Source organism: Quercus lobata, unplaced genomic scaffold (genome assembly GCF_001633185.2).
Source record: "Quercus lobata isolate SW786 unplaced genomic scaffold, ValleyOak3.0 Primary Assembly Scq3eQI_1902, whole genome shotgun sequence".
Taxonomy (NCBI): domain Eukaryota; kingdom Viridiplantae; phylum Streptophyta; class Magnoliopsida; order Fagales; family Fagaceae; genus Quercus; species Quercus lobata.
In genome coordinates, this window is record NW_022154706.1 from 579,902 (window position 1) to 651,990 (window position 72,089).

General features: G+C 34.8%; 5 protein-coding genes and 2 long non-coding RNA genes across 11 annotated transcripts; 3 read left to right on the top strand and 4 right to left on the bottom strand.

Moving 5' to 3' along the window:
* Positions 1-6,908: 6,908 nt before the first annotated feature.
* Positions 6,909-10,907, top strand: LOC115972890. 2 transcript variants are annotated; one of them, XR_004087560.1, is made up of 3 exons: positions 6,909-6,934; positions 8,583-8,655; positions 9,992-10,907. It is a non-coding gene; the product is annotated as an uncharacterized LOC115972890 (long non-coding RNA). The 2 variants fall into 2 exon arrangements; XR_004087559.1 differs by lacking the exon at positions 9,992-10,907 and adding an exon at positions 9,585-9,637.
* Positions 10,908-11,895: 988 nt separating this feature from the next.
* LOC115972889 lies at positions 11,896-12,140 on the top strand. Its single transcript, XR_004087558.1, has 2 exons — positions 11,896-11,980; positions 12,108-12,140. It is a non-coding gene; the product is annotated as an uncharacterized LOC115972889 (long non-coding RNA).
* A 1,955-nt stretch (positions 12,141-14,095) lies between these two features.
* On the bottom strand, positions 14,096-14,581 carry LOC115972908 (TMV resistance protein N-like). The gene has a single exon (XM_031093136.1). It carries the CDS (start codon positions 14,579-14,581, stop codon positions 14,096-14,098), a length of 486 nt encoding a protein of 161 aa, XP_030948996.1.
* A 6,115-nt stretch (positions 14,582-20,696) lies between these two features.
* Positions 20,697-24,635, bottom strand: LOC115972909 (probable mitochondrial-processing peptidase subunit beta, mitochondrial). The gene is made up of 5 exons (XM_031093137.1): positions 24,471-24,635; positions 24,237-24,388; positions 24,002-24,110; positions 23,318-23,416; positions 20,697-20,969 (listed from the first exon to the last, which is right to left on the bottom strand). Exons 1-5 carry the CDS (start codon positions 24,633-24,635, stop codon positions 20,697-20,699), a joined length of 798 nt encoding a protein of 265 aa, XP_030948997.1.
* A 952-nt stretch (positions 24,636-25,587) lies between these two features.
* On the bottom strand, positions 25,588-27,368 carry LOC115972910 (protein SYM1-like). The gene is made up of 5 exons (XM_031093138.1): positions 27,216-27,368; positions 26,869-27,009; positions 26,643-26,754; positions 26,368-26,543; positions 25,588-25,717 (listed from the first exon to the last, which is right to left on the bottom strand). Exons 1-5 carry the CDS (start codon positions 27,366-27,368, stop codon positions 25,598-25,600), a joined length of 702 nt encoding a protein of 233 aa, XP_030948998.1. The 3' UTR covers positions 25,588-25,597.
* A 3,904-nt stretch (positions 27,369-31,272) lies between these two features.
* On the top strand, positions 31,273-33,826 carry LOC115972899 (protein PELOTA 1-like). Of its 4 annotated transcripts, XR_004087564.1 has the most exons (6): positions 31,273-31,541; positions 31,736-31,792; positions 32,125-32,195; positions 33,027-33,080; positions 33,219-33,287; positions 33,396-33,502. XR_004087564.1 is itself a non-coding variant. In XM_031093127.1 (4 exons), exons 1-4 carry the CDS (start codon positions 32,866-32,868, stop codon positions 33,534-33,536), a joined length of 327 nt encoding a protein of 108 aa, XP_030948987.1. In that variant the 5' UTR covers positions 32,787-32,865; the 3' UTR covers positions 33,537-33,826. The 4 variants fall into 4 exon arrangements, 1 of the variants encoding a protein (XP_030948987.1); XR_004087562.1 differs by lacking the exon at positions 32,125-32,195 and having other exon boundaries at positions 33,219-33,294; XR_004087563.1 differs by lacking the exon at positions 32,125-32,195.
* Positions 33,827-37,484: 3,658 nt separating this feature from the next.
* Positions 37,485-38,093, bottom strand: LOC115972911 (serine/threonine-protein phosphatase 7 long form homolog). The gene has a single exon (XM_031093139.1). It carries the CDS (start codon positions 38,091-38,093, stop codon positions 37,485-37,487), a length of 609 nt encoding a protein of 202 aa, XP_030948999.1.
* Positions 38,094-72,089: the final 33,996 nt, after the last annotated feature.

A 72,089-nucleotide genomic window follows, 5' to 3' on the forward strand; every position in this document is an offset into this window, starting at 1 on the left:
ATGACTTGAAATATATATATATATATATATATAATTATTTTTAAACTAATTTGTTTTGTCTACCCTGAAAAAAATACTGAATACATTGACTTGAAAATCCCATAAATTTAGATTCAACAAAAATAATCTTGGCCCCCCAAACATAATTCTTAGGGTCTGTTTGGGATCCGTTTATTTTGTTGAAACTGAAAACTTTTTGATGAAAGTAGTGAGATAAAGGTAAAAGTTAGCTAAAATAGTACAGTAGGATCCATAAACAATACCAAAAAGTGTAGTGGGGCCTATGAATAGTAGGAAAAATAAGCTGAATAGTAAAATAAGTTAACTTTTTAATCTGGAGCCAAACACACACTTAAACTCTTAAATAAAAAAAAATTAAAAAAAAAAACTCAAATAACAACAATAAAAATTAGCCCAGACAACAACAAATAAATAAAATATTCAACAAAAAATTTATTCAAAAATAAAAAATAAAAACCTCTAAGCATTCAGATTCGTAACTCATTCAACATATTTTTTAAAAATAATCTCTAATATCGTTTTTCTTAAAAAAGGGTACCACGAGAGATATTGTGGCTATGAATTCTCATCAGCAACGCCAATGACTCTACTCTCCTTGATTGCTTGGTTCGGAGTTGTTGCATGTATCATCTGTTACTCTCTCTCTCTCTCCCCTATTTTCTCTTCTCTGTCATCATTTCAAACTCTCTCTCTCTCTCTCTCTCTCTCTCTCTCTCTCATTTTATTATTCTCATCTCAACATTCTCAATTCTCATTTTATCTCTCACTAGTCGCTAACCCGTGCGATGCACGGGAAAGCACAAATATCTACAAAATCTATTTAACATTATAGCTATATTTAATTAGGTTCAAATGTCCCCTTCTTGAATTATAAAAAAATTTTAAAATAAGCATGAAGACTAAAAAAAATGTTGGATCAAAGAGGATTTATATGATAGTGGTGGTACTAAGTACTAACCGTTCTTCCAAATGTTAAAAACAGTTTACTTACAAAACTAAAAAAATTATACACTTAAGAAACATATTGTTAGTTTTTCTAACAACTTATTCAAACTACATACAAAAATAATAAATCATACAATCCATATTCCATCATAATTTTCTTCTAATATATATATATATATATATATATACTAACTGCTTGATTTATATCTTCAATATCACCTTTAAAATCATGAGCAATCATATCCCCTGTCCTAAGATCCAATATTAAATAGCCATATCAGATATATATATATATATATATATATATATAAAAGTTTGACATAATTGCACAATATATTTAGAGGTAACTACAAATTTTAGTAATTGAACCTACATAATAAATTATTTTAAAACAAAACCTAAATAATAAATTAAGTACTATTCGTTCATAAAAAAAATCTATTCAGCCAATATTGTAACTCTTTTGTGATCAACGTTAAGTGAGCACAATTTTTAGTAATTGTTTTTTCTAAAATGTATATAAATGTTTTGCAGATGTAACTTCCATAAATTTTTAAAAGAAGATCTAAACAATTTTTTTTTCATTTTTCTTTAATTACACATTAGGATTCCAATCTCAAAAATCCCTAATCTCAATATGAAACATTCAATTACTAAATGAAAAAGATCAAGTAAACAAAAAATTAAATTAAATTAGAATATGAAATACAAAAGAAAGAAAAGCTATGAAAAAAAATTCACATACTTTAAGGACAAAGAATTAGTAGAAACAAAACAATGAGCAAAGACAATTTTGACGTGGTGTATAATATATATAACATAATTTTACAATATATTCACTTGTAGTTGAGTAGTTTTAGTATCACAAATTATTCTATAATTTTTTTATCATAATTTTGATACAAAAAACTATGAATATTTAATCATCAATAACATATAAACTCATTATTTTTACTTCATCCGTCACATTTTACCAAGATGTAATTGTTGCAAAAAGTTGTGAAAACTGTGTGGCTCTAAACTTTTTTGCGTGTGTCAGCCAGCCGGTCAGTACAAAATGATAAGAGCATTCCCATTAAGGGTTTTAAATGCTAAAAGATGCTTTCTTTTAGCATTTTTGACCCAAAAGCTTGCTCCATCAAGAGTGGTAAAAGCTATAATTTTCGGCATTGATGAACAGTGCGGTCTCATATTTAAGACCGCACTGTTCACCAATTGTAAAATTTATATTAATTTTTTATTCAAGTGGGACCCACTTTCTTTTCTTCTTTGTCTTTGTCTTTCTCATTTCCCGTTTCTTCCCTCTCACCATTTCTCTGCTCTCTCTCTCCCTCTGCTCGACGCCTCCCTCTCCGACGAAACCCAGGCCGAAGTATCAAGCCCAGCCGATTTTTTTTTTATTCACTCAATGCTCTCTCTCTACTCTATCTTTCTCTTTCCTCTCTCACTTCTTTCTTCTCTCTTCTCTCTCTGTGCTTCACCGATGTGGTTCGCCGATGAGTGGGCTCCGCTGATGATTGTGCTCCGGCGATTGTGGGATGCCGATGGCTGTGGTCCGGTGATTGTGGTCATGGATCGTGGGTCCGATGGCTGTGGTCTAGTGGCGGCAATAGAGGTTTCTTCTTCTTTTTTTTTTTTTTTTTGGTTCTGCGTGGTTCTTCTTGGGTCCGATTGGGCTCCGATCGTGCGACGGAGCTTGGTGGTCAACCATGGAGCACGGGTCGGATCATGGATCGAAAGGAGTCGTGGTCCGATTCGGTTTGTGGGTTTTTTTTGGCTGTGGGTTGTGGTCCGATTTGACCATGGTTTGTGGGTTGTTTTCCTTTTTTTCTTGCTGTGGTTGGTGGTGATTTGGTCCGATTGCTGTTGATTTTTTTTTTGGTCCAACGGTGGATGTGGATGTGGTGGGTGTGGTGGGTGGATGTGGAGATTTTTCTTCTTCTTTTTTCTCTGTTGTTGTTTGTGGTTGTGGTGGATCTGGCTAGTGGCTGGTGGCGGCGATGGTGGGTGATGTGGTGGTTGTGGTTTGCGTGGGTGGATGCGGTGGCTGGTGGTGCTGAGAATAATTGGGTTGAGAAAGAGAGAGACAGAGGAGAGAGACAGAGGAGAGAGAAGGAAAAATAAAAAATAATAAAGAAAGAATATTTAAATGGAATGTTAAAAAAAATAGAAGTTTTGATGGAAGTGATGTTGTAAAGTGGTGTGTTATATGTTATAAAATTGGGTTTTGAGAGGGTAAATGCTAAATTTTTTGCAAACCTTGATAAGAATGCTCTAAGAGAAATTTATTTTTTTTATTAAAAAAAGCTTGATTTTGAAATGAAGCTCACGTTGGTGGGGTTGTCAGTGGCATTAATGATTACATACCACACAAAAAACTAAAAAGCAAGATTGAATAGAAACCAAGAGACACATTGAAAAAGAGGCAAAAGAAAGAAACATTTTTTATAATATGTGGGAGCCGAAGAAGAAAGAAGAAGGTGGAGAAGGAACATGGTGTGGCGTGGCGACAACTACAACGAAAACGTGTTGATGATGACGACAACGCGAGCAAGAGCTAGTCGGTACTCAGTAAGTTACAAAGAATGGAGAGAGTGATTTTTATATCTGAAAACCTTTTTGTTTTTCTGGTTTATGTCCGGTATGAAATTTCCGGCGAAAATCCAATATGTTTTCCAGTGTAGGTCGATTTTTAAATCAGCACAAAACATAGGTGTTTCTGTACCGGATTAGGTGCCGATATGAAATATTTCGGCTCTAGTAATTTGATCCAACCCCTGCACCATATCCTAATCCAACAACCCATTCGACCAAATCATTTAACACCGACAATTTCATCATCCCCAAATTCTCAAATTCTATAATCAACCCAAAAAAACTACCCACATCTCCTAAGTTGGAAAAAAAAAATCTACATTTGATGATTTAAAATCATAAACTATCAAATGCATACAATAATAACAATTAAATGAAAATATTCTTCAAAAAAAAAAAAAAACTCTAAATTTTGTATTACCTTTTCCAACACTACCCATTGTAAAGGGTAAAAGCCTCTTTCTACCCTTGCACTCTTTGCAAAAGTCTCTTTCTACATTTGTTGGCTCAGTAACTTGAATCAAAATACTAAAACAGAACATGGCGTTCAAACCCCAAAAGTTTGCTGATAAAGAGAGAGGGTGAAGAATGAATTCTTGTTTTTTTTTTGGTGTCTAAAGAAAATATAAAGTGAAAATTTATAAGGAACGGTGTTAAATTAATAACTACCCAACGGAATGATGCAACTGTACACCAGCAGATATATACTAACTGGTCGATTTATATCTTCAATATCACCTTTAAAATCATGAGCAATCATATCACCTGTCCTAAGATCCAATATTAAATAGCCATATCAGATATATATATATATATATATATATATATATATATATAAAAGTTTGACATTGCCTAGAAAAATTAAATGCAATTATAAATCTAGTGAAAATATATTTGGATTCAGTACTTCACTTAGTTTTGAATAGTAGGTTTACCTACTATTCATATGAAAGGAGGAAGCGACAATATGATTCAAACACATATAATTCACACTAAACCAAGAGTCATGAAATATCCTCAATAATAATTCACACTAAACCTTCATAATATGATTCAAACACATATAAGAATAGAAATTAAATTAGAAACAATTAAAAACCTTATAAGAAGTGACAAAATAGAAAAACAGGGAAAAAATTAAAATATTTTGAAAAGAGAGGGCTAACCGAATTTTTAATAGCATCATCTTCGTGTTTGTATTTCTTGTAGCAAGGAGTTGAAGACTTTTTTTCAAGACCTCATTCAGGTATTATAAGGAACATCTTTCCTTTCCATACAATAGTTAAAACAAAATAAATATTATATAATCCATAGAACTTCAGAAAACCATGAAAAATACAAACCTCTCTTGTAAGGTCAAATTCACATAATTAAGCCTATCACCATCTAATTTTTTACAATAAAATATCCAATTAGAATGGTTACAAAGTATCTCCCATATGCCACACACAGAAACCTAATCGAAAAAAGAAATGAAGAAAGAAAAGCAATTTAACACTTTCTAAGAAGAAGAAAGCGGACTGGAGACACAGGAGAAGACGTTACTATGTTGCATGCATTTAAAATTTGTGGAGCACCTACCTTTAGGATTTGTGGAGGAAGATTTTAAAATCCAAATAATAAAACCAAAAAACCTATAATGGAATATAGCGTTAAAACCTGCCAAAAATATATTTGTGAAAACCAAAGGTTCTCTACCGTACATAGAGAGATGGTGAAGAATCAGAATGATCGAACTTGAAGTTTTTGAGTTTTGCCTCAAGAAATATAAATTGAAATTTATTAGGAAATGTGTAAAGTTTATAAATACCGACGGGAACAATGCAACTGAACACCAACAGGCAACAATAGCAAAAGAATTGTATTGAAATGGTTTGTATAAAAACCAAATGAAAAGATGCATTGTTTTGTGTTTTTAATGGTAGACATGGCATTAATTTATGTAGCCACGTGGCGCAATGAGGACTGATCAACAAAAAGTCAAACATTTCGGCTATTAGTTATTATATAGATTTGTTGAGCCAGCACCATATTGTCACCTTCAATGTGACATTACCATGAAACCATTAACCTGGGCCTCCTTTCAACGACTTACTTTCAAGATAAGCACGTTTAATGTGTATGGTCCAGCTTGAGGGAGATTTTTAGAGTTACACTTGTTATTTTTTTATTATTATTCTCTATTTACATAAAGTAATTCTTATAGTCTTGCCATATCACTTTAATAGAGATATAAATATGCACTAAGGTGAAGGATTAATTGATTAAGCCCTAAAATTTTTTTCCTACCCTATGTCTCACTCTTTTTATCTATGTTTCTCTTCTTCCTTCTTTTCTCTTAACCCTAATATTTCCGTATGTAACAACTCAACTGGTGTAATCATACAAAGAAGTCAAAAGCAAAAGTCAAAGTGTGTTGCAAGACTTTGTTACAGGTATTGAATAAAAGAAGACAAAGTTGATCCCTACATAATTAAAAACTTTTATTGGATAAATTAGGCTTTGATAATATCTTCAAGTATCTATATCTATATCTATATCTATATATATATAATTGCAGAAGCTGAGAGAAAATGAGTACCTAGAATTAAGGAGGTAATGACAAATAGGAAAAGTCCCTCCTTAAAATTCAGACATGTGTAACTTTAAAAAGCGATACATTATATTGTTTTCAAAATATTAACACCGTTTGGCTGTACTTTTTTATATTGACCAAAAAAAAAAACCTGTTAAAAGAAAAAAAAAAACGCAGAAATTTTAAAATATCTGCCTATCCCTTCAGACTACTTAACATTTTCTCTTTCTTAAAAAAAAAAAAACCTGCCAATATTGCGATACAGAGAAAGAGAAAGGGAAAAAGGGGAAAAACCTACTCTCTGCACATCAGTCTTCTTAACTTTTTTTCTCTCTAAAAAAAACCCTAGCCATACTACGATAGAGGCGATCTTTTCACATCAAACTCCGCTACGAGAAAAGAAAAAAAAAGAAAGACTTGCGCCACAGTGGAGATTCGATTGATCATCGCTATCCCCTTTTGAGTTTTCCAGGTACGTTCTTCTCTCTCTCCCTCTCCCTCTCCTTCTCTCTATGATTTTTTGTTGTTTTGATTCGATTTTGAGACTTCTCTGTGATTTCGGGATAAGTTTCTCCTGTTTCCGTCAATTTATGGAATATTCTAGATCTGTTTAGCGATTAAAACCCTATCGATCTTCTCTTCAGACTCTGCGAACCAGTGGATATTCGTACGGCCGGCCACTGCCATACCCTGCCGGACTTAGAGCATCACAATCGGCATCCGTCAAAGCTAAATACAATCAAACGCCCCATAGGTTTTGAGATACGGAGTTAGAGATTGGCGTTATTCTGACGAAAGGTATGCATCATTTTTGTTTGTTCATTCTACCTTTTTTGAGTGCTTTGTTGTGAAAATTGGACGAAATATATGCATTAATTCTCTGTGTTCATTTTTCCCCTTTTGGTGCTTTGTTGTGAAGATTGATTGTTCAAATTTCTGCAGGAATTTTCCTGCATAATTTCGTTTAAGAACTATTGTTCGATAAATCTGTGTGCTGTGATTGATGTATGTGATATATTAATTCAAGTTTCAGATACTGTGGCTTGCCATATATATAATTTTATATGGGTACAAACTTGATTCGTAAAACCTAAGGTGTTTGGGTTATAATTGATTTTGTTTTGTGGATTTGGTGTGAGATTCAATTCTGATGTATATTTGTGTTGTTGGTTAGATTGGATTGTAAGAGTTTGAAATCTGAAAGTGTAATGTATTTTTGTTGTTGTAACTTTATGGTTGCTGGTAGGTGAATTTTCATTTATAAAACAATGAATGTAATTACTATTAAATTGACAGAAATTGTTTGTAATTCATTTAGTAGATCATGTTTGGTTGGAGCACACCTCTTTTTCTTTGAGTTTCATACTATAGAATACTTACAAAGATTGTATGTGCAGCAGCCAATGTGGCATGACCACAAAACTGAAGCTGCAAAGGGGTATCAAACATTTGATTGAAATTAAAATTGTTTGTTCAATGTTGTTCAAGATTATATTTCCTAAGAACTGAATCTGTTTTCACCAAAATGTATAAATATTGTCTAAATTTGTTGGATTCTTTTTCATATGCAAAGTTTATGGTTCTTTGTTTTGATGTATTAATGTTTTTGCTTCCTAATTGTTTAATTGCACATTTGTTAGTAGAATAGTGACTATATTTATCTGTAAGCTCATGGAATTAATTTGAAGCACTAAATACATACTAAAATTTAGAAGTTGGCAATTACAATTTACCTTAGGCTATTGGCTGTTTCTGTTATTTTGAATGGGTGTAAATAAATACTAAGTTTACTTATTCATAAAAGTCACTGGTCATATGACATTGAACTATTATGTTTTATTTACAAAATATAATGTAAATTTTGCTTTAAGTTTTACTGTTTGATGTGCTTTAAATATTTATTTATATATATCCTTGGCTAATGGAAGCCAAATTCTTTACCATCATCATATTGGAAATAGGCAATAGCTTATTAAAAAGTAAAACAATCTTTCAAATTTTTTGCAACTCAAACCATATTACAATGTTTGCATCCGCTTCTTTTATAGTCTCTCTTCATCTTTCTTTGCAATTAATTTTGGCTTATTTGTTTTTGTGAAATTTTACTATTCAGTGTAGCTCAATGATTACATTATGTTGGTTTTGAAGGATTTGAATTTCTATTTGTGATGATTATGTAATCATTAATTTCAGTTCTTATTTCACATCTTCATCGCTTTTTTTGGTTATTTGTTTGGTGTGTATCTATCTTTCATCTTTCTCTTCTGTCAGTTTAAAAAACCTTCTTACCCTTTCATTTTTTGTTGAAATTCAGATTCGCTGAGTTTTTCCTGTCAAGTACCAATAATTCATAAATATGCCAAATTTTCGAGGGCCTCATTTACATTGTTGCTTCTCAGTAATTTTGTATTTTCAATGACTTTTTTTCCCTCATGTGCTAATGTAGATCTATCATCTCTGCTCTGGCTTATAAGACAGTTGGTAGCTATTCAAGAAGAGCTACTTGATTAAATATAAAGGTCAGGCCAGCCTAATTTTCCTTTGTTTCTTTTTTTTAATTTGTATCTCTTTATCATTTGTTAATGTTTGATTAAAAAAAACTTTAAACAAAAACAGTTTAAAAAAAGATGGGTTTTAGTATTTTTCTTTGAATTCTTTGGTCTCAAAATATCATCATTACTTCTTTTTTTTTTTTTTTTAATAGCACTGGGAGTATCGCCCTATTGAAAATAGATGTGTTTAGGAAAGGCCTAGGAGAAAATAGAACTATGACAAATTTAGAAAATACAGCTATTGATTGGATAATCAAGTTTCAAGAAAGAATAATATCATCAAAAAAATTTAGTGTAAAGTGTGTGCTCAATACTTGATATATTCTTTTTGTTAACATTTAGAGTTATGTTTGGGTGTGCTTTTGTTTTAAATGCTTAGCAGAGATTGATGGGGTAGATGGCAATGGCAAGGCCAACATTAGATTTTTTTTTGAATCGTTTTAACTTTTATTCAGTTTTAAAATCAATTTGACTTCTAAAGTAAATTTGTAAAGTCAATTCAACATTAGATATTTGGCTTTTAGTTTGACTATTATTGGTTTCTAAAGTCAATTTGTATTTTAAGAGTGTGATATGCTCCCAAGAATTTGTGAATTTGTGAATTTGTGAATTTGACTATTATTGGTTGAATTGTGGGTTACTTTGCAAAGCCAGCCATTTCAAAGTGAACAATTTGCAATCTTAATGGCTATTCTGGCATTTTGCAGAACAGGGGGTGTAGAAATAGGTATGTAACATTTAGTTTCCTTTATCTAATTCTTTATTGTTAGCTCACCAAAAACGTAAATATACTTTCAAACCATTAATATTGAAACATCTCAGGCTTTTATTTTGTTGCTTTGTTGAGAAACTTTAATAGGCAGAACAGTCATAATTGATTTTCTTACTCCCTGAAGAAATATCTTCTAAGAGTGGGCCACAACTTTACTTGCAATGTTAAGGCTGATTAATGTTTTAGTGTCTTAGCTATGTCCGAGTCGATTGAGATGGCTCTATTAGAATCATACACTAGCATAAGTGGTTTACAAGAGATTTGAGAGGCAGATGAACTCTCTGCAATGAACTATATGAAAACTTTGACATCAAGCCTCCTAAGGTGTTTCTTTCCCTCCTTTTATCTCTAATTTACAATATAAAGGCATTTTCATACAAATTTATGTCACGGCCTTCATCATTTAGTACATATTCAAACTCCTCTGAGTAAATATTTAACGTTGAATTGATTATAATTAGTTTCTTTTTTTTATATAAATTTTGTAGATTTATTTTTAGTTTCAACTAAATTAATGACTTTTCTATGCAGATTTGCAATCTTCCTATCTCCTCTCACATTGTTTTGCCGATAGCAATCCACTATTAGTTTTTTTGCTCTCTTTGATTTTATTTATTTTTATTTCTTTCAGTAAATTTGTAATTATTTTTGGCTAATCTGAAGTTTGTTTGGCTATGCATTTGATCTGAGCTTGATATGGTTTTTCATGTGATTAGGTTTCAATCAAATGAGAAACCAGTTAGTGAGATGTAATGAATTGTCTAACCATGCAAAGCCTCTTTTAACAACTTGGTGTAGGATTGCATCTAAAGGAAAAATCGAAAATGGTTGCTCTTTATGTTGTTAATAAGGAAGCTGTTGATCTGGCATGTTCTTTTAAAAATTATACTCTGTTATCATAGTTTACTTATTATTTAAAAGAAAAAAAAAAGCTTTATAGTTAGATGATGTTGTTAATTGCTTTGAAGAATGGTCTATTGGAGAATAGAAGTACATACGTGATGTGATTTGAACAGAGTAATGTTTAAAATTTTTAGGGGATATTGGATACTATATGCTTAAATATACTAAATTATTTAGGTTTGAATGTATGTAGTAGAAGTATGAGAACTAAGTTTATGTTGGTTGTTAGAGCCATTTCTTGGGTTCTTCTTTTACAGATTTACGCATTTCTCTACCAGATACGATGGTTTGGTATTTTGCAAGAAGAGATACCGAATCATATTGAAAGGTTTAGGTTAGCCTGACTTTCCTTTTGTCTCTCTCTTTTTTTTGGGTTACGTTTTTTTCATTTGATGTCTTTGGGTTTGAATTAGTTTTTTCCTTGCACAATATAGTCAGAATTGTTCTTGAAGTATTTGGTTTCAATTAAATTTTTTTTCTTCAGTAAATTGACCTGTAAAAGTATTGTTTGTCTTATTTTTCTTAAAGTTTGGAACTTCACTTTTTAATTCCTTTGTACCTTTTCCTTTGTCTTGGTATTTTTAAAAGTTTATATGTTTTCATTATAGATAAAAGTCTATGTTACAAAAAAATATAACGAAAGCAGTTGATGAAGAAGAAATTAGTAAGCATGTATTTATATATTTTTTTTGTGTCTTAGTAAATGGGTAACATTTGTTCAACGGGATTTGGATCTGAATTTAACTTGGTAGCTGTTCCTAATTGATAAACTCTCTTTTGAGTCCAGATTGTTTGATTAAAATTCCCGAAGGACCAAAAAAATTTTTTGTTACTTGCCAAAACTTGCAAATCATCCAATCCTATTTCTTAAGATATGTGGATCAGTTTTTGGGTATTTTACTATTTAGTGCAGCTCAATGATTACATTATGTTGGTTTTGAAGGATTTGAATTTCTATTTGTGATGATTATGTAATCATTAATTTCAGTTCTTATTTCACATCCTCAACGTTATTTTTTGTTATTTGAAATTGAATTAAAATCCGGACATCTATTCTCTTTCATTCAATGTTTTGGCCTCAAGTTATAATCTTTAATTATTTACACATAATATTTAACAATGCTTTTACTTGGTTCTTATTTAGAATAGCATTTTGTTATTTCCTATTGGCTTTACTTTTATATATGGTTGTTAGAGCCATTTCTTGGGTTCTTCGTTTATCTCACTTTTCTTTTCTGGTTGTCTTTACATTTAGTAAGATGGATGGTTTAAGAACAGAATGTTCGAGGAGTAAAATTATTTTGTAATTTTTAGTAAGTAAAATTTTTTATTTTTAATGTTAATTACTGAGTTTTTAATGTAAATTTTATTGTTATTTCCTTATTGATATATGTCTTTAATTTACTAGAATGCTTATAAGTCTTTGTTTCTTTTAATTTTTGTACTGCTCAGACTATTACACTCAGTTTATTGGGAGGCTTTTTAAAATGTTGTTGTTAGCTTTATTTATTTTGTTTACCTATTTATTTTTATTGTGTGTTATTCATATTGTTTGACAAAGGAGCTGAGAAAATTATTTCTAAAACTGCAAAAGAACTTGCAGAGATGCAAGAAGAGGTAATTTCATATATAAATGTTAGTCCTATATATTTATTTTCTGAAAACTGAAGTTTTAATACTTTCTTACCAATGTTGCATGTATATTTATATATATTGCTAATAGAATGATACTTTGTTTATACAGATGTTGAAATTAGATGAGAATACTTTACCAAAAGAGATTCAAAAAATAATTGGCAATGAATATTTGTTCCAACTGCATCTTGATGAATATAATTTGAAGTATGGAAAAGAAAATTACACGGCCTCAAAAATTTTGGAGATGGAAGTTTTACATAAGCAAAAAGACTCAAGTAAAGTTGAAGAACATCCGGTGATTGAAACATACTTACTTCAACCTGCTTACTATATGATTCAAACATTAGTCTACACATAATCTACTTTACATATCTAACTGATACATAACAATGCAAATTATTGCAGGAAACAATGGAGGAAATTGGAAGAAAATCAAGGAAGGACAAGTACATAGCCAATCAAAAAATAGAAATAGGAGAAACATCTGTTCAAAGACTTGAAAGAATGCCGCTCCAAATGCTTCAAAAACGTCAAAAAAGTACTAAGCAAATTGCTACAAAGAAGAAAAAAAACTGAACTCTATTGTATATACTACCTTACTCTAGGAATCTTTATGTATTTCATAGTATTGTTAATTATTATTTTTTTGCCTTTAGAAGAGTAAACTGAATGTACTGACTAAAGCTGACAAATTAGAACAACGTTACTATAAAATGTAATTATATTTCACAATTTGGTATGTTAGACACTGTGATGGCCCAAAATTGTTGATTTCAAAGTGTATAAGCTAAATGAAGAATGTAGACAACAGGATTTGCTTTATTAAAATAAATAGATTTTCCCCTATTGTTCTGTTATTGTAAAGTAAAAAGTTATGTGTGTCAATATAGTGTATGTAATTGTACTATGGCTGTTTGGATCAGTTATATATCTGCTTGAATACATCAAAATTTCCCTTATAATGTCAATTGTGCTATTTTTCCTTCTAAATTGCTTAATAGAACACTATGGAGTTTTACCTAAGAAATATAAAAAATTAAATAATTTCTCTTTCCATTTCTTTTCCTCTCTTCCTTTTTATTTTAAAAGAAATATAAAGATATCTAATTCTTACAACTTTATTACTTCTAATGAAAAAGAAATATAAAGATATCTAATTCTTACAACTTTATTACTTCTAATGAAACCATTTTTATAGCTATACACAGTAGAGTTGTAATGACTAACAATGTATAATATATATTTAAAGCAATTACCTATATTTTCTTCTACTTATGAGATTTTAAATGATCCCGCGCATCGTGCGGGTTAAACACTAGTTTCTATAAGACACAAAACCATGCATGTTTTTATTTTATTTTATATATAGACAAATATGTAAGCCCCCTCAACCTAAAAAAGACTTTTTATTACACGCCCAATTTCATATTTTCTAATGTGTCAAGTAGTAATTGGTGCATACTAAAAATAAGACTTGGCTTGGTCCAGTGCCCTAAATTGTTGCAATGACAACGTGTGATCAAAAATGGGCACACGCCATCATCTAATGGCACAGCGCTCACTGTGGACCCAATCTTTGCCCATAAAAATAAGAGAAGTGTTACGTTCACAATATTTGTATAACCCTTTCACAACAAATCATAATGGTTAGTTATTATTGGTTATAATTTGAACCTACAACTAAAATTACTTTTTTGACTACCAATAACAATATGTAACAACATGCCACTTTGTGAAAGTATCATGAACATAGCATTTTTCTAATAAAAATAATGTCACCCGAGGACCCATGTGAAACTAATGTTACTCCCAACATTATAAGTTGACAACTTAGCAAAGGGTCTTTGGGATTGTTGTGTTTTGATTAGAAAAATTGTTGTTCCACACCCGGAAGTGCACACAACCCGAAATCACGATTTCAGTTATAATTGTAAACAAATTTATAATTAACACTACTCTTTTTATTAGCATTTGAATAATCAAATGATTTCAGTTATAATTGTGAACAAATGAATAATTAACACTACTCTTTTTTTTAGCATTTGAATAATGAAAAGTGTGATAGAAGAAGAAGAAGATGAAGAAGAAAAACTCTTACACCTGATGTAAAGTCCATCCGGGGATATTGGAGACTTCTATTAAAGCAGCCCTCAATTTTTTGACGACCTCCAAATTCTCCTCAAAATATTCTACCTGCAACTCGAACGCCTCCCCAAACTTCCCAGTCTTGTTTCGTACCTCAGAAGGACAAACGTCTAAGAAAACAGGAAGAATTGTTTGCCCAATCTCATTCTTGCATTCCACTATCTTTGCAAGTTTTTCCAGGCACCAATCAGAAAAAGCATATTTTTTGGAAAGAATGATGACTGAAAACCTTGAATTTTCAATTGCTGTAAAGATTTTTGACAAAATCGCTGTTTCTTTATTAAGTACTATATCATCATCCCTGCAGATGTTGATTCCTTCCTTAGCCAAAGCATCGTATAGTTCAGAAGCAAAACTTCTGTCCTCACTATTGAAACTAAGGAAGACGTCATATTTCCATTGGCGAGTAAGCGACGAAGAAGAAGCGCTTGCCATAGGAGTTACAAGCCAAAGTAGCTAAAAACCACCAAAACAGGTACGCATCAGAAATGATAATAGTTTTACTTGTTTGTTTTGTTTCAGTTTCAAGATAGATGGGTGTGGGCCGGGATTTTTTAGAAAATAACTACAAAACCCAAACAACATCATTAGTTAGGAAACGTTTCAAACTAATTTGGTTTCTAACAATTCGAGTCCAGAGGACTCGATTTCTGGGTTGTTATTTTATTATTTTGCCAGCAGCTGAGGTGGCCAGATCGTCCACGTAGGCCAGAAATCGAGTCCATTGGACTCGGTTTCTAAGCATAGAAACCAAGTTCATTGGACTCGATTTCCTAGTCTCATCAGTCTATCCCACAGCAACATCAGTCTCATCCCATAGCAGCAACGGTCACGTGGGCGTACCCCAAATCGAGTCCAGAGGACTCGATTTTCATGAATGGTCCCCAGCCCTCCACGTGTTGCCGTGGGTCCCAGCTGGGACCTGTTTTCCTCCTTACCGTGGGGTCTCTCACAGCTTCAGCTCTATACTCTTCATAAACTCAGCTTTATTCTCTTCAAAAACACTCTATGAAACAACTTTCCTAAACTCACTTGCACTCACACAGACCACTCATCTCACACAACACTCTCAGGTAATGTTTTTACAATATTGTGATTATTTGCTATTTTTTTTTTTTTTAAGAAAAATTTAGAACATATTAGGAAAAGTTTTGTTTTTCTAATTTGTTAGTGTAAATATTGTGATTAATTTATTTGTTAGTATATTGTGATTATTTGCTAGTTTTTTTTTTTTTTTTTTTTTAAGAAAAATTTAGAACATATTAGGAAAAGTTTTGTTTTTCTGATTTGTTAGTGTAAATATTGTGATTAATTTATTTGTTAGTATATTGTGATTATTTGCTAGATTTTTTTTTTCTTTTTGAAATTAATATTAGGACACATTTATATAAGATCATGAATCTAATTAAGAAAAAATATCTATAATGACTAGTAATATTATGATTAATTATTGGGAATATTTAGTAAATAATTGTGATTAAATTACAACATATTGGGAAATTTTTTTTGTTAGTGTAAATATTGTGATTAAATTATTTGCTAAGTTTTTAAAAAAAAAAAATTAATATTGTGATTATTGGGAATATTTATACCAAATATTGTGATTATTATGTTATTACAACATATGGGAATATTTGTTTTGTTTGTTAGTGTAAATTTGTGATAATATGCTAAGTTTTTTTAAAAAAATTAATATTGTGATTAATTATTGGGAATATTTAGTACTAAATATTGTGATCAATTGTTAGGAATATTTAGTACTTTTAGGTTTTTATCATGGATATCAAATGGATTATGAGTTTGATACCTAAGATAGTAATCTTTTTACCATAAATTATTTCAAGATATATTTGTTTAAGATTTGTAACAAATATTTCAATGGATAACTGGTTGGTATATAATATTTTTGTTCATCATAACTTATTTGAATGGGTTTTGAAAGTCATGCCCCTAAAATGATTTGGAATTTTTAAAGAATATGAAATTGGTAATGACTATTTTTGTAAGATTACTAAAGGTGAGTATATGCAAATTTGGTTGAGTTTAGTATTGTTGGCATTTCATACGCAAAGTTTTGTGATTGATGTTGATTAAGCATTATAAATTTGTCACTAACACAATTGCACTTGATGGTCTATAGGTTGACAATGATCCATATAAATATATACTACGGTGCACCCTTTAGCAATGCCAACCCTTATGACAGATTCTCATTTCAAGGTCCGGGTATCCAGTACTGCTATATCATGATACGCCGTAAGCTAAAGAGCCTGAATGAGCTGAAAGTAAAAATTATGGAAGAGTTACAAGTGAACCCTGCTTTGCATGACATACATATTACTTTTCGTTCTCCATATGAAGTCCTCAATCAATGCATTAATTACAGATATATTGTGATAATAGAAGACAAACATGTGAAATTCATGTTTAGTAAGATGGAGAAATGGGAACAAGTAGCAGATTTTGAGTTGTACGTCACTTTGGAGCTGTATGCAGAAGTCGGCGTAGAGGAAGAAATTGTACAAACAACTACATCTCTACAGTTTGTAGTCCTAAATGATCGATGCACCACATTGGAAGGCTATACACCCCCTTTTCAAGAGACACCAGCAACAATTGAGAGCAAACCTGGAAATAGATATGAAGATCAATTTTGTAACATTGAGGTGAATCCTCTACAGTTCTAGTAGTTGAAAATGAAGACAAAGAATGTTTTGGGGAAGATCTTGACGATAGAGATGAGTACGAAGAGAGGATTGACGATGGCGACTTTGACAGGGGTGTTGATGACCATGAAATTACTCCCATTCCTCATGTTGATGATATGGCTGAATGTGATGAAGATGATGCGGATGCTAATGTTAGAGTTCAACATGTTACAAATACGACCCCTGTTTATGAACTTCCTGCCTCATCATTTTATGAAAATACTTTGGAAAATATGGTTGTTCCTAAAGTTGTTCACCAAGCATTTGGTTCTTCTAGGAATGCAGACATGAATTTTGCGAAAGGGTTGATTTTTGCGAATAAAGAGGCTGTGAAACGTGCATTAACAATTTACGCCGCAAAGCATAACAGAAACATTATGACTAGTAGGTCAACCAAAAGTAGACTGTCTGTGAAATGCTACGATGAATCATGCATGTGGTACGTTGGGGCAGTCGCGAAGCCTGAACTCGGACTATGGATGGTCACATCTTATAGGGGTCCTCACAATTGTATGCCCCTTGCCACGACCCTTGATGGTAGAATGATGGACTGTAATTTTCTTGCAGCAGAATTTGTTCCATTGTTGCAAGAAAAATACACGGCAACAATTTATCACCTCAGAGATTTCATTAAAGGGAAGTATTATGGGCATAAGCTTTCTTACTATAAGATATGGGATGCGAAACAATGAGCTATTGCAAAGATATTCGGGGATTGGGAAGAGTCTTACCAAAGGTTGAGAAAGTTATTGTTGGCATACTGGGATCAAGAACCTGGCACTCGGTTCTGGTGTCACACCATACCCAGGGATGAGTTCGGTGATACAATATTGCGCTATGTATTTTAGGCTTTCGCTCCATGCATTGAAGGATTCAAACATTGTAAGCTAGTGATCAGTATTGATGGGACCCATTTGTATGGTAAATATCAAGGGGTGTTGTTGATTGCAATGGCCACTGATGCCAACAATAAGGTTTTGCCTCTTGCCTTTGCCGTTGTGGACAAAGAGTCAGGGCCTAGTTGGGGGTGGTTTTTAGAACGCCTCAGGAATTCACTGGGGGATGTGATAGCAGATAAGGACATCTGCATAATTTCTGACCGATGTAAGGGTATTCAAAACGCAATTACAAACTAGCCTAGAGATGATGATAGATGACTACGAGTAGTTCACAGATATTGCCTTTGACATGTTGCTAGCAACTTCAACACGCATTTTCAGGACGCCACTTTAAAGTCATTGGCCTTGAAAGTGGGGTATGCTACTCAGGAAGCTAAATTTGAGTTGTACATGCAACCTATCAAGGAAGCCAAGATCGAGGCCCTTAGGAAGAAACGGAGAACCGAGCGGCAGGAAAGTGAACCCGACTCATCCATCATGCCATACACATATCTAATGAAAGAGGATCTAGACATGTGGACCTAGCTACATGATGGTGGATACCGTTATGGGGCTATGACAACAAATATCTCGGAGTGCTTCAATGGAGTACTCAAAGGTGCCCGTGGCCTACCCATTGGTGCAATGGTTGAATTTACTTGGAGCAAACTTGTTGCGTATTTCCATGATCGACACAAAGAAATTACTCATGATCTCTCAAAGGACAAGGTATGGAGTAAATATGCCTTAAAAATCTATGGACAAAACTTACAAAAATCAATTTCATACCAAATAAATCTGTTTAATAATCTGAATGGTATATATCAAGTAATTACTGCATACAACATCCATAGCTCTGAAAGGGGACACCATAGTTATGAAGTAAACATAATGACCAGAACATGTCGTTGTGGAAAGTGGCAAATGAGAAAGATCCCTTGTTCACATGCAATTAAACCTCTTCAGCACTTGGGACAAGATGCGACTACATACATTGACCCATGTTATAGTTTGGTGAACGCCATTCGCACCTACTCACATACATTTGTGGTGCCAAAGTCAGAGTCATTGTGGAGGGATGTGAACGGTCCAAAGTGGGTGCCTGACCCAAACCTATTGCGGGGCAAAGGTCGACCTGTGGCGTCTAGGATACGGAATGAGATGGATGGGGTCCGGCGAGAACCGGGAAGTCGGAGGCCAAATTCTGACTTGAGGGAGATTCAACAAAAGCAGAGCTGTGGACTGTGTCATCAACATGGGCATAACCGCAGAAGATGTCTACTTTCCCGTGGGGCTTCAACAAGCAGTAATAATCCAAACTAGGTAAGTGATGCTTTTATATAAAATGCCATGATCGTATCAATTAGCCAAGTTGCGCAGATTAGTACGTATGTTTTGGGTTTTGGTATCTAACAACAATATTTGAATTTTTGTCAGGCATGCAAATACTCGATTTTGGAATGGCATTGTAGATGTAAATTGGAGTTCTCTTTATTGTGTGTTTGAACTTACTACTGGGTTGTATCGGCACAATTATTATTTTGTTTATCACTGAATGAACTTGTAATCGAAGTATTCTATATCCAATGTACCTGTTTCTAGATTGTGATATTATGACTGTTTAATTTTGTCTTTCAATTTTAAATCCCCACAATTTTGTAGTTTATATTGCTTACTACTCACTAGATCACAACAATTTTAAGCAATGAAAGAAATGTCCTCTCTTGGTCTTCCAGTTATTGTAGCAAGGGCAGAATTCCTTGTTCCCATAAGTTCCTGGAGGAACACATAAGCATTTAGCACAGAACTTTTGGCAGAAGAACATGCATGGCTTTTTGAATGCTATTTTTGAGCATCTCTAGGTGCAACATGGGCAGCCAAAGCCCATGCTCCGTGTCTATATATATATGTACACACATGTTCATTTTCTCTTTTTCTACAATAGTACCGCAAATGGCATAAAATTGAACTAAATTTCTTAAATTTGAATATTAATTCTTTATATATTTTTTTTAGGGGAGAATATTACTTCTAAGGGTTCTTTTGCTCCAAAAAAAAAAAAAAAAAAAACCTTTATTGAACCCAATGTTCACAATTTTTAACTATGATTTTTCCTGAATGCTATAGACACACACACACATCCAATGTTCTTTTCTAAGTGGATATTTCTTTTTGTAAATCTGAGTTAGCTCAATGGTTCTTCCCTTCCCCTTCAAGCAACAATATATATTGTCAATGAATTATCAGCCCTTTAATCATTTGTGCTTTGAGCATTGATGCTGCAACTTCCAATTGAAGCTTGGTCACTACCATCAGTGCAGTGGTGAAAGCAGCTTCTGTTAAAGAAAATGGGGACAAAATTGGGCACAAGAACCATGGCCTCCTAAGTAAAATTGCTACGGCATGGTTAATGAATTCTAATACTTCCAGGATTAAGAGCATCAACAAAAGATAAAGAAACTGAAGAAGCTTAATTGAGCCTCATTTCTGTCTAATCATGTGCACCAATAATTGAAACAGAAACATCACATTCAAAAAGAAAAAGATATGAGATGGTCATAATAAAAATACGTGGGGAGTGCCAAATCTCTCCAGCATTTATTGGACACGTCCAATAATGGAGCAATTGTTTTTTTTTTTTTTTCCTAATACAAAATCTCGAGCTCTCACTTTGGTTGTCTCAGCCTGTCATCTGGTTCCTTCTTGAGTCTTTGCCAGTAATGCACTGTCTTCCTTAAATAATTTACAACTTAGGACGAAAACAAATAAAATATGAATTCAACTTTATATTTTTCAGGAGATCCTGACCCAGAAGCTCCTCATAAACTACAAGACAGCAATCTTTAACCAACTAATTCATAAATCAGAAATGGAAAGGTACTTCGTCCTGTGCCTCATCTTCCATATCTAACAATGTTATGAAGCAGGCAGCAAACAAGAATAATCCTCGGCAACCTATGTTTGTCAGGCCTCCACATCACTCCTTGAATAATTCTCCACGTCTTTCAATCTTGCCAATGCCCCGTGCGCCACCATCTGAGTGGCATGATGCCGCCTATTGAATTCAGCTCTTGACTCAGGGAGTTCTTTCCCTTCATAAGGGATGATAAGATAGGGAAGTAAAGAATAGCCTAAATCCCCGATTATGTATTCCCTTCTTTCTGATCCTTCAGGGAGCTCTAAAATTTTCCCATTCAACCTCTCTCCTTTATCACATAGTTTGCAGAAGTTTGAACTCTGAAACACTAACCAGTCAATTAATGGATTAATTCAGACATGATTTGTTTTGACTTTTGAGCATGCAAAACAACAAAAGGTGCAGACAACTAAGAAAGCATTATAAAGAAGATTGACATGGTGTGATTGTTGAGGCATGTTACAACATAATTTTTTTTCCCTAATCACTCAACAACTAAGTTGACATTCATTACAAGGTAAACTTGCAGGTATAACATTTGGCTGTTACTCTGGACTAACCAAATTTCTATAGTGAATTCATTTCAACTTATGCAAACCCAGCCCAAACTTCTCCAAAAATAAAGACATAGTTAAACATACAGGTAAGTGCCAGTTCTCATGCTAGGCTGCTCTGGGGTTAAGGGATCAATAGATGAGAAACATATATCCATCTACAAAAGTATAAAACATGTGATGCAGGTTGAATGGGTTTCGTTTTCCTTTTCACCAAGGTGAAATTCTCCTCCATTCTAAACATTGAAGGAGAGATTTTTAAACAGCTTCTTTCAAAAGAATTCAAACTTGAAAACCATAAGGTGAAACCACGCATTCTGGCTGCTGACAACCAGTGTGGTATAATCAAGTATACCTGGGTTACTGTGAATATTCCAGTTCTTGTACATGATGAATCAAAGGGATCATTACTCAATATTATTTAAAGACTACATGACTTTTAGAGGTACAAGTACATACCCATACAGTTCTTGGGCAGAGGATCCAAATCAGAGAACCACCTATCTCATTATCTTTTATTTTATTATGTTTTTCTAAGTACCCACCATATTGTCCATTATCATAAAAAAGGCTCCAAATCTGTTTTGGAAGCCAGTGAAGGGATGAGAAATAATTCGATTTTCCTTGGCTCTCATTATTTGAATCACAGGTAAGGAGATGAGAAGGAAGCATGAAAGAAAAACTTTTAACATTTCAAAAATAAAATCTCAGTAATTTTATTACAATGAGTTATGCACACCATTTCCCAGAGGGTACACTTACTTTGCATAGACAAACAAATAAATAAAAAAAGTTTAAGAAAGAGAGACATTTAAAAGAAGGTCTCTCTCCCTCATTTTCCTACCATGTTTTCCCTTTTTCTTCTACGAAGTAACATAGCAAATAAATTTCATAACCTATATGTGCACCAACTTTAAGATTACTGGACTTGAATTATTAATGGTAAAAAACATCAAGCAATACAGAGTAGGAGCTAGCTAATTTCTAGCATACCAAGAGATAATTTCATTTGGAACCATCAGTTAGTGTACTAAACACTTACATGTATATTATATCAATTTTTTTATTCCATGTCAAATTAATTTATATAAGCTTATATTTTTCTAAAGTCTTTTAAAATTTCTCTAAATGTTCATTTGATTTCATTGATTTCTGTGCGTAAATGTCCCTCTGTGTGTATTCAATTGCAATAATTTTAACTCATCAACCTCATGTAGCAGTTTTCCCTATAACCTGCCATCTATGGCTCATTGAAAGTTTCAAATTTTAGAAAACCACCAGTTTCTTGTCAATTACAAGCACAATCAAAAACCCATATATACGTTGAAGTTCTTTACAATCTTAACTTTTAGTAAATGTAAAGCATATGTAAAGTCTAAAGTAGAAAGATTAAGAAAAGGCAATAAAAATCCAGCCTTGCTTTGCTAGTTACTTCATGTACACTATCAACCTGGAAAAAGTCTTTTTCTCTTAGTTGACCACTGGATTAAACAACACTTGATCAAAGTTATCATACTTGTCATTAGATAATTTTTTACTATTTTTTTCCTCCCCTTTTGTGCAGTATTCCACTAGCTTTTAGTGTGAACATCAAATAGTAACAAACAGAGGTCTGGATTATATGATTACCCTAGGACAAAGTAATATAGACAGCTATTACTGAGTGACCAAAGGTATACCACATTAAACTGACCTTTCTCTCATGTTTTTTGAAAAGAGAAGCATACAGTTTTATGGAACAGGATGATAAACAAAAGGATACAACTGAAAATACATAAAAAAGAGTAACAATCTGACATGTAACAAGACATCAATGGGAGACTATAGTCTATTTGTGAACATCTGGAAAAAGAATGGAAAATTGATCAAGTGCCATAATGGTCAATCATCATTAGGAATAACAATCTGACATGTCTTAGGAATATGTCCCGCTTAATGGTCAATTGTAAATAAATGGCGCCTCTTGCAACCAATGATTAGTTTGAATAAACATTCTACGGAGAATGGAAAAAAGCTAGCAATCACTATTTAAATTCACTAAAACAATTATGATTATATATATATATATATATATATATCTTATATCAACATAAAATGAACGCATTGGTGGCTACCTGATTACGTGCACGAGTTACGTCAGCTTCAGAAACTCGATAACATACCTTGGTTGTCTCATACATTATTGCATATGCTAAATCATCCAAGCAATCCAGCTGAAATAATAAGATAGCAAACCAAAAATAATAAAAATCAGATATCTGTGACAATGCCTTTTTTTATAAAAAAATTGAAAGGCTCATATATACATGACTATCCAACAAACTTGCAGTTGCTGATTGAAAGGTACAGAATACACAAAATAGCAGCATCTCTTCTAAATACCACTTAAAATATCAACATATACACATACACAAAGGCACGTCCAGGGACAAAACAACCAGACGAGCACTCATCACAACCTCAAACTGAATCTTACATCAGTAGTCACTATATTTGCTACAAACGAAAGCAAAATTTCGAGGGATAAATTGAAAAACCACTGATAACAGAAGACCCAAAAAAGAAATATGACAAAATAGGAATCAATTAAAAAAAAGTTGATTATAAAAACAATCTAATGACAAAGCCTGAAGAAGTCCTGGCTGGCTAGTGAACTTTACAAGGTTTAAAAAGTTACAATAACTCAATAGGCACTAAACTTTCTTGTCCACATTTTGTCATCAAAGAGAATAATGAGTATTCAAAAGGCAGCTGAGTGCATATTATATTCTGTTAAAAGCTAGGGTAGCAGACATCACCTTAGCAACAGCATAAACACCAAATAGACCAGTGTCTTTATAATTGGTGTTAAAAGACATCGTGCTCTCTGCAATTTCATTAATGCCAACCTTTTGTGCAAGCTCAGAACTGTTTAAAGATTATCAAAATTATCAATGCACGTGCTTAAAAAGGAAAATTTTGTGGACGAATTCAAGTAGCCCAAGTTAGAAATCTATGTGCCATAAAGGTGTTTAGTTCTCAAAAAGAGCTCACCCCATGTGCTTTCCTCCACTGGCACTTTTGTTCCATGAACCCAACATAGCCTGCATGACCATCAGAGCAATGGAATCTGGATCTGTCCAAGATGCTCCGCTAAAAGCAACCGCGAATTGTGCCAAAGGAATATCATCATCAATTATCCTAACCTGGTTTTTACAACATTAATAAAGTTTAATATATTAATGAATAAGAAGAGATTACAGTGTACTTAAAATATGTCTCCCCCACCTCGGAACCAGTAAAATCTGTTGGTTCTTTTGCAACTAACTGAGTAGCTGTGGTGGGATCTGATGACAACTTTGTGAACAATTTTTTTACTTGCTCAACAATTTCCTCATGCTTCACAGCTCCAGAAGCAGCAATGACCTGACAGATCCCAAATAAAACACCCATTAGCATAAGTTCCCAAAGCATGCCTTGCATATCAATGCAAAATCCAATAGAACTAAACCGAAGACAACATCTTCACCAATTATGCCACAAACAACTTAAAATGTATATTTATCAGCACTTATCAAAAAAATGAAATTTATCAGCAAATGTAAAGCATATAAAAGAGTTGTTCCTAAATGCCTCTACCTGCCCTATGTGCCTAATGAATGAGCATTTTCATTGATGATACAAATCTTAAGATATGATCAGTAGGACATCTAACCGGTGAATACATATCAGAGATAAATAAATTTTGAGACTCCAACAGCATGCATGAACAAAAATACCATTATAAATATTCTTTTAAAGGCTGACCTCATAACTGCCCCAACAACTAAAATTCCAAGCAAAACAACCCAAAAATGAATGGGCCAACCAGCGTAAGAGATAGAATGTAGTGAAAAAATAAAACCAGGAGAATTCTAATGATTGAATGTTTTGCCTCAAATAGACACCCCCAGCAAAGAACACAAAGATGCTTTAGATCTGCCGAATGAAAATCTTAGAATCAGTCAAATTCAAGCCACGTTTACTCACATTCATACACCTAATATATGCTAATTCTTTAAAGTATTTTTTAGCACTTGAAATACTTAGGACTCGGGACAATTTAAATGAATGCAACCATGCAGCTCCAGCTTTGAACAGTACATTAACTCTACCCAAAAGAGACTTTTAGGTTCCTTAACATCCTATCTCTATACACGTCATCTAAACCTCAAATAAGCCAGAAAAACTAAGCATATATCTATTGTTCTTAAGCAGTATTTAAGGTAAGATGGATCACTTAGAATGGGTTCATCTTTCAGCTCGTTTTCCATATCTTTTTCTAGGAGAAAATAAATCATGGATAACAAAGTTCTTCACTCTTCAGCCCTTAGCATACGTCTATACAACAGTTCAAAATAAACCGTATTAAATACTCACGTTGAGAGTATTGTCACCCAGATAAGCTCTACACAGTCCACCCAAAGAAGTCTTTGTTCTACTGGGATCACACCGTAGGTAATAAGATGAGCAAATGGCCAAAGCTTCCACCCTGCCTGCATAGTCAATGAACAACAAGGTTTAATGGAAGATGACTTTACATAAGCATAGATCAACTCATATGATAACAACAATAGTTATTTGATCTGGATTACAGCATAGGCTGCCTGAATTAAGGTCAATCATATACTTTAGCTTGTAGTAAACAGATAAAAATATTGCAATTTCGTATTACTCAACCATGTTTAACAAAAAAAATCTACCAACTACTGATAGTATCTATTTTTTTATTAACTTTTTGCAAGTGGAAAAATCTGAGCTATCTCCAGAACCAAAAGAACTAAAATCAAAAGCTTGAAGGCAATGCGAATATGTTTTGACTTAGACAACACATCTTTGTACTTGATCAAGATAATCTTATTTAGAAGTCAAAAACATTATTATTATTATTATTATTATTTTTTAAAATTTGAGAATCTATTAAAACAAGTCACAAGTGTTAACTAGTTAAAAATCAGACAATTAATGATGATAGGCAGGAGCAGTTCACACTGAACACATATGCCAATGCATACACGAGGAGTTTATGATTGACACAAAAACTGTACCAATCACCATTGGCAAAAGGGCAAAGAGAAGTCAGTCAGCACTGACTATTGGCTCAACAAGAATGCAAAGATACAGTAAGAGCAGAAGGTTCACTTACAGTCAGCATGGGCCAGAACGTTGCCTTCAATTCATTAAAAATACTAACTGGGGAATCAAGTCGCAAAAATCCCAAGACAGTAAAATAAATGCTGTTCCAAATTGCCGCCCATACAGTTTGGTCAAAGATTACTTTGACAGGAACCACCCACCAGTCCTGGAAAGGAAAAGTTCCTTGAAAATGAGAGGAAGCTTTTATGGTAAACCAAGCAGCTGAAATATGAAATCCAAGTACAAGAAGAAAAAAAAAAAAAAAAAGAAACATAATGTTCACCTCGCAGAACTGGTAATAATAATGAGAAAGGGAACCATGTAAAGTAAAGCCAACGAGGCCTGATCTGAACATCCGTATTCTATCAAACTCAAAGAGAGGTTTTCCCTCAAAGCACTGCAGAATTCAAGGACATATATTAAAAAAAGAGAAAACTTGAACATATTATGTAAAGGCCAATACGTGATAGCAAAAACAAGATATAGGGCTTATTTCACAACATGGACTAACCTGAGCAATCCAATCCCCTACAGAGTACACCACTCCACTAATAACCATTTTTGCTAAAACTGGGTTTCTCTTAAGAGCTTCCTCATAGGCAGTCCAGTTGTGTTGAGGTGCATATCTCACTATCTCATAAATTGTCCACCCCTATCACAAAAATAAATAAATAAATAATAAAATCAAGTCATAGAAGATAGAATGGATTAAAGCTCCCTTTAAAATCCAAGCTGCATATCATAAAGTTGATATGGAGTATAAAACAATCCCACTCAACGCTATAGTAAATAAAATCACCACAAAAACAAACTGGTGCATTTGGGTTTCTATGAGACAGACATAAAGAAGAGCATTACATACCTATAGTGCTGGTATTCCCGTCTGAGGCTCTCAAGTTCTGAAACAAGAGTAGGAATCTGCTGAATATCTAAGTGAGCCCTCTGCTGTAACTCTAACTTAACAGGCTCTGCTGATTGCAGTTCAGCTTCTATCTTGGCAATCTTGTCCATATATTCAGCAATTGTTCATATTTAGTGCAACTGTTGTTAATATTTTAAATTATACTTTTATCGACAGAAGAAGGGCCATTATGAAGTTATAATGAATGACAAGGTCCTTTCTCTTATCCAAGAGGCAGAGGCACATTACCAAGAGTTTTGGAAATACCGTCTGGGACGTTTGATGCCCTTCTACTTTTGGAAGGGCATCAAACGTACCAGACGGTATTTCTAAAGCTCCTGGTAATGTGCCTCTGCCTCTTTGATAAGAGAAAGGACCTTGTCATTCATTATAACTTCATAGTGGCCCTTCTTTAGCACCATATGCATTCTCCAAGTCAATATTAGGTCCCTGGTAACCATGATGCCGAACCTTAATAGACTCCTCTTCACTTGTACTGTAGCTATCAGGCTTGCCAATAGATTTGTTGGGGTAACTAGTTGGCTCTCCATAGGTTTCAAAGCCAGGTGCAAGCACAAAAAAAACACGCCCATTGTACTGCCTCAAATGTAAAATTTGTTGAAGACCCTAAAGAAAAGAAATAATTAGCATCAGTGCCTTGATGCAGACTACTATTAAAACAGCAACATGTGACTCCAACCCAGCCATTATTCAAATTAGGTGCAACTCAAAGAAATAAGCAAAAAAGATCACATGAAAATCAGCATTGTCAAAGCTGTCACAATGAAGCACATCTCAGCATGGCAGAAACAAGCACAACATCCTTATGAAAATTACTTGGGATCACCTCAAGGCTATGGGTATTCCTAAGGTTTTTGCATTGCAAAGTGTAACAAATATCTCTACTTCTGTTCACCAATGAAACTAAAAGTTAGCAATAACCATTAAGCATTTTATTCAAGGCAAACAAACCTGAATGTATGGAAAATAGATGTCTTTCAGCTTGCATTGGAGTTTAAAAATTTCAAAGCTATTTATTTTTGGCTCAAAATTTTCAACCTGTCAAGAAAAAAAAAAGTGGGTTTGGTTGGGGATTGTATCAGCGCACAAAAAAAAAAAAAAAAAAAAAAAAAGGAGGAAGTGTGAGGGGGAAAAATGAGAAAAAGTGGGTCACTTTGGCTCTTGGACTACAGTGTGATGGACAGATTGAGAAGAGAGAAAGAGCAAGAGAAAAAGAAGAGTGACAGGCCGCTGGCAACGTGAGTGCTTCCGGTGATGATGGTGGTATCCTCCAGTGAGTCCAATACAGTCCAGTATCAAGCGGTATTTAGAGTGGTACATATTAGAGGTGATTCGGTACCTGTTTACTCGCTGGAATGGAAAATACCAGCCAAACCAGCCGGTATGGTACAGTATCAAATCCCTTGCTCCAAATAGCATAGAAAGTAGCAGAAAAAGCTAGATTATAGATAATTCTTAATAAGGACCTAGCCTTGGAAAGTTGAACCATCCAGCAAACTGAATGTTGCCAGTCTCTAATTACCAGACAGATTACAGAAGAGTAAGAATTGCAGTATATCAAGAGCAGCGTGATAAATGGAACTTGATTTAGTTCAGTAAAGGTTCTAAACTAGGTATACTAGGGCCAAGGTTAAACCTCAAAACTTCACCCAAATTTAAATCCAAATCAATGGGCTGAGATCAATGAAATTTTTTTATAAGTGAGTATTTGACCCAAGGGCAAGAAAAGGGGTGTGGCCAAGTGGTAATACAACAGAAAAGGGGATATTTGAACTAGTGATCTCTGCTTCATGAAGCTGATATCAATGACAGCATGTGATTTCCCTTATGAAGAATGGAAGCACTACTTTTCTAAAGAACTATATATATATATAAGTAGTTTTCTAAAGAACTTGCAGAATCGAAATCAGGATAGGAGGGGCAATGCTTACCAGTCACACACACACACATATATATTGGTACACCTTGCGATTGATGACAATAGGAAATAAGCACAGAAGTTAAAACACATAAAGAACATGGAAGCCAATATTTCTTAGATTGAGCTATACAGTGACTACTGGCACACCAGAATCACCAAACTAGCATTTAAACATGTAAAGCATTTTAAACAATACAGTCACATATAGTAGTAGTAGAAAAAAAATATGAGTAGGGAGCAACTTCAAACTGCTACCAAGCTCAATGTCAAACAAGTATCACAAAATTCTGAACAAACTTTTAAATTTTGAACATAGAGCGGGATGCATCCTACCTGAAGGAGCAGGTATAGGGGCAGAAATTGACTGAGACACATTTCTCACTGCAGTTGAATCATCCCGAGGCATAGGAGACACATTTAACTTCCCATAAGCTTTACTTAGTTTTGCCCTTATAGCATATTGCCTATTTTGGAACCAATTCCAAACCTGAATTAAAGACTCTACATGAGAAAAAGACTAAGTGATTCATCATTAGGAAAAAAATTAAATAAACCGTCATACTTGCTTCATTTGAATTGTAATCTTGCCTTTACGATCCAGTGACTCACTAGAACCAAAGACAAATGATCACAAGTCAATTCCAACATTAAAAGAACAAAATAATGAAAGAGACAAGGCACACCTGAACTTATCTGCAAGTGACACAAGGACATCACGTGATGGCATCGTATTATTGTGTCGTTGCAAAATAGCTTCCATCTCTGCAACCTTGAATAAGTAGCAAGACATCATATTATTGAGGGTTTTAAATTATGGCTAGAATCTCCATAAAATACTAATTTTCAATTCAATTCCACCATTAATGAAGCCGGTTCTTGTAGGGTTTGAACCCCTGACACAGGGCACCACAGCGGGTGCCTGTGCCATTGGACTATCACTCAATCCCCAATGAAGATGGTTCTCATATGGCATCATGAAGACATAAGTCATTAATCAAAACGAATGCCTATAAAAACCTACAATAGTGTTAACAGCATTCCTCATTCTTTTTTAGTCATCAACTTTAGTGCAATAGTCGGCAGTCGCCAAGAAAGCTTGTCAAGTGACCAGTCAATGAGCATAGAATCACTCTCTCTTTTTAATTAAAATATTTTATTCCATTGAAACTACCTCATAAAAAATACAAAATAGAAGATAGCCCAAAGAATCATAACCATATAAATACAAGCAAAAGAGATCAAATTAGCAAACTCTGAAATAGTATCATTGTCACTAGACCTAGGACAAATAACCATCCGCAGAGTAAACAAAGAAAATAAAATTTTAATTGCACTTCCAAAACTTCCACATTTTCAAAATTACGCTGAGTTCCTCTTCATATCCCCCCAGAAAACCCACATCAGAGAAAAGATAGTAAAAATAAAATAAAAAAATAACTTACTCTTTTTCTTTTAAGGTAAAAGCTCACATATATGTATTAACCCCAAGGATAACACATTCCACTGAGAATCATGCCTCATGGAACAGATTTCACAAGTTTGAATATTCCTTTCCTCTTCTCCTTGTGGACAAAACCTCACTTATCAAAAAATATTTCACATATAATTATCACTTTACAATTGAAACCCACAATGTTTAAGGTATAGACAAACTCTTGGTCTTGCCACATAGCTATGCTTAGCCCATCCCACATCAATGCCAATATTAACTTGAATTGCCATAAATGAGATGAACACAACAGCTGACAATACTGTCTTCGGAACACTCCCTACCTTCACCCCCAGAGAGCATACACCAAAAAGTTGGGGAGAGGGGGTGGGGAAGAGCCGCTACATACACTACAACAAACTTTAGTTATTTCAAATCTTTTTTATCGAGAGTTTACTAAAATCTGTCGATACAATCTATAAATACAGGGGCGGCAGGCTATATTACTCAACTTTATTTCAAAAGTTATTTGGTCCCTCAAAATAATAAAATCACTCTTGAAATAAATGTGAAAAAAAAAAAAAACGCGGCAGTTTCTTCAGCCCATAACCCTTGATAAAAAATTACAAAATTTTTACCCCTTGAAAAAAGCCCACAACAAAATTTTCATCCCTTGAAAAAACCCACAACAAAATTTAAAAGCCCAGAACGTAACCCACAAACACATAGAGCTCTTATCACTCTCTCGCTGAAAGCATGAAACTGAGAAAGCATAGAAATCTCACAGAGCTCATGGAAATCTCATAGAGCTCGACGATCATCGATTAGGTACGTAATCGCACAGCTCCAATTAGGCACGAGTTGATATCGGTTTTGTGACTCTTCATCGTTGTGTTTCTCAGCTCCGATTAGGTACGAATCACAAACCCTAATTTCGTCTTTGATTTTTTTGTTTTTTTTTGGTTTACCCACACTTTTTCATCGATTTCCCCATTATTTTCATTTCACATTTCTCAGAAAACTGAGCTCATCATCGATTTCCCTATTTCGATTTCTAATTGATCATTCGCTTTAGAATCTCACTGTAACGTAATCGTTTTCCTCAGGTTGTAGCACAGAAAGCGAAGGAAGCTGAAATCACTGAGCAGGACTCGCTTCTTCTGGTAATCATCATCAGATTTCCAATTTTTCTGTCTTTCAACTTCAATTACGGACAATCGCATTTGAATTTCTTTAGCAGAAATTTACATCTGAGCATATTTTCCTTGTTAATGTGATCAGATTCAATTTTCTTTTAGAAAATCCATAGAATTATTTTTCGTTACTTCAATCTATAGAATTATTTTTCGTTACTTCATACTCTGTTTCAAGTACTCCATGTAAAATTTGGTTCAAACAAATGGAAATTATTTCTCATTTAATTTTTTGCTAGATCTTAGAGATTTAAGATCGAGAAATTTAATGGTTGTGTTATGCTAATTGAAATTTTAAACAGACGAGGAATCTACTCCGAATTGCTATATTCAATATTAGTTACATTAGAGGCCTGTATATCAGAGAAATTTAGTAAGCTTCTTGTATTTTTCACTTGTCATGTCTATGACCAGCTTTGGGTTGTGGAAATTGAGAGGGAGATTACTGATAGTGGAGGTTAGTGGTAAGGGGATGAAACTAGGGGGGTTTATTTGTTTTGGTTTGGTTCATCCACAGTGTGAATTGGGTTTATTTGTCTTTCAAAGTGAATTATTGGTTTGGTTTTATAAAATTTTGAGTGTGATTTGACTGTAATGGAAATTTGATGGTGGGTTTAGTTCTTTTTAAATTAAATGCATACCTAGTGAGAACCCAATTCTCTGAGCTGATGTTGTAATTAGAGTGATGTTGTCTTCTAAAGTGATGTGGAAAGATTGTATAAATACTGCTAACTGCTGCCCGAAATGCAACTCGCTTATAATAATTTCTCGGACAAAATGGATTTTTTAAAATCTTCATGGGGCATCCTCGTATCCTACCCTTCTTTCTTTTATTGTTTTTTAGTTTTGTTGATTAAAGGATTCTAGCCTATAGTTTGTTGTTTTTTTATGGGTTCTTAGCACACTGCCTGTGTACAGTCAACTTATATGCAAATTATCTTATATAATTTTCATGTGTACAATCAGCTCTTCCTCCTGAGTAGCTAGCTTGGTGTGGGTTAGACAGTGTGTTACTTTTAATCTAATACTTGTTTGGAGATTCCATGAATCTAGAGCGCTCATGTGCTTTGATAAAGGGGCAAGAGATCAAGATGAGATACAATATAGTATTTTTAATTTCTTATCCTTGATGGTATCTTTACAATTATAACTAACTTATGTTGTGTGAATAATATTTAACAGTGTAACAATTACTCGTTCACAGATAGAAACTTCAATTCCTCGGAAACATGGACCTGCTATTGCTGGTTATGAGTCGGTATGGTTATTAAGTTATAGGAAATTATTATCTCTTATTTCAAGGCCTTTATCTCCAATATTTCATTTCAGCAATTTGACTGAGAATCTTTCTGTGGGTGTTTAATCAATGTGTGGGTGTTTTATCAATATGTTTTAGGCTTTCTTGAAGCATGTTGATTTTGATGTTGTCCGCTGTGCTGTGATTGTAAGTCCTGGTTTCACAAAGGTCTGGTGTAGGTCTTATGATCTTTCCTTTTAAGCATAAATGACATATGTTTGGAGTATATAGGTTTACATTTTTTTCCCCTGATTGGTGCCTCCAAATATGTTTCAGGATCAGTTTCATCGTCACTTATTGTTGGAGGCAGAAAGAAGACAGCCGAGACCTATTATCGAGAACAAGTCACGGATAGTTCTTGTGCATACAACATCAGGATACAAGTATGGTTGCTATCTTTTTTGCTTCTGGTGCTAAAGTTTTTAGAATAGTAAAGGAGATAGTCTGTGATAGTAACTAACAGTGAGATAGAATGGTTCTAAAGATAGTAGGTATGAAGATCAACTCAAGCTAGTCACTGTTTTAGTACTATTGGATAAATTGGAATGACTTGTTGAGCTGTTTATGTGGATAGAATAGATAGGTACTAGTTTGCTTTTGCAATCCTTATCTTGAAAAATCTTTGAAAATATCCTTAGTCCCAAATTCATATTCCATCATCTAAGATAACAGAACAGTCTCTGATCAAATAACTCAAGCTGACTTATATGTGTGTCGTTTCATTATAATTTGTTTAGAACTTTCTTTCAGTTATGGATACACTCATTTCTTGTTTGATTTTTCTTTCAGTTATGGTCCTTATGGACCAAAAGTATGTATTCCTTTTATTTCCATATTACATTACATTACAGGACCATGGAACTGGAGTGCACTAGGGTGTTCCCTTTTTATCAATATATACACTCTTAGAGACTGTATATACACTCTTAGCTCTCTATATAGAGAGCTAAGAGCATTTTCCAAACAAGTAGAAAATGAAGATGGGGCAAAGATTTTTTTTCCCCCTTAATATATTCAAAGTTCAAAGGAAGAGAAAACAAGGAATGAGGTTATATTCATTATCCCCCAAATCCATCTCAAAATTCGTACTCTAAACTCTAAACTTTGGAGCAGCTTAGGCACATAAACAATCTATGTTGCCCTCTCCTCCCCAGTGGGGTACAAAAACCCAGACCCAAATGTTGCTTTTATTTTTTGATATATACAAAGTGAAAGGGAAGAGAGACAATAAAGCAAGGTTATTTGAAGATTAATTTCTGAAAACTGTCATCTAAATCTCTACTCCCAAATCCCAACACCACAGATCATCACGATTACCGAAACATTTCCTCAACAAAAACAAAGCTGCATAAAACAGAATGTTCTCCCTAAATGTTCCCATTCCTACTTCCGCAGTTTATGGAAATACTCAACATAGGTTTACGCTTCTAAACACACACCAAACCTCCCAACACGCTAGCAATCCTAGCATTAACATCGTTTGCACAAATCATCATGGTAATAACAGAAACCTTCATGATCGATGTGAACTCAATCTAAATTATTTACACATAATATATATCAATCTAATACATTAATCACGTGTATATTCTATAAAACACATGCGCAATAAGTGAGCCAATAGGAGTAAGCCACATGAGGTCAACTCCAAAAAGGCTTGAGATGTATAAATAGTTTTAATCCTCACCAGCCATATGAATGAAGAATAATCCTTTTGTTGCTAAAGACGAAAGAAATCTAGCTTACACCAAATTTCGGAGATAACAATATATTACATTTAGCCTGAAATAAACAAATTGAAAACAAATGATAACAAAATTCACATACACATTCAGATGGGGTGTTGATCCTAATGCATTTTACACTTATGCTGTCTCATATAGTGTCTGGCATGTGGGGGAGGGGGTACTGCATCTCCTTGGTGAGGCTGCTGCAAAGATGGAGTTACAACCAAACAATGGATTACATAAATTCTAATACCAACCATAACAGCAATTACTCAATATGCTCCATGCATTAAATGACTTGTCGTACCGTAGGGCCAGCCTTGTGTCCTGCTTTGTGACCACCTGTCCCACAAGGAGGTGCTTTTGTTGTGCGTTTAGGTCGACCTTGTGGGGGTGACTGTAACCCAACTACCTGCTCATTCTCAACATGCACATCTCGCTATTTTGCTTGACTCCTAACAACTGAAGATCCTACAACTGCGGGGGAGGATGGTGTAGCAGATGAAATGTGAGTGCGGCCCGTAGTCATGGGATCTGTATGCAATCCAGGAGTAGGCATGAATGACATGGATTGACTATGGGGTGGTACATGGTCTATATGACCAATGCTGTACGAGGGGGATTGAGTGTGCATGACAGGAGGGGTCTGATTGAAATCATAGCCGAGATCAAAGGATGGCGGGGTAAATGAAAGATGAGCGGGGTCAAAAAATTCATGGGGTGTGTGAAGGGATCTCGGGGTAAAAAGATACATGAGCAGTGGGTAGAGGGATCTTTAGGTCAGGAACTGCATGAGCAGTACATGGAGAGATCTCTAGTGCAGGAGATGCATGTGGGGGTGGAGGGAACTCTAGTGCATGTGGGGGTGGAGGGGGACCCGGCCTACTGACAACCTGATGGGGTGCAGCACGCTGACCATGGCTATGGCTGGCACGAGTTGAGCTCGTGCTTGGTCGTCCAGTATCTCTTGGCGCTTCTTGATTTGCCCCATCGGTCTCTTCCAAGGGAAGTTAGGTAGTTATACGGTGAAGGCATTCCACTACCTTAACTACAGTTGTAATCTGCTTGTACTCAGGACTACCTACTGCATGACACATCAACAACTGCTTGTAACTGGCAACCTGCAAGTAAATAAATACAATTAGTACATCTAACACAAAAATAGTGATACGCAACAAAATTTGAAAAGAAAGGTCGAAGCAATTACCATAATAAGAAGTGACACGGTAGTGTGGTCGACGAACCTCCAAGTCACCCTATCGTACCAATCGAAGTATGGATGAGCAGGCGACATAGCACCCTCTAGTTGTACGCCATGACATAGAGATCGTGCTCGACTATTCTACACTTGGATATGGCCATAATGTTTGTCCCTCCAATTCACCGCAATCCTCCCCCTCAGGCCTATGTCATGAAGGGCGTCGTCAATATCAACATATGGGGGATCTCTTGTACCATCTCAAACTGACGAAGAACACAGTTCGGTGTATGTTTCTCTACTAGCCAGAAACATACAAGCGGCACCCTCGCCGTCCATACGTCCCTTCTTGTGACACAGAATGCAGGTAGGTGGGCTAATTCAGCTTCATATGGTTGCCACACCACCTAAAGTAGCCAAATAAAAGGGCAGCACATTATGCAATGTTCCATTATTTTCAACTATGAGCTATTTTACATTTATAAATACAATAGTCATAGACAATAGAAGAAATACAATTTGGGTACCTGCTTGGGATGCATAGAATCTAAAAGCTAATGGTACTGGACCAGACAGATTTCTTGGGGGCTATTTTTCGTGCTCACGACCCACACAGTCCTACAATTAAGAAATGAGTCAATACTTGGAATTGAGAATTTGAAGTAATCATCAACAATAAATGATAGGCAATCGTAAATTTAACATTACATACGACTAAGTTTATACCAATAAATGATTATCTAAACATATGATTAGTGGTGGAGCTAGAAATTAATAACACTTGTATTATACATCAATCATAACATATGACCTCAGTGGTTGTAAAAAGATATATAAAAATAAATAAAAATCCTATTAATTTTCAAAATTTGAGGAATATCAAGGTTAAAATTTTATTCTCTATATCTAACAATGTGTCATGTCGTTTAAAATTATGGATCTATTTCTAATAGAGACAATTGGTCAAGGAAGAGACTTACTTAATGGACAGTAGAGAAGGTGCAAATGGTGGGTCATATGCATCATCTGGTGGGAGGTCCTTCCTTGGGCACAAAAAAGGGAATCTGAACCATGCCCAATACTGAACCAGTAGCAAAGCCCCACCAATCTGACTGGCACCTTTGTCGGTTGCCCTGCATAACTCTCTGTACAACCATGCAAGGCAAGCGCTCCCCCAACTGTATTGAAATGGATTGCGAAGGTCCCTCAACATCTGCAACCACATCGTATGCACCCTATCGCCAGACTTGTCGGAAAAAATTGTGTCTGCTAGGAGTGCTAGAATATGACACCGTGCATATTGATGCACAACCACCTCTGCTGCACCATCGAGCAACCCTTGGTCAATTTTTTCTAGTAGCTTATTAATTAGGATCCTTTGTCATGTCGTTTAAAATTATGGATCTATTTCTAATAGAGACAATCGGTCAAGGAAAAGATTTACTTAATGGAGAGTGGAGAAGGTGCAAATGGTGGGCCATATGCATCATCTGGTGGGAGGTCCTTCCTTGGGCACAAAAAAGGGAATTTGAACCATGCCCAATACTGAACCAGTAGCAAAGCCCCACCAATCTGACTGACACCTCTGTCGGTTGCCCTGTATAACTCTCTGTACAACCATGCAAGGCAAGCGCTCCCCCAACTGTATTGAGGTGGATTGCGAAGGTCCCTCAACATCTGCAACCACATCGTATGCATCCTATCGCCAAACTTGTCGGAAAAAATTATGTCTGCCAGGAGTGCTAGAATATGACATCGTGCATATTGATGCACAACCACCTCTGCTGCACCATCGAGCAACCCTTGGTCAATTTTTTCTAGTAGCTTATTAATTAGGATCCTTTGTCCTTTAAGCACCACAGCATTAGTAGCAATTCCAAGCAAAGTCTGACATTCAGCAGCCCATGTCAAGTTAGTTTTTCGAACAATTGCCTCATCGTCGATTGAAATTCCCAAAAGAACCTCCACATCTTGTAATGTGATCATTGTTTCACCATGTGGCAAGTGGAAGGTGTGGGTTTCAGGCCGCCATCTCTCAACGAAGGACATTATCAAGTATGATCAATCTCTCTACTTGGGGTCCTATACAGCCCCTCTAATCCAACTCTCTTGACAATGTCGAGGACGCGATCATCCATCACTATTGGGCATCATTTTCGCAACTCGTCATTACGACCACGGCATTTCAGTGCCCCCGGATCCTACACATGATAGAACCATGGTGATGAAATACAATATGCCATAAGGGTGTAACCTTTATATAAGGGTGTGCAACAGTCTGCCAATCTAACTTAACCCAACTAATAGGCATGACTATGCATTCAAAGCTAGTAATATCATTGACAAATTTAGAGTTTTAGAAATGGAAAAAAAAAAAAAATCAACATAATGTAAAAGGATAAGAAGAGAATATTCAGCAGGTGGTCGGTTTAATTTTACCTTGCCTTCCTAAACAGCACACGATCGATGATCTTTTAGAAACCTTAACACCGAATCCTCAATGGGACCAGGACCGAACTCATCAGGGATCTGAGCAGGAACAGCAGCCATACTGCACGAAGTTTAGGGAGTCAAGAGTAATATAAGCACATGTTGAAGATAAATTGGCAAGGATCTCAATGTATAGCCTAATTTCTTCAACAATAAATTACTATTAATTCTAGTTCAACAACAACAATCACAAATCATTAAAATCATAATAGTTAAAACTATGATGCTTTTCTCCCATCACATATTCAATGGAAGATGGACTGAGAAGTTTCAATTTTGGTTTCAGATCACCAAAATTACAATAAATTACTACAGACAGGCACACTTCAATCCAGAAAACACTTATGCATCCTAGTTGTTAATAGACCCAGTGGCAAACGTCTTGAAGTGGTTGCTTAAATCAAGAAATGAAAATTGGAGATAGAGTCTCAAGAGATTATCACAGTGCATGTAACAGCCCCAAATTTCCAATAATTGTGTAGTTCTTTTTCTTTTTTTGATAAGTGATAATTGTGCAGTTCTAAAATTCTAATACCAACCTAGCACGAAGTTCAAGAAACCAAAAGAGCAACTACCACTGCAAAATCACTAAACAAGCTTTATAATGAATTTTGAAAAAAAAATGATTAAATAAATATATAATATGACATAAATAGTTTTGGAAATTTGCAGTTACAAAATGTAAAAGAACAAACTAAATTGCATATGAAATGCATTAGAAATTTTGTAAAATCCTAATAATCATGTCTAAAAGTTCTTTCTCAAGCATAAAATTCTATATTACTATTATCATTTGAACAGTTCTGAATGGAGACCTAAGAGCAGAGTAGAAGCAGCACTAAGGTGAGGGCCCATACATGTATGGCCCTTACATAAATGCACTGAGGTGATGAAATTTTGAATTTTTTGTCACTTATCAAAAAACTACAAAAGCAGGTATGGCCCTTACATAAATGCAATTCCACAAAATTGAATTAATCGATAATTATACCTTAAAAAATGATAAACACATCAACTTTCTCTATGATCCCAATCAGTATACAGTTAATACCTCGTGGATGCTATTAACATTTTGGACAGACTATGGTGATAATTATATGCAAGCTTGTTCCTAACATGAAAATGTCTTTAAAATCTTATTAAATTGCATTTTGGTACTAGAATATACTTCATATTTTGCACTTCTTTTATAAAAAGAAATAAACAGTGGTTTTCTAGATCTGAAAGTAGTAGCATATCTTAACATTTTCTATTAATTATGGTAAACTCTTTCTAACTTCTACATTCCCCTTTTACGACTTTGAATCTTTTATCATCAGAACACCCTTCATTTCAATTCCCCAGATTTCCTATTTCAATAATTCAATCCAAATACCAGCCCCATATGCAGTATTTGCATTCAAATTCAAAAATGCTACAGTTTTACATGCTCAGATCAGACTTTTTTTCCTTAACAAGTTACATGCTGAGATAAACATAAAATTAGCTTTCTACATGCAAACACCATCATAGTCTTCACAATAAATTTTTGTTTTATAGGCCAACTAGATTGAGCACATTTTATTAAAAAAGCTCTACAAAATCAAAATCCATTAAGCACATTTTATTAAAGGCCAGCTAGATGACCATAATCAAAATCCTACATTTTCCTTGAATTGAACAAATTATTTGCCTCACAGTATCAGATATGGTAGCAAACTCTACATCCCCCAAATATCAAGTACAATGCATGCCTCCATTACCAATAAACCTAGAAAAAAGAGAGAGTCCTTACTTTTGTGAGGTAGTTGGAGCCAACCACTGAGGGAGAAAGACTGAGCGAGGTGGAGACGGAGCAACGGGAGCGAGAGGCGAGAGGGAATGAGAGTGTGAGAGTGTAAGAGTGAGAGAGAGACTGAGAGTGAGAGGGAATAAGAGTGAGAGAACTGTGTGTTTTGAACTTAGTTTTTTTGTGTGCTTTTTGAACTTAGTTTTTTGAGTGCGTGCGATGATGGACACGTACCCAAAGGAAACCGAGTACAATGGACTCGGTTTCCTTTAAATCAAACCAAGTCCAATGAACTCGGTTTCTGGTCTTGTGAACCGAGTTCATTGAACTCGATTTATATGTATAAAAATCGAGTTCAATGAACTCGGTTTCTTGGCTTAGAAACCGAGTCCAATGAACTCAGTTTCTAGGTTTACAAAACGAGTCCATTGAACTCGATTTCTGGCCTACGTGGACACTCTGGCCACCTCAGCTGCTAGCAAAACAGGAAACTCGAGTACAATATACTTGATTTTATAACCTAAAAATTGAGTTCTCTGAACTCGAATTGTTAGAAACCAAATTAGTTTGAAACGTTTCCTAACTAATGATATTGTTTGGATTTTATAATTATTTTCTAAGAAAATCCGTGTGGGCGTGAAGAAAACTAGAAAAGTGAGAACTTTTACAGATTTTGGGATATGGTGTGTACACTGCTTTCTTTGGGAAAAGGAGATTTAGTAAAGTCAGCTATCTGATCTAGTAAATTTATTCGGTCAATGCTCATAATCTAGTCAATTTATTCATTGCTAATTCTGTGCAATCCATTTTGAATGGTCCACCAATCAAAAGTTAAAAGATAAACCTTTGGATATAGACCTTTTTTTTTTTTGACAAATGATATAGAACTATTGAACGAAGAAAGTTTTTTTTTTTTTTTTTTTTTTAAAGAGTTAAAAGTTAGAGGGATAAAAAGAGTTTAAAGTTATGAAAAAGTTGAAGCAACGTGAGAGAAATTGCACTCCCCAGCTAACCATCTTTCAATAAAAATATTCAAAAGTTTCAAATAAAATAAAATAAGGTTAAGGATTAAATTCATACAATTAATTATTTAACAACTAAACTAAAGGGTCAAATTAGTTTCTAATTTTTTATAATAAGGGTTCAATTAACAGGTGCCCTTAAAGTAATTTTTTTAATAGATTATTGTAGGAAAGTATTAATACCATTTTAATAAAAAAAAAAGGGTAAAAAATTAATTTTTTAATTTTTTTTCTTTTCTTTTCAAATATTTTTAGAAATATTTTCTAAATTAATTCACTTAGAGCCACCTTTAACTTTTCCCTTGTAATAAAAACAAAAATCCCGAATAATTTATAGGGTGACCCAACAACAATGTTATGTTAGATTATGATTTTGCTACCCATTATACTTACTATTTTAGTATTATTTAACTAATAGAAATCTATAACATGCACAATGCACAAAAAAGTTTTTGATGATAATAATAATAATAATAATAAGGCGAAAACCACATTTTCGTCCATACATTTTCACGCAATTTCACTTTGGTCCTTAACTTTTTTTTTTCCCCACCGCTTTTAGTCCTTATCCTGGAAAATGCGTCTCGTTTTAGTCCTTTTCGTTAGTGCCCTAACGGCAAAGTCCTATGTGGCAGATGAAACTATTAAAATAATAATAATAATTTTTATTTTGACATTAAAAAATGCCACGTAAGCATCTAAATTAAAAAAAAATTAATTTATTAATTTTGACTAAATAAAAAATTAAAAACAGAATTGTGGGAGGGTTTCTCGTCTCGTCCTCCAATTAGTAGGTATTGTCCGCTTTGGGGTGTTGCACCCACACGGTTTTGCTCAATCCCACATCGGGGAGAGATGCCTCCCACATTTGCCTTATAAGCTTGAGCCCAAGACGCATGTGTACCACTACTACACATGTGGGAGGCATCTCTCCTCGATGTGAGATTGAGTAAAACCGTGTAGGTGAAACACCCCAAAGCGGAAAATACCTACTAATTGGGAGCCGAGACGAGAAACCCTCCCACAAGAATTAAAAACCAAAAATCACATGAATTGAGATCTAAGTGTGTCTTGAACAAGAACAACAAGAACACAAATTCAGATTTAAGAACACAAACCCAAAAATTAAAATCCAAAAATTAAAAATCTCAAAATCAACATTTTCTCAAACCCAGCAAAATCATCAAATCCTAAATTCCCAAAGTACCAAATCAATCCAAAAATACAACACAACCAATCCAAACAAAAAAAATCTCAAACTCAGAAAAACCCATCTCAAGCAAGCAAACCCACCTCAAACATGAGTCTTGGTCGATCTCATTTCAGCTCCTAAAAGTCTCTCCCCGTCGTCGCACACCGATTCTCCTCCCTCCCACCGTCAATACCGATGTGAGCACACCGCCGCCGATCTGAGCACACCACAAGACCCTTTGCCTCCTAAACCCAATTGACTCTTCACCTCCCTTTCTCTCCCAAACCCATCCCGTCTCTTCACCTCCCTTCCCCTCCCAAACCCATCTCGACTCATCAGCTCCCAAAAGTCTCTCCCTCTAACCGATCTAAGCACGCCGCCATCGTCGTTGATCTAAACCCAGCCGTCTCTTCCCTCGTCTCACCGCCTTGGTTCGCTTTTCTCAACCTTCTCTCTCTTCACAGTTTCCTTTTGTTGATTTCATAGAAGATTTTGTGTGTATTGGTTTTGTTAATTTTGTTGTTGTTTTTTTAGCCTCAAGGAGAAGATCTTCATAGAAAGAGATATGGGTATCGCCTTGACCACTTCGAGCACAAGCTTGAGTTGGGTTTGCTGGGTTTGCTTGCTTGAGATGGGTTTTTCTGAGTTTGAGATTTTTTTTTTTTGTTTGGATAGGTTGTGTTGTATTTTTGGATTGATTTGGTACTTTGGGGTTTTAGGATTTGATGATTTTGCTGGGTTTGAGAAAATGGTGATTTTGAGATTTTTAGTTTTTGGATTTTAATTTCTGGGTTTGTGTTCTTAGATTTGGCTTTGTGTTCTTAGATCTGGATTTGTGTTCTTGTTGTTTTTGTTCAAAACACACTTAGATCTCAATTCATGTGATTTTTGGTTTTTAATTCTGTTTTTAATTTTTTTTATTTAGTTAAAATTAATAAATTAATTTTTTTAATTTAGATGCTGATGTGGCATTTTTTAATGTCAAAATAAAAATTTTTATTATTATTTTAATAGTTCCGTCTGCCACGTAGGACTTTGTCGTTAGAGCACTGACAGAAAGGACTAAAACGAGGCGCGTTTTCCAGGACAGGGACTAAAAGCGGTGGAAAAAAAATTTAGGGACCAAAGTGGTAATCGCGTGAAAATGTAGAGACGAAAATATGGTTTTTGCCTAATAATAACTAGTCATTAACCTGTGCTATGCACGGGAACCTACCTATTTGTGAGGTAGATTAAAATAATTTTATAAAATCTTAAATTGATTAAGAAACTACACAATTACATGATTTGTTCTTGTATGAATTTAACTTGTGTTACAATTTGATGAAGAGTCATTGCTTGAATGTGCAATGGCTTACAAAAAAATTGTCAGACAATTTCAGATAAAATAAATTAAAATTTTAGATATTAAAACTTTTGAAAGACCAAAAAATATTAAAGAATCAAATGATTTACGGCTTAGAAATTATTTAAACAAAACAAGATATATATGACTAAAAAATAGAAAAATAAAAGAAAAAGATTGAGTTACATCCAAAAGAATAATCCATGACTATAAATTTGCACCCTATCATAAAATATCACATTAGGGAAGTAGAGAGATAATAATAATAATAATAATAATAATAATAATAACTAGCCTCACGTGCTCAGAGGCTTTCTATTTTTGGGGTAAAGATTAATAATTTGAATTTATTATAATTTGGGATTTCTACTTTTTCCAATCACCAAAAAAAAAAAAAAAAAAAAAAAAAAAGAATACGTGGGGTGAGTTTTGTAAATTGGAGGAGTTTTAAAACTAACAGAAGAGTGATCCTATTTTGTAGGGAGTTAGTGAGTAGAAGTAGGAATTTAAATCAACGTAAAAGTAGGAGTTTATTAGAAGTAGGAAGGTATTTCAACATAGAAGTAGGAATTTATTATTTTTGTCAATTTACTATTTTAACCCAATTTTTATGTTTTAGGTATGGGTATTTTTGACAGTAAAAAAAGCAATAACTAACTTTTTTTTGCCAATTTACTATTTTAATCCCATTTTTAAGTTGTTGGTTGATTAATTTAAGGGTATTTTTGATAGAAAAAAAAAAACAATAACTAACTTTCTGAATCTTCTTATTATATACAGATAATGATAATAATAATAATAATAATATCAATGCTTGAGTTTGAGTTTAAGTTGGACTTGTTAAAGAGATAGAGTTTCACTCTTTGTTAAGTTTGGATTAAACAAAAATAATTTTGTTTAAAAAAAATGATGAATTTGAGTTTAAGTTGGACTTGTTAGAGAGATAGAGTTTCACTCATTGTTAAGTTTGGACTAAACAAAAATAATTTTATTTAAATATTGTGCTAACGTGAAAAATTGTGAGAGTTTCAGAGGTTTTGGTTATATATATATATATATATATATATATAATAGGTATAGAATTTATCTATTATGAAGATGAGAAAAAAAAAATCCAAAACAGCATTTACTTACAAAATTTGTGCATCAACAATGATATTAGAAATTAAAATGAAAGTATTATTTTGAACCCTACATTTGGAGATTAGTATTAAGAGTCCGAATTTGGTAAGGATAGGTGTAAAACCTATGTTTAACATCATTCAATAAGAGATTGGCACATCAGTTTTTTGCTTAAAATTCAATACATTCTACCACACTTAATAACATCTGAATAAACTCTTAATTTGGTTAGATTTATATATGAGTATTGGAATTGATTAGGTATGGTCGTATTTATTCTTAGATTGTCCTCGCTGTTGAAACCAAGGAAGACATCTTATTCCCTTCGGCGAGTATGCAACGAAGAAGAAGCGCTTGCCATAGGAGTTACGACTTACGAACCAAAGTTGCTAAAAACCACCAAAACGTGGGTGAAAATAGTCAAATAGCACCTTTTCGCAAATTATGTGGCAATCTATCACTATTTCGTAAATATGTAGGGATCTACCATTTTTTGAGTGCTTGAGTTTGGCGAAATCGACGAGTACCATGGAAAAATTTTCAAAATTTTTTAGAGTATATTTTTTCAAAGACTTGAGTTTTTGGAACTCGAGTTTCATGGCAAACTCGAGTTTCACAAACTCAAGTTTCAAAAAAATGGTAGATCCCTACATATTTCTAAAACAGTGGTAGATTACTAATTTTTTTGCTAAATAGTAGTAGTTGGCCATTTTTGCCGACTTTTGGAAATCAATACGCAAGAGTAGAAAAGTACTAGTAAAAATAATCAAAGCCAACAAACGGAATCAGATGAAATTTGGTGACTTGAAAGTTGAAAGGTAATCTTCGTGAGTATCAAAACTCATTGCCTTTACAACCATGATCTAGGTTGCATTTAAGGAAAATTCTCTTGTTTAGGCTTTTAATTAGTCTTTTTTATTTATTTATGATAAATTCTACTTTTACTATAGCTTTCAATTTAACAGATTGAATCTCTTGTTTGTTTTGGAATGTCTCCTAGAGTCGGAGGATTTGAATTAGTAATTTCGTAATATATTTGTCTTTTTTGGGTTGTCTCCTAGAGTTGTAGGATTCGAATCAGTAATTTCTTCATATTTTTTTTTTAGTGATTTTTCTTTTTTTCTAGTCTAATTGCATGCTTAACATAATTAAATTAGTGTGTTTTAGAGTCTCCTAGCCACAATAGGAGTACTTTAGGGTTACCTTAAAGGTCTCTTGGTAGCCATAGGCTTTCTTTTCCTATATAAGTGCATTGTAGTCTCAATGAGGAAGAGACAAATCATGATTTTGTGGAGCAGCTCGGTTAGCATGGGAATCAAGTCCGGTTTGGCTTGCGGCGCTATTCAAGAATATTCAAGTTTACAGTTCTCTGAAGTTACAGAACAAATTCTTCATTGGAATTGTGCAGATGTGAATGAAGGCTTTATGGTGCTGGCTTCATCAATGTGGTATTGTAGGAACAAATTATGGACAAAAGATGGTCACAACATACCATATGATGTAGTAGCAATTTTCTGTCAGACTTCAAGCAAGCTAATGGAGGAGTTGGTAACTGAGAATTCTTTCATGTGAGGAGGTAAGCCCGTGAAGTAGCTAATAGAATCGCTTATTCTGCAAGAAATTTTGGACCCTGCAGGTTCCACGCATTTCGCACATTCACAAGATCTACCATGCTCTCGTGTGTATTCTAACAAATTCAGATGTACAGTTCATCTACTTAACTAAGTTGGATAGGTCATTTCTTAAATACATCCTAAAGTGGTTGCATAGGTCAAAGGGTAATTTCTTTTATCAAACCCCACCCAAAACTGCTAACACAGTCCATTGCTTGTAGAATATAATAAAAGTGATGTCAATAATGAATCCAATTAAAAGTGATGTTGTTCTAATGATAATACTACAACTTAACTAAGTTGTAAAAAATGTTTTTGTCCAAACATTATGTTTCCATCATTTATGGTTTGTTTGGTTGGAAAGGTAAAAATGATGGAGGATGTGACATATAAAAATGGGATAATAAGGGGAAAAAAAGGAAAATTGGGAGAATAAAAAAAAAAGGATAATTTGTTTAAATTACATTGTATTACACAACAATATATTTTCAATAAATTTTCATAATACTAAGTTTTATATTAATGTTATATTGTATTTACAAAATGAATGTTACGAATAGATGTTCAAAATTCATTATGGGTTTACAATTTATATATGAGAGATGCTACGTCTATAACATTTTTACAATATTTTTACAACAAATTACATGTGGTTAGTTGTTGTAAGAACCAAGTATAAGACCTTTGGGCCTTGGATTACTTTGGGCTCACAATCTATTTGTAGTGGGTTTGAAGGCTTCCTACTATGGGTCGTTCTCGGCAGAGAGACTCAAAACAACGCCCAGTTGATGTTCACTCCTTTACTCTCTTCCCTCTAATTTTCTGAACCCCTTTCTTCTCCCAACTTTCCTCTATTTATAGCCAAGGTTAGTGGGGAGGTTGTGATTACAGCCACCGTTAGTGCTACTGAAGGTCCAATACTTTCTGATTAAAGTGGATGTTCAGGTGGGAGGACGGTGCGGCATTTATGATCTTGGAACTTGGTTCCATCATGCCTGATCATGCTCGGCAATCCAGTTTCCTGTGCAAGTCGCACCTTCCCGGTAAAGGTTTATATACATGACCGGGAACTTTTGACCGACCACCACTTGGACCTCAATACCTTACACTTGTTTGTTTATCAAGGAAGCTTCAGGAAGGGCGCAGGAGAATTGGACCTTTCTAATGGGCCTGTGTCTAAGGCCAGCATAGGACTGGGCCTGGGGCATGCATGGGCCTGTGCCCAAGGACGACATGAGGCCGGGCTCCGGGCCTGTATGGGCCCGGGATCCAGGTGCCGTACAGTTGTTATTGGTTCAAATTTCAAACTAATGCTAAGATTACTTTTTTGTCTCAACAATAACAACTAGTAACAACTTGCCACTTAGGATTTGTTGTAAAAATGTTGTAGAAATGTTGTAGACATATCATTTCTCTTTATATATATATATATATATATATATATATGAAAAATTAAGAGGTGTTCAAGTTTTTTTAGGTTGGATTAATGTTTTGTTTTAAAGTTGAATAATATGAATTAAGAGTTTTGTAGTTCAATTGGATGATTTATCCTTAGATTTTTAATTGAGATATTCATTCTAGGAGAAAAAAATATTTTTTATCAAATGATACCATGTTATTTGTATCAAAATTTAATAAACAAGAAGTATGTGTGCAAAAATAACTACTCAATAACAATATAATACATTTCTTTTATTTGTTAGTGAGTAATTAATTTTTGCAACATATCTCTCATGTATTGAATTTTGATAAGGCTAACTTGATATAATTTGTTACCAAATAAGCAAATACCTTGTTTGCTATAATTATCCAATTATAAAAAAAATAAATTTGAAAGATGTGACCTCATAATTAATTAATCCAATAATTAAATCAAATAGAATGATTTATAACAGTTAGAAATATTAAATAAAATTAGCAATATCATTTTACAAAAGGCATAAGTAACTAGGCATGTCCATGGGTCAGGCCAAGTCAATTTAGGGCCCAAACCGAACTCGACCCGGTTGGATCGGGTTGCTAAATTTTGGACCCGTATTTGACCGAATATTCGAGTCAGATCCAACGTTTTGGGTAATCGGTTGACCGGGTCAGAGTTGTTCGTTTGTCAGGTCTAAGCCTTAGATTGGGTCAAAATTTTTGACATGGTTAAAATTATCGTAATTTCATTTTTTTGGGGCTTTTTTAGGCCAAATTACTCGGTTTTGCAGTTTAATAAACCCTATTGATTTCAGATTTTTTGAATTTTCTATATATTTCAAATTGGGCCTCTTTTTACTTAATTTATTTTAAAATAGGCCTTCAAGCTTAGCTTATATTATGAACTACACTAGACTTGTTAGGCCTTCAGGACATATCAAACCCAATATAATCTTGTAGTTTCTCACAAATTTTCACAAATTTAAACCTAGACAGAATAACACAACACAACACACCAAAAAGCCTTTTTGTTTAATCAATTGTGATCTCTGAAACAATAGAAGCACCTAAGCAGTACATATCAATCCAAATACATAATCTTTCCCACATTAACTACAAAAAATAAACACAACAAAATAGACTAAAGATAGCACAACACAACCTACAAAAACCCTAATTTTACCATATGTGATCTGTTAAACAACACAATAAGCACCTAGGCAATAAGCTAGTAGCTCCACGCCTATTAAACCTGCCAACCACAACAAATAATATTTTAAGCAACAAATAATAGTATATTGCAATATTCCAATTAATGGATATATATACTTAGTACCATAAAGGTAGTTATTGCAAGTTTTTCGGGCAATAAACCATAAGGCAGAAAGCTTGTTAGTTATACAATGCTCCCAACAATATAATTAGTTACAATAATGAAATACCATAGGTATTTCCAAAAAATAGATTTTCCAAAGCATTGAATGACTACACTATAGTTTATAAGTCTATAACTAATAGGAAAAAAAAAAAAAAAACATATGAACTAAAATTTCTTTTCTATAAGCATTGACAATTGAGTATTGTTAAAACTTAGAAAAGTAATATATCCAAAAAAGCTTTCAAAATATTCCCAAAAAGTTGCATTTCTTTACAAAATAAATGACCATCCTCCTACAATAGACAAAAAAATATTAAACAAACAATACATTAGTACCAAATATAAAACCAGCTAGTAAGGAAACCAAGTTTATAATAGTAAGGGTCTAAAAGCAGAATCATACCGAGCCAGTGATTAATCATCAATACTAATTAAGGGTCGTTTGCCTGAGGTGGAACCCTTGCTTAAGCCAGTATTTGTTGTTGCACTTGCTGTTGGTTGTTGATTTAAAACTAGAAAAGAATAGGAAATAAACACAATAGATTAAATTTTGCTTAAATACATGAGACATTCAATAAAATTAATAGACAATAAGTTTCAGAATTTAAACATATTACCTAAGTCAAGTAACTCCTCCTCCAATGCCTCTACTTCATCCCTTGACTAGCGATGAGAAATTGGAACTGTGGCTTGAAGCCAATTTTGTGAACATACAAGGTTTTGAACCATGAGAGAAGATAGTGAACTTCGAAATGGACCAACAATGTGTCCTCCAGTGCTAAATGCTGACTCAGATGCAACCATGGAAATTGGTACAGCCAGCACATCCTTAGCAACTTTAGACAACACTTGGTACCTATTACAATTGTCCCTCCACCACTCCAATATCTCAAAATTCAAATCCTTTCTACCATCACAATTTTCAGCCAAATACTTTTCAAGCTCATTACTACAACCTACAGATTGCTCAACTTGTAAGAAACGTTCATATCGCAAGTGAACTGGATCATTAGCATCACTTTCCAATTTTGTCCTCTCACTACCACTTTGTTCTTTCACATTTGGTGAATGAATAGAAGAGTAAAAATTATAAAACTTATACAAAAGATCTTTCACCTTATCAACCATCATTTCTGCTACTGCATTCCCATAAATTTTAGAAAAGAAAACTTCAAAAACCTCAATTTTTTTCGTGGATCAAGAACCATAGCCAGCCACATACAAAAGAGGATTAATTTTCTCCCCTTCCCCCAAATATTTCTCAAATTTAGTTTGCATGTTTGTGGTTGTGTTTTTCAAGAGAGTGTTTTGAGATTTAACTAAATTAGAAATACTCTCCTGAATAACAAAGATTTCATCATAGAAGGCATTTGAAGTAACGTACAAAGAACCGGAGAACTTCTTCATTGCATTATAAGAAAGCCTTAAGAAAGTCACAAATGCTCTACAATTTTGGAAATCACTCGTACAATGAGATCCTAAATAATAAGATTCCATCATAGAAGGCATTTGAAGTAACGTACAAAGAACCGGAGAACTTCTTCATTGCATCATAAGAAAGCCTTAAGAAAGTCACAAATGCTCTACAATTTTGGAAATCACTCGTACCAATGAGATCCCAAAAAACCACTATCTTCCTTGGTCATAAAGTACGACGAATAACCATTATCTTCAAAATCCATTCAAAGGAACACTTTCTCAATTTTTTTAGAAGTTTCTAATATGAGATAGGTTGAGTTAGTAGGTACATCTAGACAAAGAAGACTCTTGGACTCCATATCTAACCTCTCCATAAAACTCCTAAAAGTTTGATTTCTATTGGGTGTGTTAGGACATATGTGGATATTGTTAGAGACATATGTTATGAAAAATTGGCTAATCTTTTGACAAAACACACTTTACTTCTAATTGAGTAGATCTAGGATGAGTTTAGTACTTCAAGGAATAAGAGTTCAAGTCTAGTATTGAAGCCATGCAAATCTGTCCAAGAAACAAGTGAAGAAGCGATGTTCATTAATGCTCGACAGATAGCTTGACAGAAACATATCTATCGAGGTTTAAGGATGGATCTCGATAGCAGCTCAACAGAAGTTGTATCTATCGAGAATTACGAAATTCAGATTTTCAAATCTGATTTCACGCATATCATATCCAAGAATATTTGTGCAGGGTTTCTTTTCTCACAACCCTAGACATATATAATGATTATTTTAAGGGTCGTCTTAAGTGATGCAAGGTTATTATTCATGCATATTGTGACCGGAGACCATTTGCTTTAGTTCATAATATTCTCTCTAGAAGCTATTGCGCCTTTGCTCCAAGGGTTTTGTAACTGACGAGGAGAAAAATTATCCTCGTCTTAAAATAGAAAAGCTAGCTTCGTCCATCAAACTGGCCCCGTCCATCAAGCTGGCCTCGTCCATCAAGCCAACATCGTCCTTCAAGCCAGCTTCATCATTCGGACGAATGACTACGACACGTACTAAATGAATCCTCCATTAATGACACCAGACAAGCAAAAGCATAACTGAAGGACCAACGAGGCAAAAGACCATTGATGATGACAAATGCCTCTGCATTCAATGCTATTAAGACTATCATTGATTAAAGAAGACGTTACGCATTTATTACGCTCATTAATGATAAAGAGTTACGGACGAAGTAATGGTAATGAATGAGCTGTACACACCAAACATGAATTCCGTAACGTATTAGCCGTTAAGCATAAATGTGGGAATTCATTGCCCATTAACGCAACAAAACAACTATAAAAGGAAAAAGCACCAGAAACCTAAGGTACGCCCAATTACACACAAATACTCTACAAAAATCACTCTCTAGTTTGTTTCTGTATAAAATCTTTCTCCTTTACTGACTTAAGCATTAGAGGTGGTTTGGCTGGTGCCACACCAGCATGTTACTCTTCCACCCAGTTCATTTTGCAGATTTTCCTCTAACAGAGATGACCCCAACCACGGCTTCGTCCTTCAACTACGACAAGGATTTCATATTGAAGATTTTTTTGCATCATTAGTAACCAAAGAGCTTCTTGATCTTCATCGTTGGATAAACTGAAGAACTTTGCAGCTAACATCTTCCTCAAGTTGGTGTGTTAGTCACGTACTTGGATTCGTGCATCAATTGGTTAGTCACGTACTGGGAGCTATGCATTGAAAGGAAAGATTGTCATTACATCACAAGTCCAATTGGGTATTGGGGTAAGGATTCAAATCTAGGTTGGTATTAGGTACTAGGATTCCTTTTACTTGTAATCGCTTGTTTTGATAATAGTGGATTCTCGGGAGTGGTGACCTTAAATTCACCCGGTGGGGTTTTACCTCAGTGGTTTTCCCCATTCATAAACAAATTATCTGTGTCAAATTTATTTTCCATTGCATTTAACTTAGTTAGTGATTTGTTTGTGCTACCACGTTTATTGCATGTAATTGAATCTAATTGATTGATTAATTTACCAAAGGGGTCAATACATTCTTGACCTATCAGGGTGAGTACTTCACATTCGTCACAACTTCACGCACCTTAGCAACAAATGCATCAATCTCTTTCAAACCCTCCCATACAGTGAGATTTAGGATATGGGCACAACACTTCATGTGCATGAATTCATTTCCTAAAACTGTCCCATTCCAATCTTTAGTCACCCTTTGCAAAAATTTAATTGTTGTTAAATTTGAGCTAGCATTATCCATTGTCAAAGTGAATATCCCATCAATACCACACTCACGCAAAACATCTCAATCTTTCTACCTATAGTCTCCCCCTTGTGGTCTTCAACTTGACAAAAATTTAAAATTCTCTTATGCAATTTCCAAGCATCATCAATAAAGTGATATGTGAAACATATAGAAGTCCATGTGTCCGTAATGAGACACAACCTACAACACTTCAAGGATTTTCTTAGCTTCTCTCTCTCACTATTATAAATGCTAATCACATCTCTAACCACAGTTTGACGAGATGAGATATCTTTTAATCGAAGCTTAGTTGTACTTACATATTTCTTAAACCCATACCCCTCAACATACCTAAAAGGCAACTCATTAATTATAATCATTTTGGCCAATGCCTTTCTAGAAGCCTCAATAGAAAAGGTTGTTGACACAAGCTGGAATTCATCTTCTCCATCCTTTTTGGGTTCAAAAGCTAGTGTTTTCTACCCTTTAACTAGATTTTCTCTACTAGGGTTCTTGGGACAATTTGGCACATGAGCTAACAAATTGCTAGTACTACAACTCTTACTATCAGCATTATATGATTTTTTGGCAATAATTAAAAATAGCCTTAGTTTTACTAGTATCACCTTCTCCTATTTTTATTTTTTCAAAATGGCCCCAAACAACTGACTTTTTCCTACCACTACAAGTACCACTAACAGGAACTGTCATACTCACTAGGCATGGTGGAACTGGGGACAACTCAGTAGCAGCAGCTGCTTCAGCTTGGGTAGTAGTAGAAGCTTTAACTTGGGTGGGAATAACACAATCATCTTGTGTAGCAGCTGGTGTTTGGATAGAGGATCCATTAGTGGAGGTTTCCATGACCTAAAAAAATCAAAGATACGTATTAGCAAACTAGAATAACAAGTATAATTCATAGCTTTAATAATAATAACCACACAAACCAAAAAGGAAAAACAGTATCCTACTTATGCAAAAAAAAAAAAAAAACACAAAACAAAACCAAAAAAAAGCCCAAATACAAACAGCATAAGCTTGAAATTTTATTTAATAATAAAAGCCAAAACAGTGATGCTCAAAATTGATTAAACAATAGCAAAATGTCAATAGCAACAAACACTGATTAGAAACATAATATATGATTTATATAGCAGATTACACCATATTGGTCTTCTATCCTAAACAAGCATTAACTCAACTTAAACACTAAACACAAACATATACATGATTTACATAGTTGATTAAACACTAAACACTAACATCATATATGATTTATATAGCAAATTAAACACTAAACACAAACATAATACATCATTTACGTAGCAGATTAGACACTAAACACTTACATAATATATGATTTACATAGCATATTAAACACTAAACACTTACATAATATATGATTTACATAGCAGATTAAATACTAAACAATAACATAATACATGATTCACATTGCAGATTAAACACTAAACACTAATATAACATATGATTTACATAGTAGATTGGTCTATTATCCTTATCAAGCAAAAAAAAAAAAAAAAAAAAAACCCTCAACTTAAACACTAAAACAAAGGAAAGCAAAAAACATACCTTAAAGAAAACCGTGGGTGTATGGGTTTTGAACTTGAAGGCACAAAACACTACTTGGAATTAGCTTTCAATCTTGTATAAAATTAAAACAAGATCAAAATTGATTAAAAAAAAAGTACAAAGAACAAAAGTAAAATAGTTAGGGTTTTAAGGTTTTTTTAGTTAGGTTTTCATATTTAACACAAAAAAAAAAAAAAAAAAAAAAAAACCTCAACTTAAACACTAAACACAAAGGAAAGCAAAAACCATACCTTAAAAAAAACTGTGGGTGTATGACTTTCGAACTTGAAGGCAGAAAATGCTAGTTCGAGTCAGCTTTCAATCCTATATAAAATTAAAATAGGATCAAAATTGAATAAAAAAAACATATAAAAAAAAGAACAAAAGTAAAATAGTTAGGATTTCAAGGTTTTTTTTAGTTAGGGTTTCATATTATAAATCTTTGGGTTTATTTGATTTTAACATTTGATTTCCATAATAAATGAAACCAACGAGACTTACAAAAAAGAAAGATGAGAAACAAAGAACAATTACCTAAGTGTTTGGAGTAACAACTGACTCAGTGAAGAGTACACAGCGGCGGGATGAGGACTGAACACCAACGGTAGTTATGGAGAGAGGAGTGGATAGTGGCGGCGGTGGCTAGGCATTAGAGGCAGAGAAAGGAGTGGGCTAGGCATTGGAGGTGGCTAGGGTTTGGATTTGGAAAATCAGTTTAAAGAGAGTTGAAGAGCCAACCAAAATACCAAATAGAGAAGTGAGACTGTGAGAGTTTGAGAGAGCCAAGTAGAGTACTGAGATTGAAGAAGTGAAGATGTGAGGAAGCGTGAAGAGGTGAGGAAGCGTGAAAAGGGGAGAAAGCGTGAAGGTGAAGCGATGACCACGAACCTTTCAATCTAAACTCTGAGACTAAGAATCTAAAGTGAAAACTGAAGAGACTTATTAGAGATAGTGAGAGATATAAGATATTTGATATGTAATTGTCACCGTTAGATTGGGTCTTGATTTTCGATTATAACTATTGATTTAGAAATGGGTTATTGTGCCACTGAAATCAGTCATATCACTGATTAAGTGCTCCAGCTTCTACTCTCATCACCACTATTGATTTTGAATTTTAATTTGAGTTAAACGGTTGATATGCATATTGGGAATTTGTGTGAGAAAAAGTTAACTTTGGTCTTTGGTTTACACGTTTTCCTCTTTGAGTCTCAGATACCAAAACGTGTGGACTGGCACTGCTGGGCTGCTCCTTCTGGCATGTCAAACCGTATATTTTTAGTATAAATAATTCAGTCGGTTCGGGTTGTTTGGGTGAAATATTTTTCAACTCGAATCTAAACCGAATTATTTGGTTATTTCACTTGCCAACCCGTGATTGACCGCTAGGGGTGTGCATGAGTCGGGTTAGGTCGGGTTAAGGGAATTTTTTGACTCGACACACCATGGTGGGTTAAAAAAAAATTCAACCTAACCCAACCCATCACATAAGTCCAACCCAACCTAACACAACCCAACCCACATGGGTCAGGTTGGGTTAGGTTGAACCCATGGGTTGGATAAATTATTATTATTATTATTATTAAATTGAGTGGAAAAAAATATAAATATAAATATATTAAAAAAATCCGAAGATTAATATCAATATAACTTCTTAAAGGCAAAACAACACTAATAACTAAACAATAATAGTAATTTACTGAGGTTTGTGCTATATATTAAATTGGCTTTGGTTCTGTAAAATCATCCGATGGAGCAGGATATAAAGATGTTAAGTATTTGAGGTTGTTGATTAAGTGCTCCTCCATACACTTGCTGCTTCTATTAAGCTCTGCATGATATGTATCTACGGATGCACTTGTTCTTTAATGCCTGGCGCAGATTCTGGACTGCCAACTAGAGGCAGAAATTAAATTTAAGAGAATGTTTTATCATATTCAATTTGGCTGGTGCAGCATTATCTAAAGATATTCAGTATTTGTTGTTGTTGATAAAGAGCTCCTCCATCCACATCAACTTTCTGTTTCTATTGAGCTCCTCATCGTGCCCTCAACTCAAAGCTGTTCGCAATTTTTGAGCCCTGTCAAGTGTTGATAGGAGGTGTTTACCTATGTGGTTGTTTTGTTATGAAGGCATTGAATCTCTTACATAGGTTGGTTGGATATAAGTATTATTTTGATCCTAATCTACTTATTACTGCTTCATATATGCTCATAAGCTATTTTGCTGGTTTTTTATTTTTTATTTATTTTTTTATGGGGGGGCCTCAAATCATTGCTTCTTCCTAAAAAAAATCTGCTTCTGTTTTTCTTTTTCGTCACTAGCATTAATAACTTTTGGTTCTGCATGCTTGGTTAATAATGTTTTCATCGCACACTTCTGCTCCAGAATTAGTTGCCTTGCTTTCAGAGCTGAATGATGCAATTGAACATCTTGAAAGAAAAGTGATTCCACTTCTAAGCATGGTATTATCTGTTCTTTTTTTTACCGTATAATGTACATTGCTCCATCAAGGATGATTTAGATGGTGTGTGCCTGGATATGGATTGATTTAGCTCTGAATTATTCCTTTTAGAGGGACTTATATTTTGTTTTGTTCTATGTTGATTATATGTTGTATCTGCAGGGGTTTGATAATAGGTTTCTCTTTGAAGCTGTTCCTTTTAAATGCTTTGTATGAGTGGATGGTTGTGTTACTCAACCATTGCTCTTCTACTTTCTTTGCTTGCATTCATAGCTGTTCCTGTTCTTGATGTTGTTTTTCTCTTAGTATATATCTTGTGTACTGATGGTCTCTTTTATTAATAATAAAATTTTCATTATACATAAGAAAAAGATATGAGATGCTTGAAGTATGTTTTTTTGGCTTTCAAAAGATTAGAATATTTGAATGTTAATGCTTGTTGTGTTAAGAGAATACAAGAGTAATTACAGAGCAATCTCAGAGCATCATCCAACGGCTAGGAATGTGTCTTTAATACACTTAAGTAAACGATGTCGTTCTATTTAAGTGCTGATGAGTTTTCTGTACTTATGTCTAAACGCTGTCGTTTTGTATGAGTTTGTTAAGTGACAGTCTAGCTTTGATTAGGTGTTAAGTCTGTTATTTATCCCTGATTAAGCTCCGCTCTTTACGGATCAACTCCGTATTTTAAGGCTTGTTAGTTAGGTAGTTATCATAAGCTTGGGCTGTATATATAAAGATCTGAGTGTGTAATGAACAGGGCAGTGAGTATTTTCTCCAGAAAGTTCCAACTCTCTCTTCGTCTCTCTCTAATATTTTCTCTCTAATTTTCTCTCTCTCTTTGAGTGTTTACTGTAAAACCTCCATTGTTAAAGCATTTGCAAGCTTGGTTCAAACCTTTTCATGTTGATCTAAGTCATTATATTTTTTCTACCATTTGATACAAATTTCTGGGTTTTATAATTATGGTTCTTACTGACTCTTCTCCTTGTGCATCCTGCTAGAGTCCTCATCACCAATTTTCATAAAATGTATAAATGCATTTGACTGGTTACTTAGCATTCAGCATAGTAAATGCTTTCATGTTGTAAGAATGTTAAGGATCAAATTATGATGGAAGTAGTGCGTTATTTGGAGGTAAAGCAGGTCTTCTGAAGTCTGATGGGCAGCTCATTCGTAATCATCGTTTGCTAGCTTGCCTTGTAGAGATAAAGAGCATATTGCATATTGCGTTAAGGTTTTTTCTTCTCAATCAAAAAGCTTATTATTTTTTGTAACAAGGAAGTGTTTTTTTTTTTTGATAAGTAATAATGATATATATTCAAGAACACTACCTTATGCCAAAAAATATAGGGTAGAGAGAAAATTACAAAGGGAAAAGAAAGAGAAGAAGGAAAAAAAGAAAAGAAAAGATACTAATTATACAAGAGCGAGCTAAGGAACATAGGGAGAGAATCACTAGAGGTGAGTCCCTAAGCCCTAGACCAGTCAAACAGAGAGCCACTAAAAGAAGCCAATAGCTGGTCATCCGAGCTATCCATGTCCTCAAAAGTCCTCCTATTTCGCTCCCTCCAAAGGCACCAAATTAAGCACAATGGAGCTAAATTCTAGATACTAGACAAATGCTTTCCAAGCCAATTCCACCACCCAAAAAGAGTATTCACAACCGATCTTGGCAAGACCCAAGAGATCCCAAAAGATCTGAACACCAAACTCCACAACCGATAAGCCTTGCCACAATGAAGTAACAAATGATCCACTGTCTCCCTATTGCAGCGGCACATGATGCACCTGTCAACAAAATCCATCCCTCTACCTCTCAAATTGTCACTTGTAAGGATCCTATCCCATACAGCAGTCCACACAAAGAAGGAAACACGCCGTGGAAACACTTGTAACAAGGAAGTGTTTTGATCCTAAAACACTAATTTGTTTGTATTAATATGTGGAAAAAGGTGGTACAAGCATGATGTGTGCGAAAGGTGGCATAGGTTTCTTCCTCTCTTTTGGGAATCAGGTTCCCCTAACCTTGGTGATACTCAGTGTATGAAATTAGTTTATTTCGTGCACGTTGACTATTAATCTCTATCTTACTATATTTAGAATAGTGGTCAATCCCTCAGAAATTATATTCATTACTTAGCTGTTGATTGAACTTTGTAATTTTGACTACCTGGAGAATAGAGGTTGAACCATCTCCTTTGTGCTAGAGCTAATGTTTGTTGAGCTGAAGTATTCCCCAAGAACCCAGCAGCCTAGTCTAGATTGTTTAGAGAAAGGAGGGATGACTTCTCTTTCTCCAGGGGTCGATGCAAACTGTTTAAGGCTAGGCTAGGTTCTAGAAAGATAGTAGGTTGATAGCTCTAAATTGTGTTGAAGGAATGAAAAAAAATATCAATTATTCAAGAATACTTTCTTGGAAACAAAGCTATTGAGCTTATTCAAAAGGGTATTATTGTTCAAAAACTGCTGTACTTTACAACAGTGAGGTTATTTGTAGGTGCATAGCCTTGGTTTAGTCTCAAAGAGCTTTAACTTACTCAGCCAATAAGCCGTACATCAGATTACAACAACCCCTTTAACTAACTTGGCTCCTATCCTATCCAATACAGCTTGTTACAAAAGACTAATTGTTACAATTACAAGTGGTAAACTAAAAGCTACTGCATCAGACCCTTCCTCTTAAAAGGCACTTGTCTCTAGTGTAAATCATGAGGAGTCTTCATATTGATGGTAAGACCACATGGAATGAGTTTGAAATTTGCAATTGGGATGGAAGTTCCACATTGTAGGCATTCTCATTGATCTGCTGCAATACTCGGCATGGATCTACCTTTCTATCATGCAGCTTCATGTAGAGACTAGATGGCTGCTTTGTTTTTTTAGTTAGGATCACCCATACTAAGTCTCCCTCTTGAAATGTAACTCTTCTTCTTCTATGCATGTCTGCTTTAGCTTTATGTCCTGCACTAGCAGCTTCAATCCTCATCTTGACTTCCTTGGGACTTGCTGCATGTGCTCTACCATGTCTAAGGCTTTAGGATAAGCCTTGGCTGGCAGAGGTAAGGGAATCACATCAATAACACTAGACAGCTTGTCTCCATACACTGTCAAATGGGGATGTTTAAATTGACATGTTGAGTGATGAATTCTAGGTAAACTCTGCTAACGGTAGGATAACCACCCATTCTCTAGGATTTTCTACTACCTCAACAGGTTCCCCAAGCTCTTGTTTGTCACCTCAGTCTGTCCATCAGTTTGAGGATGGAAAGTAGTGCTGAAATTAAGTCCGGTCCCTATCTTTTTCCATAGGGTCCTCCAGAAATGTGCCAGGAACTTGGCATCTCTGTCAGATGTAATAGAAGAAACACATATTACTGCCTTCTTCTATGGTATTGCTTTGGCTTGAGGACTCTAATAGTGAAATTACTACAGAAAATTGAAATTGGTGAATACTAGATGAATTGGATTGGTGAATGAGACTTTTTTTGCTACACTGCCAATTGGTACCTCTGTAGAAGGAACACAAGAAGTGTTATATGCCGCTCAGCTCAGCTGGACTCAATTCATATACAATCCTATCAGTATCTACTGCAAGCCTACCTCCAAAATCAATAACACACAAACACCTGCGAGGAGAATAAAACCTGAATATATACTAAAAACTATTAAATTTTCACCAACTTCCCTTTCCCTCTCACTTTTTTTTCATCCTAACCTCACCCTCCACCAAATCTTGTGATATGAGAAAGTGCCAATGAGAAGCCCATTTGTTATACTGAATGAGGCTTTTAAGACAACATTAAAATAGCAGCAATTAAGTTAATTATTTGCAGCCTTTGAAGCCTCAAATACATGTGTATATATGCCCTATGAAAATTTGGTTCAGACAAATACTTAAAAATAAAATAAATAAATAAATAAAAGCTGCAGTCACGTACATTATGCATGATCCAACAAGCACTATGCAATTAAAAAGGTAGAAATTGGAAACAAAGAAACAGTATCAAGTTCTTGAATCAAGCAAATGACTCGTTGCTACATTTTAAGTCCCGGGGTTTCTCCACCACAAAAACCACTAGGTTTCTTGATCTCCTGCACCTGCCCTTTCCGACAATTCAATTTTTTCTTGTGTTGTTCCTACACATTTGGAGAGAGAGAGAGAGAGAGAGAGAGAGAGAGAGAGAAATTAGTTACCAAATACAAGAATACAGTGATTTGTTACATTGAAGCAAACAGTCTCTGCTGTATTACCTTGTACTTCTAACTAGAATTTTTGGTTTGCTTCTGGCACTTTTGAGTCAGCCTCTGTTCTTCTCCATCTGCAGCAAGTTTGGCAGGAAATATACAATGAAAGTCTGAAGACAGTGATTATGGTGAAGATCTAACAAGCTGGTGAAAATGGGTGTGGTAAGTGGTATTGCATTTTCCATCAAGGAGTTCTGGATAAGGGACTGCTAAGGCCCTGCAGAAGCAGAAATGTTCTCAAAATATTTGATACCAGAACCAGGGAAAATCTAAATGCGTAGAAATGGGAAGTACATAAGAGAGTGGGGGGGTGGCAAGATTAAAAAGTCTACTTCATGATGCAGTCCAACTTCTTGATAGGAAACAGTAATATCTGCATTGATAAGCTATGGTCCCTATGCTGTAAATAGAAACCTGCAATTCCTGTCCTCCTTAATCTTGAGCTCAGTTCAAAAGAAATAAAATGCAGAATAGTTTTTTAATCTGACATGGCCACCTCCTAGAGCCTCCAGCTTGGAAATTCTTCTTTCATTGATTTCAAATTTCAAAACCATAGCAGCCATCCCCACTGCTTCACCACTGACCAATTGCATAGCCAAACTTTCTTGCACATTTTTTTTCCTTCTGCTGGAAACTTTCTTGCACCATCCTACTCCTAGCACTATATCTTTTATTCTCCCTTTGCTCATTATTTATCAATACCTTTTGTTTTCCTTTTGCTTACTACAAGCTAGAGTGCCAAAAAAATAAGAGGATTGAGAAATAGGAGCTCTCCTAACAAAAGAGAAGATTTGCACACGGACAAAAAGATCTCAACTAACAAGCTTTTTGTTACTGTTAAGAAATTCCTCTTTAATTTTTTTTTTTTTTTTTTGGGGGTGGGGGGGGGGGGGGGGGGGGTGTGGGTGTAACTGTAATTCGCCTTTGATGTCCCAACCTATTGATAGCAACCTCATCTAAGGCCCAAAACAAAAATCTCTCAGTAATCTACATTCTCTACACCTTCAGTTTCACTATGACTAGTGAATAATGGTAGCCCACTTGACATCAAGCAATAATTTCTATAATCTGTTTGTATTTCAAATCAACTTTAAAAACTTTGTAAGTTTGAATTTAATCAACCATTTTGTTGGCTTTATTCTGTGCCAAATTTGCTTGTATTTCAGCAATTAGTAACCCTGTATTTAGGTGGGTTTGTTGTAAGGGTAGTGAGTGAGATAGAGTGTTGAATGCTCAAGAGTGTGCAAGAAAATAAAGTCTCGCGGCTGGATCTCGCGGGTGACTCGCGGCTTCAAGCCGCTAGAAGCAACACACGTGCCAAGCATGCCAGAAGTTGAAGCGTCATGCTAGCTGAAGCACTAAAGGACAAAATAGGACAACTAGCCATTCTGTTATCGCGCGGCTGGATCTTGCGACTCAGTCAAGCCGCAAGCCACCCCTGTTTTGAAAAACGTGACGTTTCACATTCTTTTCTCACCCCAGTATAAATACCCCTTATACTCACAAAAGAATGAGAGCCACCAGAGAGAATTTTGAAAAAGAAACCCTAGAGAAAAAATAAGATTGATTCATCCACAATCTTTACCTAAGAGACTCTTCAAATTCCTCTACTCTCTTCCTCTCCATTGATACATCCTTGAGAGGTTCTTGGCCAAATCTTTTTCTCACCATACCTATATCTGTGAGAAAGTTTATTTGTTGCCTTGGGAAGCAGTTAGGAAGAGACCAATTCATATTGGTTGATGCTATGGACTATAGCGGAATCCGGTAAGCTAGAAAAGAAAAAGATTTGGCGCAACCTCGTTGGAGCAAGAAGCTTGGAAGGCTTAGGTACATCGGGTAGATTAGGCTTGGAGGGTCTATTACTGTTTATGTATCCCAACTACATTTTCTAGTGGATTATTGACCGCTTAGAGGGTAGCGGAGAGGTTTTACGCTGAGGGCTTTGGTTTTCTCTTCGATAACACATCGAGTGTTGTCCTTATGTTTGCATCTCTCTTCCCTTTATCTTTACCATTTAATTACTACTGTGATTGTGATTATTTATGGTTTAGATTGTTTATCGATTCAATTATTAGCTTATGTTCATGTTCCGCACATTTATTGTTTGACATTAAGCTTGAATTGATATTTCTATTATTGGGGTCTAACGTTTAAGGGTGTTTTATACACATATTTAAACTTTCAATTGGTATCAGAGCGGGTGCACTTGCTGTGGTTTAATTACCTAAGTGCGATTCTAGACCCCTTAGCTTTGGATGAAGCTATGAAAAAGGGCATGCTGAATTGTGGTTTACATGTTTGTGATAATGACTCTATGAGTATGTTTGAAGGGTGTCCTAACAATGAACTCTTAGAGTTATTAAAAATAAAGAAACATGCTAGAATGTTTGTTCACATGCTGAAATATTTTGAAAATGAGAATCACATCTTACACAATAGTCCATATGAGTCTAATTCGTTGGTTAAGAAGTATAAAAGAAGAAATAGAACGTTGTGTGAGAAGATTGATAATCTGAAAATGAAATGTCAATCTAACAGAAGCATGAAAACTGAAGATAAAATTCTGTTTGAAGGTCAAGAATGTTTGTCTCATGCGAGCTTATCTGTGCATACCTCATTGTAGGTATTTAATTCATGCTTATGGTATCTTGACAGCGGGTGTTCTCGTCACATGACAGGAGATAAATCACTGTTTAAGACACTCAAAGAGAAGATTGGTGACTATGTGACTTTTGTGTGACTTTTGGTGATGGAAGTCATGCTCAAGTTCTCGGTAAATGGACTATTGAGATACCTGGATTACTTCTGTTGAAAGATGTATTATACATCAAAGGGCTGAAGGCAAATCTTCTGAGCATCACTCAAATATGTGATAAGGATTTCCTTGTCCAATTCTTGAAGAAGGGATGCTTAATCATCAATGAAGAAGGGATTCAAGTCTTGGAAGGAAAGAGGACTACCGACAATTGCTATGAAGTGGTTCCTACAACACCAATTTCCTGCAGAATTGCTCGTGTTGACATGTTGGAACTTTGGCATCAAAGATTTGGACATGCAGACTTTAAACAAGTGGCTAAAGTCTCCAAATTCGTAGCTGTTGAAGGACTTCCAAAATTTGGAAAGGTGGAGACGACTTTTTGTGGTGCATGCCAAATAGGGAAGCAAACAAAGGCAAGTCACCACAAGGTGAATGTGATCGCCACTTCACGATGCTTAGAGCTTCTTCATGTAGATCTAATGGGGCCCACAAGAACTAAAAGTTTAGGAGGAAAAAGGTACATTATGGTCATTGTTGATGATTTCTCAAGATACACTTGGGTTGAATTTCTTAGAGAAAAATCAGAAGCGTGTGAGAAATTGAAAATTCTTTGCAAGAGACTACAAAATGAGAAAGGGGTTCCTATTGTCAAGATAAGGAGTGATCATGGCAAGGAGTTTAAGAATGCAAGATTTGAGTCGTTTTGTGAGAAGAATGGAATCAAAAGGGAATTTTCAGCTTTCAAAACTCCTCAACAAAATGGGGTGGTTAAGAGGAAGAATTGGGTGATTCAAGAAATGGCAAGAGTCATGCTACTCAACAAGCAAATTCCTCAAAAGTTTTGGGGAGAAGCCGTGAACACCTCATGCCACATTGGTAATAGAATATTCTTCCGAGCGGGAACAAAGAAGACCGCTTATGAAATTTGGAATGGAAAGAAGCCAAAAGTGAAGTACTTCTGAGTATTCAGAAGCAAGTGTTGCATTCTCAATGATCGTGAGAAACTTGAGAAGTTTGATGCGAAAAGTGATGAAGGCATCTTCCTTGGGTATTCTACTAATAGTCGGGCATATAGAATATTCAACAAGAGAACAAAGATGGTAATGGAGTCCATCAATGTGGAGGTTGATGATGCTATAACAAAGGTAGAAATGGTTGATGATGGAGAAGGGCCAAGCTCCAAAGAACTCACAATTGAGGGTGAAGCCCAAGATATTGAAGTAAGAGAACCTACATTGGAAAAGGAATCAACTCCTGTGAACTCAAAAATGGAAACAAGATCAATGTTTAGGACATCAAGTCCTCTCACTCCTCTAGACGTTCATCCTCCCATCTCTCGGAATGATGAAGTGTCTACCTCAAAGAAGCCATCATCAAGAGTGATCAAAAACCATCCGGGTAGTAACATCATTGGATCTTTAGATGAAGGTTTCCGTCTTAGAAAGGGAAACTATTCTGCACTCTTGACCATTGCTCATGTTGAGTCTTCAGAGGACTTGAATTTGCTTGTGCAAGAACTTGGGGAGCATAGTGATGAAGAATCAATCGGAGTTGTTGAAGAATCAGATGCTAAAAAGGATGAAAGCAAAACCAATCTTCAAGAGAATTACAACTCACTCCTTGAAAAGTCGGGAGAGCATGCAGGGGTGGCCATGGCAGCCGTGAAGAAGATGAACAAAGCAGAAGAGGACTATAAAAGTCTTCTAGTGCATTATAAGGAGGCCAAGTGTGAGATAGAGACGTTGAATGGTGAGCTGACTAAAACTTACACAAAGGTAAAATTTCTTTAGCTTGAAGTGGTTCAAGCAAATGCCAAGATAGAGAAGGTCTCCACTAAGAAGCTTGATGAAGTCCATTCTCAACAAAAATCATTCTCCAATAGAACCGAATTGGGATATACTAGAGAAAGTAGTTCAGTTGCGAATATCTCCAAAGAAGTGAAGTTTATGAAGGCCAAAGAGCCGGTTGTAGTTGCCCCTACTGTGAAGAAGGCAAAGGTTGAAAAGAAGAAGATTGTGGTTGACCAAAAGGTGTTGAATAAGGCCCGGAACCAATCTATGGTCAGGTCTGAAGCCAGAGGGAAATCTCTTCCAAGATCACAAAGAGGTTCTAGAACGAACCATGTTTGCCATCACTGTGGACTTCAAGGACACACCCAACCAAAGTGTCATAAGCTTAGAGCATTGAAGAATGTAACTGATCAAAGGTCAAGTGGACCAAGAAATGACAAGAGAAATTGGGCTGGTGAACCATCAAGAGATCGAAATGGTGATCCCGGAATGATGGACGTGATAAAGATGATTGGTGCATTCACCAACTGCTTGGAAAGCTTCACACGAAGGTTTGAAAGCCCTAACTTCAGTACCCAATCCTATAAGGATATCACCCGAAACGCAAGTGATGTGTGGGTGAAAAAGGGTACTCATGCATAAGCATTACAACATGCCCATGCATCAATACTTCCTATGCTTTGTGACTTTGTTTGGTTGTTTGCTTATTGGTTGTGTGGGTTGAAATTTGTTTGTTTATTTTTGCATTCTTTCATTCAATTTTTTTTTAAATGTTGCTTTTGATCAATCTTTTCCTTCTTATGTGTCAAAAATCCAAAAACCACATAAAAAGTAGAAAATCAAAAAGTTTGATCGATGTTGTTGAGTTTTGTCTCAAAACTTGTTCTGCCTTGTACCTTTGTGCTAATGGCTTTGTGCATTTACGAGCGTAGCTTATTCCTTTGCACTCTTATCATTGTGGAAGAAATCTTGAAATCTATATGACTGTTGTAAATAGATCTTCAAACTTGTCATGAATGATTAGTGAATGGTTATGTTGATCTTAAGACATGCATAGACTTGTGCCTATATATCTTCCCACTCTTTATTTTTTGTTTTTGCTAAAAAGAGCTCACCAAATGTAAATCTCCAAATGTAAAGAGATATTAAGCTGCAAAAGCCTATCGCACATAGTAGTATTCGACTAGGAAAAAGGGAAAGCGACCAAAAATAAAGTATATGATTTTTCCAAAAAAAAAAAAAAAAAAAGAGACAAAGGCTATCTCACCAAGATGAAATATCAGACACCATTCTCACAATGAGATGTGTTTGTTTCAAAAGAATCTAAATGATCAAATGATTGAATTGTAGTGGAGCCAAATGAAAAGCTTCCATGTTATGTTATAATGTTTTTGTGGGAGGTCATATATGCATACTTCTATAATTGAGATGGGTCACATGATCTAGTGCTAATTGTGTATGCTTTGGTTGAATTGATCATTGAAGTTTCACATTAGACTAAGGACTATCTCATTGTTGATATCCACACACAACACACAAGTTTATGTTCAATGAATGCCATATTCATTTGTATGATTGTACTTGATAAAATGTGTTTTCACATGCTCAATCTTTGTTGATTCAAACACAAAAAGATTTTTAAGTGTTTTAGTTGTTTTTGGAAAGTATTTTGTTTTTACAAAAACTGAAAATTTCAAAAACAGTGTTGCCCTGTTTTGGCGACTCTGTCGCGGGTCAGACAAGTCGCATGCCACAGTCGCGACCTCACGGGTTAGTTTTGGCGACTTGTTCGCGAGTGGAAGGTCCAGTCGCGAGGGGTACACATAGATTTTCGCGGCTCAACTTGCAACTCCCTCGCGAGTAAGTCTTTCCAGTCGCGAAAAACACTTAGAAAAATTTTCAAGAATCTTTTTTCAAAGTGTTTCATGGGTTACCCTGGCGACTTAACTCAGTCTCGATAATCGTGTGTTTTGCATATTGAGGGTTATTTTCAAAGTTGATTTCAAAAACTTTTCATTTTTATCATTATCATTGTTCATACCTTCATCTCTTGCCCTCTTTTCTCATTGACCCATTTGTCTATTCATGTCAAAAATGGGGAAAGTATACTCTAGAGTAGTATACCAGAGAGTTTTTGTCATTTCTATATGACCCTTGTGCACACTCTTAGGGGGAGAAATTCTATTTCTTGTACACATTTGTAGGGGAAGAAATTCATTATACTTGTCCTTTTATTACTTGCTATACCTTGAGGGTCTAATGTATTTGTGCAAGTGTTTTAGGTTACAGGTATAAATGTTCCAAGTTCATCACAGCTCATATGATTCATGATAGGGGGAGTGATATGATAGGGGGAGACAGAGCGAAAAGAGCTTTGTGTTATATTAACTATGCTTTTGCTCTGCTAATAGTTCATGATTAAGTTTAGCTGTTTAAACTATTTTTAAAGTTTGTATCCATGTCGCTTTTGTAAGCTTTTAGGGTTATCTCTAGGCTTTATGGTATATACTATGCTTTATGCAGCCTTTTATACTTTGTTTAAATCAGTACTTCTATCTAAATGTCATGCATTTTCTTGTAAGTACTGTCACTCTTGTGCCTTTGTAGGATTGTTCCTAGATGCATATACTTAGTGTATTATGCATTGGTTGAGTGTTAGGCATACAAGTAACTTGCTTTGTTCTTGTTAACTTGTATGTTCAAGTATTCATTCCAAGTGTGAATGAGCACTGTGATCACTACCTTGTAGAGATTACTTGTTTGATCAAGCCATGATTTGGTTCTTAACTTCATCTTTGCTTGATTACTTTAAGCCTGTTTCATATGCATTTCATGCTTTTCTGCATACAATGATCTTGGTGTATTATTGTGTTTCAGGAGTTTCATATTCATACGATTCAAGTGCCTCACAGTTTCTAGAATTAGGTGTGAGTGAGTTTTGCTTAACTATTCCCAACTCACATGTTAAGTCTAGAGTCTGTTTTAGGGTTTTGTCACGGAATAGTCAAAGGGGGAGATTGTAAGGTTGAATTTAATCGACCATTTTGTTGGCTTTCTTCCGTGCCAAATTTGCTTGTATTTCAGCAATTAGTGACCCTGTATTTAGGTGGGTTTGTTGTAAGGGTAGTGAGTGAGATAGAGTGTTGAATGCTCAAGAGTGTGCAAGAAAACAAAGTCTCGCGGCTGGATCTCACTGGTGACTCGTGGCTTCAAGCTGCCAGAAGCAGCACACGTGCCAAGCATGCCAAAAGTTGAAGCGTCATGCTAACTGGAGCACTACAGGACAAAATAGGACAACTGGCCGTTCTGTTATCGCGCGGCTGGATCTCGCGAATCAGTTAAGTCGCGAGGCCAAGCCGCGAGCCACCCCTGTTTTGAAAAACCTGAAGTTTCACATTCTTTTCTCACCTCAATATAAATACCCCTTATACTCACAAAAGAATGAGAGCCTCTAGAGAGAATTTTGAGAGAGAAACCCTAGAGAAAAAATAAGATTGATTCATCCACAATCTTCACCTAAGAGACTCTTCAAATTCCTCTACTCTCTTCCTCTCCATTGATACATCCTTGAGAGGTTATTGGCCAAATTCTTTTCTCATCATACCCATATCTGTGAGAAGGTTTATTTGGTGCTTTGGGAAGCAGTTAGGAAGGGATCAATTCATATTGGTTGATGCTATGGACTATAGCGGAATCCGGTAAGCTAGAAAAGTAAAAGGTTCGGCGCAACCTCGTTGGAGCAAGAAGCTTAGAGGGCTTAGGTACATCGGGTAGATTAGACTTGGAGGGTCTATTGCTGTTCATGTATCCCAACTACATTTTCTAATGGATTATTGACTGCTTGGAGGGCGGCGGAGAGGTTTTACGCCGAGGGCTTCGGTTTCCTCTTCGATAACACATCAAGTGTTGTCCTTGTGTTTGCATCTCTCTTCCCTTTATCTTTACCATTTAATTACTGCTGTGATTGTGATTATTTATGGTTTAGATTGTTTATCGATTCAATTATTAGCTTATGTTCATGTTCCGCACATTTATTGTTTGACATTAAGCTTGAATTGATATTTCTATTATTGGGGTCTAAACGTTCAAGGGTATTTTATACACATATTTGAACTTTCAAACTTCATTGCAAGTATAAGGCCCACTTATAATTCACCTAGACAGACATCCTTTGTTCCATTCTTAGAAAACCCTTCCCCTTCCCCACCCCTCAACCTTTGGTTTTCTCTAAGAGAGCCTAGACTAGCTCAACAAGATAAATTTCTACGGAATAGCACCACACACTAGATATCGTCTCAAATAATGTTATGTTATTACATTTCTAAGACCACACTTTCAGTAAAATGTTTTTAGTTTTAACAAAATAAACGGATCTCAAAAAAACCCTACATTTCTAAGACCACATTTTCAGCTATGGAATGGCTATTACTTCCAATGCCACAAAAATTTCTCCTCATAATTCTTTTCTGATCTATTCATTTCAGTCTTTTTTTAGATAGGTAGATTTTTACGTTTCGGTCTTGATCAGAAAAGTGGCACAGCAAAAAATAAATTTATTTCACGTCTGATAGCATACATATAAAAAGACAGTTTAAAAATAAAAAAATAAAAAAATAACTGCATAAATATAAGAATTATACAAATAGAAATTGAAGACCTCACCTATACAAAACATCCATTTGTTCCTCCTTTGATAGAGCACTCGAATCTTTCTTAACCTCCACATAAGCTGCACCTGTGTCATCTAAGAGAAGTTTTTTTTCTGCCTTTATTTTGGCTTCTGCTATTCTCTTTTGCCTGTCATTTCCTTGTACAAGCAGTGATATTGGACTACGCATCATTCAAACAAATAGATAGTCCGTACGTCCCTTTCAAAAATCAAAGTAACAAACAATAAAATTATCTAAAAATGCACAAAAGGAGATAGCCCAAGCTTGAAAACGACATTTAAAATAAATAAATAAAGGTACACAAAACCAAGACCAAAGGTTTAACTAACTTAACATTGTAATTCCTTTTTCATTAACAAAGAGAGAAATTAAACCCTCACCTCTAGAGATAATTCCTAATAACTCCCATCTTCATTAACATCTTCTAGGTTGAAAGTCTTCAATTGATAAGATCTTTCTTTATGCCTCTGCAATTTCAAAGCCTCTTCCTCGTCGCTCAATGATTCCTCAACATCGCTTGATTCTCCCTTCATCATAATAAAAAATAAAAAAGAAAAAAAGAAAAAAAAAGAAGAAGAAGTTAGAGCTACTAAAAAGACATTTAAAGAATAGTACCAATATAAAATAAGCTGTCACCGAGTCCATGACATTGAAACAGTAAGCAACAGAAACAATAAATCAGATAGCTTCTAAAGAGAGCATCAAGAACTGTCTTTTCCACTTTTACGTCTATACTAAGGGTCCATTTGAATACAGCTAAAAACTGAAAACTGAAACTAAAATTGAAAAACACTGTAGCAAAATGATTTTTAAATGTATGAATAGTACCATAGGACCCATTTTTAATGAAAAAGTTACTAAAAAGTGAAATTTGTGGGTCCGTGAACAGTAAAATTTGTGCTGAAAATGTGGAAAAAGTCAAACTTTACTGTTCATGAACAATGCATGAACAGTAGCCATGTTGGTCTCTCATACAAGTGCAAAATACACTGTTAGTCACTAAACATCACCCCCGAGCAATTTTATTCTCTAAAGTAAAAAGTGATCATTTTGAGTCCCTAATAAACTTAAAATGACCGCTTTTAGACCCTAAAAAACTTAAAATTGTCAATTTTTATCCTTAACAAACTTAAAATAATTGCTTTTAGTCCCTAAAAATCTTAAAGTAATCGATTTTAGTCCTTAAAAAAATATAAAGCAATCAATTTCAATTTCAATGGAGTGATGATGTGTCAGTTTTTAGTTTGGCCACATTATTTAAGGGTCCAAAAGTGATAACTTTAAACTTTAGACATCAAAATTGCTCTTGTGCTAAACTTTATCGTGTGTTCATCATCATGAACATAGAGTTTTCTTGATTATCAATAAAATTTGCACTACTTACTTATCAAAAGAAAATATAAATTGCACAAATGATTCAAAAACCCTCAACCTTTTTTCTTCTCATTTTCAACTAATTACACCAGTGCAAAATAAGG

What these genes read in the sequence shown, in the direction of transcription:
- LOC115972908 (XM_031093136.1), bottom strand. Translation starts at nt 14,581, where the DNA reads ATGGCAAGCGCTTCTTCTTCGTCGCTTACTCGCCAATGGAAATATGAC.
- LOC115972909 (XM_031093137.1), bottom strand. Translation starts at nt 24,635, where the DNA reads ATGGGTGTTTTATTTGGGATCTGTCAGGTCATTGCTGCTTCTGGAGCT. An exon ending in CAGATTTTACTGGTTCCGAG is followed by an intron (nt 24,389 to 24,470) that starts GTGGGGGAGACA and finishes TGTAAAAACCAG; the next exon opens with GTTAGGATAATTGATGATGA. An exon ending in TAACTCGTGCACGTAATCAG is followed by an intron (nt 20,970 to 23,317) that starts GTAGCCACCAAT and finishes TTAGTGTTTCAG; the next exon opens with AGTTCAAACTTCTGCAAACT.
- LOC115972910 (XM_031093138.1), bottom strand. Translation starts at nt 27,368, where the DNA reads ATGGACAAGATTGCCAAGATAGAAGCTGAACTGCAATCAGCAGAGCCT. An exon ending in AATACCAGCACTATAGGTAT is followed by an intron (nt 27,010 to 27,215) that starts GTAATGCTCTTC and finishes TTTTTGTGATAG; the next exon opens with GGGTGGACAATTTATGAGAT. An exon ending in CGTTCTGGCCCATGCTGACT is followed by an intron (nt 25,718 to 26,367) that starts GTAAGTGAACCT and finishes TTGACTATGCAG; the next exon opens with GCAGGGTGGAAGCTTTGGCC.
- LOC115972899 (XM_031093127.1), top strand. Translation starts at nt 32,866, where the DNA reads ATGAATCTAGAGCGCTCATGTGCTTTGATAAAGGGGCAAGAGATCAAG. An exon ending in TCAAGATGAGATACAATATA is followed by an intron (nt 32,929 to 33,026) that starts GTATTTTTAATT and finishes ACTCGTTCACAG; the next exon opens with ATAGAAACTTCAATTCCTCG. An exon ending in CTATTGCTGGTTATGAGTCG is followed by an intron (nt 33,081 to 33,218) that starts GTATGGTTATTA and finishes AATATGTTTTAG; the next exon opens with GCTTTCTTGAAGCATGTTGA.
- LOC115972911 (XM_031093139.1), bottom strand. Translation starts at nt 38,093, where the DNA reads ATGTCCTTCGTTGAGAGATGGCGGCCTGAAACCCACACCTTCCACTTG.